The sequence below is a fragment of the Microchirus variegatus genome, assembly GCF_963457635.1.
Source record: "Microchirus variegatus genome assembly, chromosome: 5".
Taxonomy (NCBI): Eukaryota; Metazoa; Chordata; class Actinopteri; order Pleuronectiformes; family Soleidae; genus Microchirus; species Microchirus variegatus.
In genome coordinates this window covers 22,354,287-22,426,375 of record NC_139806.1, presented here as the reverse complement: position 1 = coordinate 22,426,375, position 72,089 = coordinate 22,354,287, and the positions used below count along the sequence as shown (strand labels likewise).

The following is a 72,089-nucleotide window of genomic DNA, read 5'->3' as shown; positions in this document are numbered from 1 at the left end:
TAAGTGGACTATAGTTAGGATATGGTTAAATAACAACAACCTATAACCTATATAATAATAAGGTTAGAAAAATAATACTCTATAAAGAAAGCTGAAAAAACCATCAGCTGATTATATCCAGCTGCCTGTATGTTTACCATAAAAAAGTGCTAAAAGTGTCCTAATGTATAAATGCTTAAGACCGCCTGTCTTAAAAATGAGAAACCAAATATATTTTTTAGAAATCTTTCAAAAAACTAATATTTAACTGAATTCACCTTTTTTAGATCTAAATTTGAGCCAGCTCACTGGGCTTCTCTAAGAAGTCAATAATTGTTCAAGCATAAAATTACGGAAGCGTATTGCATTCACTTGAAAAAAAAAAAAAACTCCCTGTTTTTCTCAGTAATACATTTTCGGTTTGATTTTTTTGAATCATTTTTTTTCTGTTTTTCTGACAATTTTTTTTTTTCAGTTTTTCAGAGTAATTTTTTTTTCAGTTTTTCGTGCAAATATTTTTTCCCCCTTTTTTTCTGAGTAATTTTTTTTTTCTGTTTTTCAGAGTAAATTTTTTTTTCTGTTTTTAGTGCAAATTTTTTCCCCCTGTTTTTCAAAGATCAAAGTAAAACTTGATTAAACTAAACAGGCTGTCCATGTTGTTATAAAAAAAAATGACTCTGAAAAAAAGGGGAAAAAAATGACTTCGAAAAACAGAAAAAAAATGACTTCGAAAAACAGAAAAAAAAATTACTCCGAAAAACAGGGGGAAAAAAAATTTGCACGAAAAACAGAAAAATAATTACTCTGAAAAACAGAAAAAAAATTATTTAGAAAAACGGAAAAAAAAAATTTGACAGAAAAACAGAAAAAAAATTATTCAAAAAATCAAACCGATAATTAATTACTGAGAAAAACGTTTTTGTTTTTTTTTTCAGGTGAATGCAATATGCTTCCGTATAAAATAATTGTATCTATTATTATAAACTTTATGGTTTGAGTTCTCGCCGCAGCCCAACTCTCGTCTCGCGCGAAGAGGCGGGACCAAGCAAATAGCAGCAGGCTTTCTTTGAATCAGAGCATGGAAGAAGAACCGGAAGTGACACACTCGCTGGTTGGCTATAAGTCAAGTGTGTGGAAAAGTTTCGGCTTTTATAAGCGTGGTGGTGAGCTGGATAAATCAAATGAGATATGTAACTACTCACCTGAAGTGGCGACATGACTTGAATGTTTCCCAGCTAGCCGTGGTGCTACTAATACACCAAGGGAGCAAAGTAGTAGGCCTATCCCACACTTTTACCACTCGCCACAGAGTTATTGTTATGTCCCTCCTTTTTATGTCAATATAAATAATAAATAAACACTATTTATTATTATTTTTAACACAATAAATAAACACTTTTACACTACACACAGAACTACGCAGACACGTTTTGGTTATTCACTCATTTCTTCAGTGCTTCTTTTATTGTAAACAAGAACCCAACAACTTATGTACTAGTTGCTTAGTGCCATCTACTGGTAACAAACGGTATAACATATTTAGACTCATACATAACGGTTATCTTTTCAGATTATTGTTAACGGTTGTACTTGTATCAATTCCAGAGATACCTGTGAACAATCCATTGTCTCAGCACAATCAAGCTCTCTCTGATCTCTGTTGTATTTCCTGTTTCAAAATAAAAGTCACAGCCAGCTTTAATGCTTTAAGTGCCATAACTTGAAAAATACTGTGTATTCCATAGTATAATTTTCTGCATCGCATCGCATCACACTGCATCGCATTGTGTTAAAATTAAATCATACTGTATTGCAGTAGGTGGGAGAATCATATCGTATCTTATTGCTGGTAATTTCATGAATCGTTAATGTATCGAATTGTTGGCAGTGTATCGAGATGCGTATCACTTCGATGATGAAGATTCCCATCCCTAGTTCCTTATTGTATAATATGTCTATATAGCTGACATTTGTTCTACAGTACAGCGTATTCTCCTAAGTGCCGCATTGTATCTTTGAAGACTAAAAGATTTTATTTATTTAATTTTTTTAAAGAGAGAGAGAAATAATAAGAAATTAGAGTTTGCAGCTCGGGATATTTTTCTGTTGGGGAGACCTCTGCTGGTCACTTTAAATAATTTGTATAATTAAAATGTACATTTTTTTAATGGGAAGTCTTACTGTACGCTCAATTGTGCTCATAAGTTTACAGACCCTGGCAGAATTTAGGATTTCTTGGCCATTTGTCAGATAATATGAATAAAAACACAACAACCTTTCTTTCACTCATGGTTAGCAGTTGGCTGAAGCCATTTATTGTCAAACAACTGTTTACTCTTTTTAAATCTTAATTACAGCACAAACTATCCAAATGACCCTGATCATACCCTGGTGATTTGGCCTGATAACATGCCCACAATTTGACATAAACGGGTTTGAATGGCTATTAGTAGTTATGGCTATTGCTATTATTAAATTAGTTGGTGTGTATAAAAGGTCAATGAGTTTCTGAACTCCTGACAGACCCTTGCATATTTTATTCAGAGCTGCTGACGTTTTTTGGATTCTAAGCCATGGGGAAAGCAAAAGAATTGTCAAAAGATCTGCAGGAAAAGGTAGTTTAACTCTCACACTTTTACACCTACGGTCAATTTAGACCAATTCACCTAATCTCCAAATCTGCATGTTTTTGGAGTGTTGGAGGAAGCCAGAGAACCCGGAGAAAACCCATGCACAAACGGCGGGAGAACATGCAAACTCCATGCAGAAAGGCCCTTGTTCCATCTGAGGCTTGAACCCAGGGAACCTGGGTCTTCTTGCTGCAAAGGCGAGAGTGCTAACCACTAATAGATGGCAAATTGATAAACAAAAATGATTTACATGAATCTAATGTTTGTTGTATGATGTAAAATAGCTAAACAGGACACAAGATGTGTCCAGCAACCACATAAAGACAGGGGCTGCATATTAAGTCAAGTATTTATTAACTGAACAAGGATCAAGAGCTTTCACAACCTTTACCAGATACATACAACACACATATGACCAATAGTGCAGTCAATTTATTCTAAAGGAAAGTGCATAATTTGATCTTTAGACGTCTTGCTAAATGCATCTTACAATACTTTCTTACACAAAACAGTCTGATTATCTGATGTGCATGAAGTTTAACCTGCAGTTAAACCCTGACTGAGCGATACAAACATCAACAAAGTTAGCAAACAAGCTAACGAACATCGCGTCAAACGACTGCTGTTCGCTGCTACGAGCCATAAACAGTACGTAGGAAAGTGTGAACTCCCTGTCACTGGTCAAACTGTGTACTTATCAGTTAGTGCTGGGACTGGTTAAACAAGCACAATCCTCCGTGTATTTTTAAAACAGTTTGCTTCGCTTAGAGCGCCGCGAGCAGAGAGGCGAACAAATTATCGGGAGACGTGAGGTGAAGATATCCCCTACTCTTTTTGCTCAGTTTACATATGACGCAAGCATGTTTAAGATCCCTATTGCAAATGCATTGGAGAGTATGTTTTCCAAACATTTTTTTTTAACATGAGCGTCAATGGGAGAAAGAAGCGGGACCATAAAACATGACTTGAATCTGACGATTCTGATTGGACAGTGACAGATAATATGTCAAGAACACTGATAATAACTACTTTCGCTGGCAGAGATGGCTGAAAGGAATATTAGTACTAAGGATCTTTGGAATTGGTTAGGAAAAAATATTATCTTTCTCCTCTTAGTTGGTAGGGCGTCGCCCAAATTGTCCCTATACACCATCCGCCCATGCTTGTAGCGCTTTGCCATGGTAACTTTATTATTATAAAGGCTACGAAAATTATTCATTAATTATTATACAGCGATTAAACGACACAGGTGGATAGTAAATTCAATTTTTTTTACAAAAAAGTCATACTATAGTATGTCGTCCAATATTTGAGAAAAAAGTCATAATATAGTATGTCGTTCAAAATGTGACTAAAAAAATCAAAGTATGTCTTCCAAAAATATACAAAAAAGTCATACTATAGTATATCGAATAAAATGTGACAAAAAGTCATACTTTCGTACGTTGGCCACATTGAGATGAAAATGACATACGTAAGTATGTCATCTAAACCAGTAAAAAAGCCCCAGTGGCCTAATGGATAAGGCACTGGCCTCCTAAGCCAGGGATTGTGGGTTCAAGTCCCATCTGGGGTGATATGTGTTGTAATGTTCTAAACTATCATACCTGACTATATCATTTAAAAAAAGTCCATAGTATGTTGTCCAAAATAAGACAAAAAAGTCATACTTCAGAATGTCGAAAAAAATTTGACAAAAAGTCATACTATAGTATGTAGTCATAAATGTCACTAAAAAAATCATAGTATAGCATGTCTTGCAAAAATATACAAAAAGTCATACTATAGTATGTCTTCCAAAATTATACAAAAATGTCATTCTATAGTATGTCAAATTTTTTTTTACAAAAAAGTCATCCTATAGTATGTCGTTCAAAATGTGACTAAACAAATCATAGCATAGTATGTCTTCCAAAATTTCACTAAAAAATTATAGCATAGTATGCCGTCCAAAATTATACAAAAAAGTCATACTATAGTATGTCTTCCAAAATTTTACAAAAAAATTATACTATAGTATATCGTCCAAAATGTGACTAAACAAAATAATAGTGTAGTATGTCTTCCAAAAATATACAAAAATGTCATACTATAGTATGTCGTCCAATATTTAAGAAAAAAGTCATAATATAGTATGTCGTTCAAAATGTGACTAAAAAAATCAAAGTATGTCTTCCAAAAATATACAAAAAAGTCATACTATAGTATGTCAAATTTTTTTTGACAAAATTCATAGTAAAGTATGTCGTCCAAAGTGTGACAAAAAATCATAGTATAGTATGTCTTCCAAAAATATACAAAAAAGTCATTCTATAGTATGTCGAATAAAATGTGACAAAAAGTCATACTTTCGTACGTTGGCCACATTGAGATGAAAATTACATACATAAGTATGTCATCTAAACAAGTAAAAAAGCCCCAGTGGCTTAATGGATAAGGCACTGGCCTCCTAAGCCAGGGATTGTGGGTTCAAGTCCCATCTGGGGTGATATGTGTTGTAATGTTCTAAACTATCATACCTGACTATATCATTTAAAAAAAGTCCATAGTATGTTGTCCAAAATAAGACAAAAAAGTCATACTTCAGAATGTCGAAAAAAATTTGACAAAAAGTCATACTATAGTATGTAGTCATAAATGTCACTAAAAAAATCATAGTATAGCATGTCTTGCAAAAATATACAAAAAGTCATACTATAGTATGTCTTCCAAAATTATACAAAAATGTCATTCTATAGTATGTCAAATTTTTTTTTACAAAAAAGTCATCCTATAGTATGTCGTTCAAAATGTGACTAAACAAATCATAGCATAGTACGTCTTCCAAAATTTCACTAAAAAATTATAGCATAGTATGCCGTCCAAAATTATACAAAAAAGTCATACTATAGTATGTCTTCCAAAATTTTACAAAAAAATTATACTATAGTATATCGTCCAAAATGTGACTAAACAAAATAATAGTGTAGTATGTCTTCCAAAAATATACAAAAATGTCATACTATAGTATGTCGTCCAATATTTAAGAAAAAAGTCATAATATAGTATGTCGTTCAAAATGTGACTAAAAAAATCAAAGTATGTCTTCCAAAAATATACAAAAAAGTCATACTATAGTATGTCAAATTTTTTTTGACAAAATTCATAGTATAGTATGTCGTCCAAAGTGTGACAAAAAATCATAGTATAGTATGTCTTCCAAAAATATACAAAAAAGTCATTCTATAGTATGTCGAATAAAATGTGACAAAAAGTCATACTTTCGTACGTTGGCCACATTGAGATGAAAATTACATACATAAGTATGTCATCTAAACAAGTAAAAAAGCCCCAGTGGCTTAATGGATAAGGCACTGGCCTCCTAAGCCAGGGATTGTGGGTTCAAGTCCCATCTGGGGTGATATGTGTTGTAATGTTCTAAACTATCATACCTGACTATATCATTTAAAAAAAGTCCATAGAATGTTGTCCAAGATAAGACAAAAAAGTCATACTTCAGAATGTCGAAAAAAATTAGACAAAAAGTCATACTATAGTATGTCGTCCAAAATGTCACTAAAAAATCTTAGTATAGAATGTCTTGCAAAAATATACAAAAAGTCATACTATAGTATGTCTTCCAAAATTATACAAAAACGTCATTCTATATTATGTCAATTTTTTTTTTACAAAAAAGTCATCCAATAGTATGTCGCTCAAAATGTGACTAAAAAATCATAGTATAGTATGTCTTCCAAAATTTCACTAAAAAATTATAGCATAGTATGCCGTCCAAAATTATACAAAAAAGTCATACTATAGTATGTCTTCCAAAATTTTACTGAAAAATTATACTATAGTATGTCGTCCAAAATGTGACTAAACAAAATAATAGTGTAGTATGTCTTCCAAAAATATACAAAAAAGTCATACTATAGTATGTCGAAATTTTTTTTGACAAAATTCATACTAAAGTATGTCGTCTAAAGGGTGACAAACAATCATAGTATGTTATGTCTTCCAAAAATATACAAAAAAGTAATTCTATAGTATGTCGAATAAAATGTGACAAAAAGTCATACTTTCGTACGTTGGCCACATTGAGATGAAAATTACATACATAAGTATGTCATCTAAACAAGTAAAAAATCCCCAGTGGCCTAATGGATAAGGCACTGGCCTCCTAAGCCAGGGATTGTGGGTTCAAGTCCCATCTGGGGTGATATGAGTTGTAATGTTCTAAACTATTATACCTGACTATATCATTTAAAAAAGTCCATAGTATGTTGTCCAAAATAAGACAAAAAAGTCATACTTCAGAATGTCGACAAAAAGTCATACTATAGTATATCGTCCAAAATGTCACTAAAAAAATCATAGTATAGCAAGTCTTGCAAAAATATACAAAAAGTCATACTATAGTATGTCGAAGAAAATTTGACATAAAGTCATAATATAGTATGTTGTTCAAAATTTGACAAAAAGTCATACTATAGTATGTTGTCCAAAATGTCACTAAAAAAATCATAGTATAGTATGTCTTCCAAAGTTTTACTAAAAAATTATACTATAGTATGTCGTCCAAAATGTGACTAGACAAAATCATAGTATAGCATGTCTTGCAAAAATATAAAAAAAAGTCATACTATAGTATGTCTTTCAAAATTATACAAAAACGTCATTCTATAGTATGTCAAATTTTTTTTTACAAAAAAGTCATACTATAGTATGTCGTTCAAAATGTGACAAAAAAAATCATAGTATAGTATGTCTTCCAAAATTTCACTAAAAAATTATAGCATAGTATGCCGTCCAAAATTATACAAAAAAGTCATACTATAGTATGTCTTCCAAAATTTTACAAAAAAATTATACTATAGTATATCGTCCAAAATGTAACTAAACAAAATAATAGTGTAGTATGTCTTCCAAAAATATACAAAAATGTCATACTATAGTATGTCGAAATTTTTTTGACAAAATTCATACTATAGTATGTCGTCCAAAGTGTGACAAAAAATCATAGTATAGTATGTTTTCCAAAAATATACAAAAAAGTCATTCTATAGTATGTCGAATAAAATGTGACAAAAAGTCATACTTTCGTACATTGGCCACATTGAGATGAAGATAGCATACGTTAGTATGTCATCTAAACCAGTAAAAAAGCCCCAGTGGCCTAATGGATAAGGCACTGGCCTCCTAAGCCAGGGATTGTGGGTTCAAGTCCCATCTGGGGTGGTATGCGTTGTAATGTTCTAAACTATCATACCTGACTATATGATTTAAAAAAAAGTCCATAGTATGTTGTCCAAAATAAGACAAAAAAGTCATACTTCAGAATGTCGAAAAAAATTTGACAAAAAGTCATATGTCTTCCAAAATTATACAAAAACGTCATTCTATATTATGTCAATTTTTTTTTTACAAAAAAGTCATCCTATAGTATGTCGTTCAAAATGTGACTAAAAAAATCATAGTATAGTATGTCTTCCAAAATTTCACTAAAAAATTATAGCATAGTATGCCTTCCAAAGTTATACAAAAAAGTCATACTATAGTATGTCTTCCAAAGTTTTACTAAAAAATTATACTATAGTATGTCGTCCAAAATGTGACTAAACAAAATAATAGTGTAGTATGTCTTCCAAAAATATACAAAAAAGTCATTCTATAGTATGTCGAATAAAATGTGACAAAAAGTCATACTTTCGTACGTTGGCCACATTGAGATGAAGATGACTTAGATTAGATTAGATTAAGAACCCTTTAAGTCCCGCAAGGGGAAATTCAATTCTACAGTGAGTTAGTGAACACACACAGCACACAGTGAGGTGTAGAACATGTAACCCAGTGAGCGGCGCTCGGGGAGCAGTGAGGGGGTTAGGTGCCTTGCTCAACAGCACTTCAGCTGCGGACTGGTCGGGGATTGAACCGGCTACCTTCCGGTCTCGAGCTCAAAGCCCTAACCACTACGCCACAGCTGCCCAATGTTTAGATGACATACGTAAGTCATCTAAACATCTAAACCAGTAAAAAGGCCCCAGTGGCCTAATGGATAAGGCACTGGCCTCCTAAGCCAGGGATTGTGGGTTCAAGTCCCATCTGGGGTGATATGCGTTGTAATGTTCTAGACCAGGGGTCACCAACGTGGTGCCCGCGGGCACCTGGTAGCCAATACGGTGCCCGCGGGCTCACTTCACTGCACCTCACTTGCATGTATCCGTATGATCTGTCAGTAAAATATCTTTGATATTGTTTATAAAAACTGGTAATCGTTAGGAGTAAGCACTGGAAGGAATGTGTATGCAGTTGAATGCATAATATTAATCATTTAAATGGTAAACAAACAAAAAAATATTATATGGTAGCCCTCCATATTATTTTTTACCCTTAAGGTAGCTCTCTGTCTCAAAAAGGTTGGTGACCCCTGTTCTAGACCATGGGTGTCAAAATCTGGCCCGCAGGCCAAATTTGGTTAAATTAAGTTATATAAGCGTTGCTTGTTCCATATTCAGTGTTAAAGCAAATCAGTGTAACAAACTGAGCAATAATTAACATTTTATTCATGCACTTTCTCTTGCTACTTCAAGGCTTGAATGTTTGATTCATTCATTATTGTTATTTTATTTTCAAATTTATTATTAGCCTGTGGAAAAAGTTTATTTCGATATTTACCTCAGAAGGTTGCAAATAGAAAAGAGGCATAACATTTTTATCCATCCATTATCTACCGCTTATCCTGTATTTAGGGTGCATTCAATTTTTATTTAAATTTTATTTGATATGCCATTGATATTTTTTAATTATTATTATTATTTGAAACTCGATTTTTGCATGTCACTATAAAGTTATATAAGCCTTGCTTGTTCAATATTCAATGCAAAACTTTTCTGGGTCCCTATTAAAAGGTTAATTTGTTCAACCTTGGCCCGCGGCTTTGTTCAGTTTTAAATTTTGGCCCACTCTGAATTTGAGTTTGACACCCCTGATCTAAACTATCATACCTGACTATATCATTTAAAAAAAGTCCATAGTATGTTGTCCAAAATAAGACAAAAAAGTCATACTTCAGAATGTTGAAAAAAATTTGACAAAAAGTCATACTATAGTATGTCGTCCAAAATGTCACTAAAAAATCATAGTATAGTATGTCTTGCAAAAATATACAAAAAGTCATACTATAGTATGTCTTTCAAAATGTGACTAAAAAAATCATAGTATAGTATGTCTTCCAAAATTTCACTAAAAAATTATAGCATAGTATGCCGTCCAAAATTATACAAAAAAGTCATACTATAGTATGTCTTCCAAAATTTTACTAAAAAATTATACTATAGTATGTCGTCCAAAATGTGACTAGACAAAATAATAGTGTAGTATGTCTTCCAAAAATATAATTTAACCCCAGAAATAATGCAAACTGGATCCTTTCAGAGACATGAAGGGGAACGTACTTCCAGCAGATGGCAGCATTTCACAAGGTAGTGGGATTTTAAATGACTACAATTTCAGGTGCCATTTTTTATTTGTTCAATTAGGACATGAACATTGATTCATTACAGGTGGAGCTGCTCCCACACATAGCTACATTGCTTCAATTTGTGTTTACCTGTTGGAGTTTCTTCCGACCTGAGTGATCCGATCACAGGTAAACACACGATCACCGACTCACCATGTAGGTATGTTGTCAACGCAACTGTCACAATTCACTGTTTTCAAAAACAGAATTAGTATCAAATATGTCTAGTATGATGACAAAAAATGTCTTCATATTGTCAAAAATGTCCTTGTATAGTGTGTCAACAAAAAACGTCCAAATATAAACTCAAAAATTGGGTAGTATAGTATAATATTCGTATAGTATAACATACTACCCGATCGTGCTCCCCAGAAGGTGTACATCTTTGAGGCTAAATTTCTCCCTAAACTAGTTTTTGTGGCATTCAAATGGCCACCTCTTCTTTTTCAGATTTCCACGCCTTAGTTACTTTTTCCATGGCTGGGCAAATATGTCATCAAAATATGTCAAAATATAAACTGTCAAAAAAATGTCCTAGTATAGTACGTCAACAAAAAATGACAAAATACAAAATTAAGAATCTAGTCTGGCCAGTCGGTGGCAGGTAAATTGAAAAAAATAATCTTCTTGTGAAACAGCAACTGTACAGGAGTGGTGGTTTAGTAGAATTTCAAAATAAAAGTTGATATGGAGCGATATATAGTTCACACAAAAAGGTTTTACGTATTTTGCTCATATTGCTCACATTTACCGCAACGACCATATTTTAATATTTTAACTATTAAATTAGGTTAAATTATACATTTGTTTAATCTATTTATAAAGTAGGAGGTCATACAACCTGTGCATTTCCTGGGAGTAGGAGTAGGAGCTAATGTTTTTTATTTATTTATTTTTAATTATATAAACAGTAATTTCCCTGTGCTGATGTGTCATTAATACCTCATACTATCACACTTAGAACTATCCATTTAAATGAGACTAGTCAAAGTGTGAAGAAAAAGATTCCTAACCCTTTACCACCTCTAGAGGGCCAGGGACTGCCACCTTGTGGATCTGAACCTGGAGAACTCTACGGTTGTAGGAACCGAACCTTGTGCAACCAAACATGCTGGACCAGCCGCTTCGGTTCCACAACAGTGGACATTTTTGCTTCATGACAACCTCATAGAAATTGCAAATTAAAAAAAATAACCTATTTGAAAATCTTTTATAGTCTTATTGTAAAGTTGTATTCAGAACTGCAAGTAACTACATTATGTATGTGTATTTTAACAGAAAAAGCGCAATATTTAGAAAGGTACAACCACTAAAACAACTTAGAAACCAGTGAAAGGCCTCAGATCTTCCTGCCTCTTATCACAGTAAGAAAACAGAAAACTGCCAGATTTGTTCAAAGTTTGCTGACCTACTTACTCAGACTTATTTGGGCTAAGAAATGCTTGGAGATGAGAAAGCAGCTTTATTTTCAGACTGTGAGTTTTTTATCCGCCTATACAGCACTCAAAATAGCCATGTGATGTTTCTAAGGCAACCACAAGGGTCTGCACTAAACCATTCTTGAAATACATTACCCACATTATAGGAATCAAGTTTTACATTTCAAAACTTAGCCTTTTTTATTTAACATTGGAGCTTATATTTATTTATTTTAAAGGTGACATAGAGTGGTCCTGTTGCACATAAATGTTAGTTATGGAGGTCTACTTACATATATTAACTTGTTTTTATGGTCAAAAACCTCCTAGTTGCTGTAAACAAGCCGATAGAAATCCTCTTTTCTGACACGACGCTGAAGTTAGCCTCCGATTCTGCACTTAAGGGGAAAGTTAAGGGGAAATAAACTTGATGCGCAGTGTGACTGTTTGCACACTGGTTGTCTGTTTTTTGTGACACTTGATGTGAAAACATTTTAGACATGTTAGGTAAGACATTAACTTTGCATGACATCCACTGTTGTATTTGTGAAGCTTTTATTTAATTTATGAAAATTCTAAAGGGGAGATTTCACCGTTTTTGTTTTATACTCAGACCTCATTAGAACAGGTCCTGATCCAAAACCACTGTACCTAGACTTCTCAAATCTGGACTAGATTAATCTACAGACCCTGAAGATTCATAAAAACACTCTCTGATTTGTGAAACCTTTATTCTATTTATGAAAATGCAATAAAGGCACATTTCAACATTTTTTCAGCATATAGACCACTTTGGACCAGGTCCAACTTTCACCCCCAGAAGACAGAGTCTTGTGATTGGCCAGTACTATCCAGCACATCCGTTCTCAGAAGCGCAGCGCCCCCCTCTGGAACGGTGGATGCACTGCTCCTCATTATCAAAACATTGTTTTAACAGTGTTTAAAAATAGCTTCGTCACGACTCCCCGCCGCAGTCCCTTTTATGACTTTAAACCAGAGTCAGACCCAGAGTCAGAAGACACTGTTGCTCGTGAAACACCTCCACAACGGACGTTATTCTTCTTCTGCGGTTCAATGTACGCAACCGGATGTGCCCGGACTACCGCCCGGAGCAGGACGATTGGTTGTTCAGGAGAACCGCTGCTTACGTAACTATTATAGGATTTTCAGTCTCGTTGAGCCCCGAGATTACAATAAAACACAACGTTCTCAGCAATGGCTGAACTGTTTGTTTTGAACCGTCAGGGCTTCATAAACAAGGTAATGACGCAGATACACACTAAAAAAACAGCGTTAATAGGAACTTCCAGTCTAGTTCCACTTTAAATATGTACTATAAACGTATAAATGTATTTAGGTCTACATTCTATTTGTATTTCAAAGTCAGAGGTCAGACACAAGAATAATGCAACAATAAATATATATAAAATTATTGTTATCAGATTGGGATAATTTAAATGTTGCTGCGACAATGGTAATGTAAAAAGGAATGCTTTATTTAATATCAAAGCAAAGCTGCTCCACTAATATAATACTGTGCTGCAGTTACATGTACACCACATTCATTTGGCATTGGAAATGTGGCTCTATTAATGGAGTATTTGTCTTAGCTGTTTATGTAAACAGAGTCATCAGACAGAGAGGAGGAGAGAGAGAGGCAGAGAAAGCTGCGTTCAGGGTGGGATGATGACAGCCCCTGGCTCTGCATTGCTGACGAAAGCTGCTTAACTCCTCAGTTGCTATGGCAACCATGGAGAGCAGCCAGACAAAAAACGAGGCAAAGGGGAGGGGCTTTCAAGGGAGAAATAGAGGAGAAAGGGCTGGATGAGAAAGAGAGAGAGAGAGCGAGGGATACAGACTCAATAAAGAAACACAAGGAGCAGCAGAGATAAAGCAGAGCTTAAGACGAGAGAAATAAATGCTCACCACACTCACTATTGGCTGGGGAATACAAACTGCAGTAAGAGACTGAAGGATACAGAGAACGGAGTACACAAAGAGAAGATGGATGTACAAACAGAAAACATGGACCCCCCACCCAGTGAATCCCAGCCCAGTGGAAAAATACGAAAAGGATTTAAGCTGTTTGGCAAACGCAAGCCAGGTAACATCTTTTCAATTCGGAGCAAAGGGGATGGAAACGGCAAATCACCTGTTTCCAGGAGCAACACCCTGGATGGATTATCAGAGAATGCTGCAATCGATTCGGAGCAGGATCCAGACAAGGGACAGGAGGTAAGTCACGGAGAGAGGGAGCAGGCCGACGAGGAGCCGCTAAGTGAAGATGATGGCGTTCTAGCTGCTGCCCCTCCTCGCACCTCCATTTCTTCAGCTTGCTCAGCCAAGTCCCTCAGCTTTCTGTCAATACTGAGGGGTGGCAGGAGAGGTGTAGGGGACCGGCAGGTCCACACTGTGTCCCAACCTGTGGGTCGGCAGCGTCGTGGGCTGAAAGGTCTCTTTGGCAGTGTAAAGTTACGCTCAAAAGACAAAGAGGACAAGGAGGACATTCCACCAAGCCCACTTCTCATGTCGTCCCGTGCCAACAGTGTGGAAATCATCAAAGAGGACCTTACCCTCACCCCCAAATCCCAGCCTCGATCTCTGGAAAGCCCTGAGACTGAGAGCAGTGAGCCCCTCAAGAGTTTAATAGCACCAGACAGGGACGCCACACCCCCACAAGAGAACATAACTCCCCAGGTAACAACAGGGAAAGTGAGCAGTACCGATGAACCTGCTTCTGAACCACCATTGGTACCTGGGGACACCAGCCTGAGCTCCTTGTTGGCAGACATCTCCTCTCTCTTGACCTTTGACTCAATCTCAGGGGGTAAGGACTTCATGGCTGATGTGGAGGCAGAGTGGGGAAAAGCCAGCAGTACCATAAGTGCTGTGGTGAGTGAAGTCCCGTCATCATCCACATCTCTATTCTCCAAACCTACCATGTCCTCTCCTCTGACTTCTACCTCGGTCAGTGCAGATGCTATGACAAAACCCTATTCTGTAGCTGCCTCCACAACAATCGCGAGCCAATCATTTTCTCCTCTGACAAAGTCAACTTTACCCTCTATACCCACTGCCACATCCTCCACTCTGACACCTAACTCACTCAACATTTGGTTGGGTTCTACTGCATCTTCTACTAACACTGAGAATACATCGAATACATTAACCACCACAACAAAAATATCACCCTTTGTCACATTAACAAGCCTTTCAGCTCCAAAAATGTCTTCCTCTTCGATCACAATTAAATCCACACAGAGCTCGACCTCTGCTACAACCACAGCTCCTCCAAATGCCCCAGCCACTATCAAAGCTTCCTTTACTACTCCACCTCTTACCTCAATGGCTGGCAAAGTGGCTTCAGATATTGCAGCATCACCAACAACAATTGATTCCGTAAGTAATCCTAACTTTGTAGCTACTCTGCCTCTTGCATCAGCTAAAGCATCAGTAACACATAGCCCACCTTCCCTTGTTACCACCACTAAACTGGATTTAGGTAACAGTTTGCAATCTTCCAGTGCAGGAGATTTTAAAGCTCCAGTGACAGTAACACCAACCAGTGCTGTCACAACCAAACCCTTCTATCCTCCACCAGTTATCACCTCAAAGGTGATAACATTTACCACATCAGCTGCAACCTCAAGCTCAGTATCAATGGTCAATTCAAAGCCGACTCTGCCCTTGAGCCCAGTGGACCAAAATAAGACCTCCCCCTTACTTGTCACTACTCTAGATATTTGTCCTCCCGCAACTAAAACTCAGTCCAGCCATGCATCTGTTTCAGCTCCTTCACCAACTTCTTCAGATATGGCTTCTGCCATCCAATCCAATCCTGCAGTGGTCTCTTTAGATAAGATACCCCCTGCTCCAACACTTACGGCAGCCCCTACTGCTGATGCTTTTGTTCCCACAGGCCCCCCAACACCTCCTGCTCTGAGTCATAGCCCTAAAGCTCCCACTGCTCAAGCTCAAATCCCAATCTCGGTATGCAAGGATACTCCTGCTACAACCCAGAACCCAATTTCTGTATCTAAAGATGGTCCTGCCCCTGCTCAGATTCCTGTTTATGTATCAAAAGACACTACTTTGTCTGCTAAAATTCCAGTTTTTCATTCGAAAGCCTCCCCTGTGCCTATGCTTGCCCCCGTCCCATGCCTGGAATCTTCTCCTCCTTCTCCCACTGTACCTTGGCCAAGTGAACCCGCAGTCTCTGCTCTGACAAGAGGAAGTGGGCAGGTGACAGTTGATGGCCAACTCATTGATCCAAGTAGCAAACCAGGAGGTATCACGGGTGCTAAAACAGAACTAAACAGTGAGATCCGAACAATCCACCAGTTTGCCTCCAAAGAAAGAAAGACACCACAGGTGAAGGCATCAGGTCTCAGCAAAATACCTGTAGTTGGAGGTGGCAGACCAGGCAAGCAATCTGTCCGTGAGAGCCAACATGTTGATAATGAATCAAGCAGAGACCCACCGACTCCTGTGTTTGAGGAGGAGAGGCATTTCAACTCGCATAATGCAGGGAGAAGCAAAGATAAAGTCAGTGATGTTGATACCAATGTATCCACCTTAATACACACTCAGGAGGAGGATCAGCAACCACCCCAGCCAAAAGTTCTCACCAGTTTACCACGTGACTCAAAGATCCCCGTGAAACACGGCACACAGTCTCACACTGCCTCCCAAACCCCTAAAGAACCCTCTCGCACCAAGATACCCGTGTCCAAGGTTCCTGTCCGCAGGGCAGGTCATAAACCTGCACTCACAGGAAGCAGCACCCAGATCAGAAAATAAAATGGACTGAATAAAACAAGGATAAAGATCACGACTATGACTCCAACTTTTCCTTCCCCTATTTAACTACATGATCACCTTTTAAAATGTATATTTCTATACAGTTTTTCTCTACTTGTCTCTGCCATCTCTTGGCTTCACTACACCATAAGCAACAGTGACGGAGTCATGAAGGTCGTCAGCACTCAAGCACAAATCGTCACCACTGGAAGCTGAAGCAACAAGCCTGGCTCTTTGGTGTTGAGCCAGGACATGTACTCAGGAAAGGTTCGGGTCACACCTGAACACACAGCAGCATCGGGAAATAAGGAAAAGCAAGTTAAAAGGTCATTTGGGAACAATCACACACAAGGCGAGTGCCTTTCTAAAGGTGCTTTTCCTACAGACTTTCAGAATTTATTCAGTCTTTTCTACAGTGGTTTTAACTTTTGTTACTCCCAGTTTTTGTAGGACCTGTCAAAATCATGTCATTTCTTTGCAGAAAATCTCTTTGATAACAAACGATACCCTTTACTTTTTATTTATGCCAGGAGAAGACGAATGGGCGCTCTATAAATAAATGCAACAACCAAATTTATATTCCGCATCTATCTCTGGATGTATGTAGCAGAATATGTGCCATTAAGTTTTTGCACAATATGTTGAACTGTACAGAGCCTGTGTGTCCCCCCCCCCCCCCCCCCCCACACTCATATGTAACTAGATCAGATCTCACAGTGGGACTATGGGACAGACTGTGGTTTGAGGGAGGAGAGAAGGAAGTAACTCCCTCCACTGAAATGGACAAGCGACAGCAGCCATTATGAATGGTGCTGCTCATGTCTGAGCAAGAGAGAGGATGTTGAGATGAGATCTCCAGCTTGTATACTGACACATCCATCCTAATCCCAGTAATATTATAAGATGAGAACAATATCTCAGTGTCTAGTCTCATCAGTGTTGTTCTGTTTCCTGTTTAATCAATAAAACAATGAGTACTTGCAATCTGAAATCTGTTCAAATTGTGACTTCTATCCTGTTTCATATACTGTGAATATTGGAATTTATAAAACGATTTACAGGGTCTGTAATAAGAAACATACACACATCAGCCTCAACATTAAAATTTAGACTGGCACAATTATAATTAATATTGTGGCACTTTTGTGAGGTCAACGTTTTGTTGTAGTTTCAGTAATTCTTCACCTCTTTGTGGTTTGACGCAACAGTAAAATCAGTTACCAGTTTTAATGGTGTGGCTGAGCAGTGCATCATCTCTATAGCTGATTTATGTGGAAATTACAGAAAATAATCCAGTGTCAATAAACTCAATATATTACCGCACCCTGGGATCAGAGTGCCATCACACAGTAGGAACATCATTCCAGCATCATCCCCACTCGTACAAGCTCACTGACCTGAATAGCGAGCACATGAATGTCAGCAGGGCCTGGCCAATCAGCTCCAAGGAAAAATGCTTAACACGCATAACTTACCATCAGAGAAAATGGTCAGGGAATGTGTGTCATTGCTATTCTTAGTGTGAAACGCACCAAATGGATCCCCTTGTACTGAGTGGATGATTTGATTTGGACGTTAAGCATCGGCTTCATGTCAGAGCAGAAAAGAACAATCTGCAGCATAGAGTTGTCCCGTCTACAGTGTTATACAAAGATAGGAAAAAAGGCATATTGAAAATTCTACTCGAGGTACATCTAACCTGAGGTTAAGGAAGGGAAGCTGCTCTGAGTCACGGGGTAATGTGAGTCTGATAAAGGACAAAAGGTAATTTTCTTTTTTGCTAAAAAGCATTACTGTGGTGACACACAAAGACCTCACTATAGTTTCAGAGGCCAGAGGCTTCAAGCTGAGAAAAGATGGCCATAATTTGCCCGAGAAAAACACAAGGATTTTACCACATCTGTTGACGATACAGACTGCACAGGGTGAAACCATCTCGCTCAGAAGGGAACAGTTTCCCCCTGAGGCTCCCACATAACACATGATTGCTTCACAGGCACACCTGTGATTTGGAGTTTGCAGTTCAATAGTTTGCATTAAGCATGCCTGTTTGTGCAAATATCAGGCTCCTTATGAGGCCTTACATTGTGTCATGAATGAGTGTGATGAATTACATTATGTTCTGATTACAAGAGACAATGTGTGTCAATGGTATCCTGTATTTTAAAAGTGAAAAATAAAACATTCACAGTCAGTGAATGCTGTCTTTTGTCCACCTCCATTCACATGATTTCCCAGCAATGTGGCTTTCATGCTTGTGAGTGATAGTAACAACAGCCTTGAGTAAAGTACAGCCAGGGAACAAGTTAGAATAATGTTGGAATCTCAGATTAACTCGGCAAAAGCTGTTGGCGTGTTTCCCTGCAAACACTGCCCGAAACATGTTACACATGATGGGTATTATAGCACTCATGATGCACTGAGGCCATCGTGTTTCTGTTTTTGCCTCCACGGAGAGACGATGTGCCTCTTTAGAACCCGTTTTAGCATGCTTCAGTCCGTGTTACTATGCCAACCCCACTAGGTCAACCAATACAAGGCTGTGAGTGGAGCCTGGAGGAAGAGTTTAGACAAACGAGTGCCTTAATGAGCACATGCATGGTTTTAATACTAATAAGACAACACCTCATTAGTTCATATGTAGTTTTAAATGGATTTACTGATGATGTTTTTTTGCTGTAATATGAGACTCATTTTGCACACTATTAATCTGTAATAGTAAACTAAAAACAACACTCAAGTACCAGGTATCTATACTTTCTTTTACTTCAGCTACCATCCCACTACATTTTAAAGGGGTATGTGGTTTAACTCAACGACATTTATCTAGATTAATCACAGAGTAGTTGAAGACACTTCTCTTGTTGCTGCCTTGCTGCAGTTTTCCGAGTGCACTTTTCTACAACTTTGTAATGTTATATTAGCATGGAATTTTTTCTACACTATAAAGTATTTTAATTCCTATAATCTGAATTTCAAAATAATTCAAATTGTAAATCAGACAAGAATATATCCACTCACTCATCTTTTTACACTTTATCCTCCGTACACCCTGTACTGGTCACCAGTCCATCACAGGGCCACATAGAGACAAACAACCATCCACACTCACCCTCAGACCTACGGTCAATTTAGAATTTTTGAATCTGCCTAATCCCCAAATCTGCAAGTTTTTGGACTGTGGGAGGAAACTGGAGAACCCATGCAAACTCCATGCAGAAAGGCCCTTGTTCCAACCTTATTGTGAACCCGGATAACAATATTGATCTAATTAGAAACAATGTGGCTGAAAGTAAATGCATTAATTGAAAATACTGTCCAAAATTCTAATCTGTGGAAAAGTGATTTGGAGATTCACATCTCTACAAAGTCAATAAAAAGATAGATTATGGATTATATTTTGAGAATTTAGTGCGATGATGAATTCGTAGAGTTGATCCAGTGTTGGTGGTATTAACCTGAAAAGTTAAATTTCTTAAGGAGGTTTGATGAAAATATCTAGTTACACTGCACAACAGAGTCATTGTGCAGTGTATTATAATAAGGCTTTATTCCCAAGGTGATATATTATAGCTGAGCAGAAATAATGCTATGGCACTCAATATCCATGGGAAAAGTTGCCACAGTGGGATTTTCAAAGCTCTCTTTGATGCATCAAGAAACTAGCTCACTTATCCCTTTATATTTTAATCAATCAGGTTTTTCCATCCCAGCAAAATATTAAATATCATATTCAACATACGAAACAAGAGATATGATTGGTAATCCAAATGATTTATTCATGACACATGTTGAGTATAAAAAAACCTGTAGCAAGTGTCAGTCAAAATCAGAATTGTTCATATACAAAATATAAAAATTAAATGTTCTCAAAATATATACTTAAATGTGGTAATTTGTATGGTTTTAAGGCTTGTGTTTCACACAGTGGGTGGCAGTTTTGGATGAGATTTTAACCTGATAGATACATGAGAACTGTATGAGTGAGTGTCGGCTCAGCAGCCTCATGTGCAGGACTGAGTGAACCAACACACTGAAAGAGCTGGTCACTCAGCATTGAATTGATTTTTCAATATCAAATAAAGTGAGACTGTTGAAAAAACTAAAACTAAAAATCAATTGATTCCAAACACATAAAAAAAATACATATAAAAATAATTTCATGGTGGAGATCCTACACACGATTTCTGTTTTGCTTTCAAAAAGCAAATGTTAAAATTGATTTAAAAGAGGTGCTTATAAAGGCATATGTTTGATATAAAAGCATTACAAATATGGACTACTGAGGCTCCTTTCTTTAAAGTGACCAATCAGTCACAGCATTGCATCATTGCATCATTGCAGTGCAATCTCTCTTCACTGAGGCCCTCTGCTGGTGAAAACAAATAATGCTGGAAAACAGTGACGCAGCATGCTATGCAGCATAACACAGTATGACCTTGTTTTGTCAGAGCTGCAGCCTCACTTAACTGTAGATAGAGGGCGCTAGTAGCACAGTTTTAAGAATGACTTGGAATACAATAGTAATATGGAACGTTTCTCTACTTCACTGAGTAGAACATTTGTCAGCATTTATTACAAATTAAACTAACTAAAACAAAATAAAAAGTGCCTATAATAATCTCTCTCTGTCGCAAACTGAGTTTACACATGTAAAGAAAAGCACAAATCAAGGCTCACTGGAGTCAGAATGGTGCAAAGAGAGAACTGAATACTATTAAATGACATTCAGCACTGCTTTTAATAAGCAGACAAGACCAGCTTATGCTTGTAGTCTGGCAGCAGCAATCAAAATCTTTGAGTTAAAATATGAAATCATGTAATACCCACATATTTACATTTGAATATTAATACAATGACGATATAGAAATAATCAATCCGGTTAACACAAAAATGTGCATCCTTGCAACCAAAACAATACTGAGTTTTGTTCTCATTGCTCTTAAAAGTTTAGCAGATGTTGAGTTTACAATTATTTTAAACTTTCTATGATTAAAGGTAGAGTGTGTAGAATTTAGAAACACCTGTTTGTGACGTTGCAGCTGAATTTGCCTCACATCGTATTTCACCTACTCATGTGTTGGAGAAAAGTCAAAACATGTTTAATTTGTCCATTGTGGGTTCCTGTAAAAACATGATGGTCCGCAAACGGCAGACTTCCCTAGCTCCTGAATGTATACAAGGGTCACATTGGGGTAATGAAAAACTATAGTTTATACAATCAACAATACAAAGGAGGAGGAGTAAAGGAAAGGGAAAGGTGGAACACAGAAAAATAACGATATAGCTTAATTACCAAACCTGTATATAAATATGTTTTAATTTGTTAAAAGTGATGAGATGTGCTTCTGGGCATAAGTTGCCCTTGGAGGCTATAAATACGACGAGTGTAAACAGTAAAGTTTTTGTTTTTTGTGTGGATTCTGATGTGTTGGGACTAGTTACACCATGAAATGCATGTGTCCTTCAGCACCTGTAACTATAACATCCATCCAGATTCGCATGGCTTCAGGGGACGGAGCCACCATGTAGTACACCCGATCGTGTGTCTTCACACTGAACGTCAGCGAGGGGTTGGGGCTCTTGGGTCGGATGTGAATATGAGATTGTGGAGAAAAAGGGGAAACAATGGAGCGTAAGAAGAGGGGTGAAGACACAGAAAAGCAGAAGACACAGAGATGTTAACAGCGTTCAGAGAAAATGGTATGGACCATGAAACAAGCTACAATTCACAGACACGTATACACACATCCACATGAAGTGACTTACTTTGTGTGCGCTCTTTAAATGGTCGTAGTACACCTCTTCTATGGCCTGGAAATAAATGACTCCCTTCATCTTGGTCTCATGTTTGTCTGCAGACGAGAATGTTTGGTGAGCTTCCCGTTTGGCTAAACTCTCAGCATCTATCTACCTGCCTGCTGTTGCCATTTCCTCTGCTGTGGTTGTAATAAATACTGTTACTGTCCTGTGGTGCATTTGGGTCCATAATGCACCCATTTCATAAAAAAGATCAGGGAAAAGCACTGTAATGAGGTATTAATTGCAGGAGGAAGCAATATGGATGCCAACTGCTGAAAAATCCTGAAGGAGAAACTAAAACCACTGATCAGAATATCACGACTCAGCATAAGCATGTCATGGTTGCAGTGCTTCTAACATTTAAAGCTGTTGAAATGAAAAGTGACTCACCTGCATAGTAGGTGAGTGTCCTGCGATTCTGGTCAAAGACAAACCAACGTTTCTTCCAGGTCTTTATTTTGCCGCCCATTTTAACCAGGAAACCTCGACAGGTTTTGTCGGTGATGGCGAGATGGAAGCAGGCGTCCGGGTTGTGTCCTGCTGCCTCAATGTGTCCATGAAGGTCAAAATCATCTTTCCTCACAGGGAGGTAACGCGTCAACAGCCGAGACTGGGAAAACAAGACAAGCTTTGTTCAAAAACTACATGGATGAAGACGATGATGAAATGGAAACAAATTTTGTTTAAATATGCTGAATACCTGTGATCTTTGTTTCTCCCTGAGCTTCACCTCTCTCTCTACAAGCTTCTGTCTCCTGCACGTCTCCTCCTGCAGGCGTTTCTCAAGTTCCTCCCTTCTTCTTCGTTCCTCCTCCAGAGCCTGTCTGCGCATATCCATCTCCCTCTCCTGCGCATGCCGTATACATTCAATTACAGCCATAATTAAAAACATGTGTCCTGTATAAAGTAGGTTTTAGTTGGTTTGACGTGTTACCCGATGCTCGAGGAGCCTCAGCTTGTCAGCCTGGGCCTCTCGGAGTAGACGCTCCATCTCCTCAATCTTGGCCATATTGTTGGTGCTCGCGCTGACAACAAATGAACAAACGCGTGTTAAACAAAATAATGTTCATTTAAATGAACAAAACAAAGCGGTAATGATCAGGACAAACAAATAAACAAAAACAAGCAAATAAAAGTATCTGTTATTCTCAAAGGGTGGACCATGCCCCCCCCCCCCCCCCCCCCCCCACAGGTGGGCAGTGAAAGGTCATTATATAAACAAATGTTTTAAATTTTCAGTTTTTTAAATTAAGTATATAAATGATATACAATAGATTTTAAGAAATAAAACAAAGCCATGACATTTAAATTGTTACAATCTGACCTACTATAGAAGGTAATGTGCTGTATATAGCAATGTGACATTTTACAGTATGTGTTAGTATCCAGTATCAGCCGGTCAGCATACAGGCCTAACAATTCAGTATTTGCAAGGTTCCTCTGAAAATATTTGCAAAGCAAAAGATCGATGAGGATGGTAGGCAGTTCTCATCCAAACATCAGCTCTGGGAGGCTATTCTTCCTGCATCCTACATCCTGCATTGAAATTCTAGAAAGTCTCCAAAAACTCACAAGTTCAATGGATACAAGAATTGTGAAGCTGCTATCAACTGAGGGCTCCTATGTTAAAATGTAACATGACCTGTTAAGATGTTTTTGATGTAAATAGCTGTTTGATTTCAGTAAATATGACCTCCTAATGCTAAGGGACCATTTTCAGTTCTTTACAACCTAGACAATGTTTTGAAACTCTGTTGTTTGTAATAATTTGGAACAGTGCATTTCAAGTTTTTAGTTCAAGTTATATTATTTATACTTCTAAATGATTTGGAGCACAGTGTAATTTGCGTGACAAATGGTGACTCCGTTATCATTAAAAATGTTACACATTATACCTTTAAACTTGACAAAGTGCCAACAGAGTTAAGGTGTCAAGGCTATTCTTATTATTGTTGTTTTCACCATTATTGTCCTGTATAAATGCATGATATCTGCTCCTGGTCCCTTTCTTTCTTTTCTGTCTCTACCTCATCTCCCTCTTGTCCTTTCTCTCCCCCTTTCTGTCCCTCACCTCTCGTCTGTCCCCCATTTTTCCTTTCACCACAACCGGCCGAGGCAGATGGCTGCACATCTTTGAGTCTGGTTCTGTCAGATATTTCTTCCTGTTAAAAGGGAGTATTTTCACTCCACTGACATTGGGGATAGGCAGGGTACACCCTGGACAGTTCGCCAGTCCATCACAGGGACACATATAGACATAAACAACCATTCACTCACACTCTCACACCTACGATCGATTTAGAGTGACCAATTCACCTAATCCGTCTGTGTAAAGTGCCTTGAGATAATGTATGATGATTTGACGCTGTACAAATAAAATCGCATGGAATTTGCATGTTTTGCATGTGTGCGGGTTCTCTGGCTTCCTCCCACAGTCCAAGAACATGCAATATGAGGATTAAGTAAACTGGACACTCTAAATTGACTGTATGTGTGAGAGTAAATGTTTGTTTGTCTCTATATGTGGTCCTGCTATGGACTAGCGAACTGTCCAGGGTGTGACCCCGCTTATCTGTCCTATGTCAGCTGAGATTGGCACAGCACCCCCGCGACCCTCCTGTGGAGGATAAAGCCGTGACGGATGGATGATTTTATTCTCTCACATTACAACCTGAACTGATTAAATATTTTTTTTATTTATATCTTTTGTTATTTTTTCAAATTGTAACAATTCAAATTTTTATTATAGTTTTGTCTCTAACCTGGAGATGTTGTCTGGGGAACAGGCAGAGAAGCTGGTCTCCAGACTGTCAGAACTGTCCACACTGACCGTATCTGAGGTCTGGCTGTTGTCTGGGTAAGAGAAGGTGTCCAGGAACACGCTGCCCTCAGCAACCATCCTGCTGCAAAAATCTGTTATTTTCTGTCTGTCCTCAGTCATGTGTGCATGGCTGTTACCTGTTGACAGAAGAAAAAAATATGCAAGCAGGATAAAAAAAAAAAATCATCCTCTGTTAACCATTTGCCGGGTGTTTTGATCATGCAAAACATAAAAGTGATGATTCCACCCCAAATTACTTTGCCACGGTCCCCAACAGAAGAATGCCAGAACTGGGCTTTTTGGGGTCAGTTGTTTTGGTTACCTCTCAACTTTTCACGATCCAAATGCAAATAATTGTGTAATGTAGATTTGTAGTTTTAAATATTTCTGGTTAAAAGTGAGTCAAATAACCTTAAACAATGTATTTTGTCATTGTTTGAAGTTACAGTAAATGTGGCGAAATGTTGCTGATGAGTTTAGAACATCATTACATACGAACAGTATAGCCTGAGGTTTAAAGTTAGTCATACAGATTTGTTGCTGGTACTTGACTCACTCTTGGGCAGGCGACGGGCATGCACGTCTCGGACAGAGAAGCTGAAGCCTTGTGGGATGACGCTGCCACAGCTTGAGCTTTGGGCCAGAGGCAGGTGAGCCTGAGGGGGAAAAGGGAAACATCAGCACACATGGTGGTCTGGACCAAGTCTTACAACTACTACTCATCCACAAAGTACTTAGGCTGGATGGGTGTTGCAGAAAACCTTTTGGTTTGGGTGGACCATCCTCTAAGGACACAAAGTTAAATGTCTCTGGAATGAAAATGATGACAACAATGAAATCCCCTTCTTCTGATTCTGAACTTCCTGGAGTGGTTTATTCAAACATTTGCTTTAAGTGAAAGCAATTCAAGATTCAGCTTTCAAAATATGGTTAGTTATTGCATCAGTTATTATCATCACAGTATTACAGTATGTTCAAATAAGAGAAATATGAATACATAGTTCTTTGAAGAGTCAAGAAACCATTTGAAACACAGCTACAAGACATTTTATCATATCCATTTAATTCCTACTTCAACATCCGTTCATATAAGTAAAAAAAAAAAACAACCTTGGGAGGAAGGGTGCGTCCGAGTGATCTGCCATAAGAGGTGGGGAGCTGCTGCTGGCTCCTCTTATAAGGTAGGCTGTCACTTGGGTGGGGAGGGGTTTCTTTGCTGCTTCTTCTCCTTTCCTTCAGAGAGTGTAAGTGCTGCATTGACGACAGAAGGACAAAAAAAGGATAAGAGGAGCACTCTGCTGGTGGATTTATGAGGTATTATTAACTGTAGCTGAGTCTTACTTCTTTGATGGCTATGGGTATGTGAGTGAAAGTCTGTCCCTCAGACAGCTCTGCATACTTTCCCTCCAACGACACCAGTTTGTCTCTCTCCTGCAGACATAAGTACAGGATAAATGAGATGTGTATAAGATAAGATTTTTATTTTTTATTTTTTAATTTCAGCATGCAAAAAATTCTCTCACCTTCTGTAGCATGACGAGCAAATTGTTTTTCTCTCTCTGGAAATTCTCTCTCTCTTGTTGAGTCTGTAAGGTGATCTGGGAGGACTGTTTCCTCAGTGTCATGAGCCTTTCCTATAAGAAAACAAAACAATGTGTCTGTAAAGTATTTAGCCACTTTCTCAAATGAGTGATCAAAGATAACTTTTATCCTCTCATTTTTGTTTTGCTACAATTACATCTTCTTTGTGCTGTAAAACTATTCAAATATTTAATTGCGATTAATCTCATTAATGTCATGGTTAACTTGCGATTAATTGCAATTAATCACACATTTTTATCTATTCTAAATATCACTTGGTTTCTTTTCGGCCCATTCTTTTTTTAATTTTAATGCTCTTGCTTTAATCCTCTCGCCGATCTCCCCAGCTACGGACTCCATAAATGGGTTCGCATTAACTCCGTTAATAACGTGTTACGCTGACAGCACTAATATAAATATACAGGTGCATCGCAATAAAATAAAATGTCTTGGTGACTTTGGTTTTCAAAATACACAGTGGACCAACACCAGCAGATGACATTGCATCCCAAACCATCACAGACTGTGGAAACTTAACACTGGACTTCAAGCAACTTGGGTTATGAACTTCTCCACCCTTCCTCCAGACTCTAGGACCTCTCATCTGAAAAGAGGACTTTGGACCACTGAGCAATAGTCCAGGTCTTCTTCTCCTTAGTCCAGGTAAGACGCCTCTGACGTTGTCTGTGGTTCCATTCCTTGTGAAGTTCACCCAAATTCTTTACTTGATTCTTCTTGACAAGCCTCTCAAGGCTGCGGTTCTCTCGGTTGGTTGTGCATCTTTTTCTTCCACACTTTTTCCTTCCACTCAACGTTCTGTTAACATGCTTGGATACAGCACTCTGTGAATAGCCAGCTTATTGATGATTCATTTTTGAAGCTTATCCTCATTGTCAATGATTGTCTTCTGGACAACTGTCAGATCAGCAGTCTCCCCCATGATTGTGTAGCCTTGTGAATCAAACTGAGAGACCATTTTGAAGGCTCAGGAAACCTTTGCATGTCTTTTGAGTTGATGAGCTGATTGGCATGTGACACCATAAAGTTATAATAAATTAACTTTTTCACCATATTCAAATTTTTTGAGACACTGAAATTTGGGTTCTTGCTCAATAAAGTTTGTTACCAACGATACCTGCCTGTCTTTGTGCTGCTATTGGGTCCAAACCACACCTGTTACAGCTGCTTGTTTGTCTCAAAATGTAAAAAATAAATTTTGATCACATATTCTGGGGGTGTAGGTTATGGCCAAATCAATATTTCCATTTTGCTGGTGATCATTTTTTTTAGATATTGACATTGCGCATTCAGCCTCGCTCGATTATACCTTGCGCGTGACTGTAAGACGCTGATACTCGACGATCTCCCGCAGTAGTTCTTGCCGCTGCGTCTCTTTTTCCTCATCTTGTTTAATTTCTCTCTCCAGCTTCTGAAATTCCAGATCCTCTAAGCTTTTTGTCTGCTCCTTAGCCTCCTGTGAAACACAACACATACACAAAAACATGTTTTTATATCTTGATGAGGACACGTCATTAACAAAATGCATTCCCTAACTTAACCATCACAACTAAGCACCTAACCCTGGGTCGCCCACAGCCAGCATTGCTGCCAATCCACCATCAACTCTGCAGACTTTTATTATATCATTACTCCACTTGCTCTCAACCCACATCACTTACCCTCCCACTCCAGATCTATTGGGTTTATTAATTTAAACCGTACACAACCTCAGTTAAAGCTGTATTTAGAATCTAAAACACTTTATCTCATTTGTTAAAATTGTCTTCATATCCTGATAGATAGGAAAAGTCCCACTTCAATTCCTAACGAAGGACTAACTCGTAACTAAGGTGTTGAATGTTGACTTTGTCTGTATAAAACCTGTCTTGATGTTTCAAAACTACCAAAGGCATGGGATTTTCGACAATTTTCCAAATCTTTACCTGCGACTTCTCAGCGTGGCTCGTCTTCTCAATACTGTGAATCTTTTCCTTCAGTTGGTCCAGAAGCTCCTTTTCCCTCTGAAGCTGGCTTACCTCAGACTCCTGTTCCCCTTCCAGCAGAGCACACTCCACCTCCATCTGCAGGAACCGGTGACATGAAATACAAAATACAAATACAAAAAATTATAATTTACTGCTTCACTGATATCTGCCTTGACCAGCAACTCCACAGTGAATAAAGGCACTTCTTAACTTTTCACTGTGATGATAAACTACAGCACAAAGTTGTCAAGATATCATCAGTTTGTGTGTCAGTTGTGTTTCTCTTCCTTACCTCTCGCACAGACTCCTCCATTTGGTTGTCCAGGTCTTTGATCTTCTGCTCCAGCTCTTCTATGTTGTTCACAACTTGGATCCTCTCTTCCTCTATATGTGTTACCTCCTGTTTCAGCTGGATGCTCTCCAACACCTGTAGCAGCACCAAGAATGTAAGAATGTAAATACAAATTCTGCAGTGATTTTGTTTTTATTACATGAAAATGCATGTCTTTACTCATTCCCAGAGACTAGCTTTTACTTAAAGGGGAAATAAGTAGTTTATAGTGCCATCTAGAGGAGAGGCTGAAATTTACAACAAAGACCTGCTGCTGTGCTCACCCCCTCCCTTCCCTGAGCGCTACAGTATCCGCAGCTGGTCAAATGTCGTCCTCGTCGTCCTTCTCCGTGTCAGCAGATGAGGTTCGTGAGGTGAGGGAGAGGGCGAGCTACCGCGGCCGTAGCAGACGAAGCGGAGAGAGAGGAGGCGGGACTTCCGCTACAAGTAAAGAGACGCTTGTTTTGTTCTCTCGCGTTTGTCCTTACAGGCTCCGGTAGAAACATGGCGTCTCGCTGCTAACAGTGGCTATGCAACCGCGGTCCGTGGTCATGTTATTTTACATTACTTTTTGAAACACTACGAAAATGAAACAAAAACTATTATACAGCGACTAGACAATGCAGGAGCACATAATATGTATAAAAAAGTGGATTTTGGGTTATATAAACCCATAAATACTACATATTGTACCTTTAACATAGAATAAAAAACACATGCATAAAGACATATGTCTTGGAAAATAAAATAATACACAACGCTACAGAAATGGCAGTAAAAAGTTAGAAATTAGATGTTATATGATGCACAAATTCGCTCTTGTCAAGAGAGTTATGATAAGGAACATTTGGAAACTGTTTCATTGACAGCAACGACAGCAGCTGCCGCTCTAGCTCATCCAAAAGCTGGATCACCGACAATAAGAATATTTTCTACTTGGCGTAATGGAAATCTCCATCACTACACTCCAGTCACTGCCAGTCATGCCAAAGCACTCCCACATTTTGCACCATTCACCATATTCCTATTTTCATTCACACTCATATGTGCGTCACGTATTATCAGTTATACTCCCTTTTAAAAAGCCAAGAAGATTTTTTTCAGAGGCTCATGTGGCCAACAGGTCTAGGATTTATAGTTTCCCAGGCACTGAAACCTTCTTTCTTCCTGAACTGCTTGAGGAATGTAAGAGATGGAGTGCATTCGGAGCCTGTCACAACTGCCACACTGCAAGAATAATAATCAACACAATCTCATTTCTATACTCCAAGGAAACCTGCATGAGTGTTTCAACTCCATTTTTCCTTCTTTTTTTTTCATCAGTGAAAGGTTTAAAACATCTGGAAAAACCACTGTCGTTGCCATGCATTTACACACTCGCACAGATGTGCGCACACCCACACACACACACAGGCACACAAATTTCTCTTGGGGATAAAGTCATTTCCTGCCCCCCCCCCCCTTCAAGTGTTTCAATGGTGGCTGAGTGCTGAAACAAAACGAGGACTTCTTCATTAAAACCAGACACACCATTAGATTGTTGCTGCTCAAGAGAAAGAAAAGACAGTAACTCAGCAGACAGGACATGAGAGTGTGGCCTTACCCAGAGCTAGAAGCACAATATCTTCTAAAATATATGTCATACTTATATTTGTAAATGAAACATTGTTCATCCATTCCTATGTGTGTGGAACACATTCAAAACATCAGTTGAAGAAAATCTGAAGTTAATCATAGTAACATCAAAGCATGTGACGAGCTCTTGTGGAACTGATTTCCCAGTTTTGTTTGTCTCAGCAAACCACATCAACAGGAAATGTACAAATTCACAGCACACACAAAGCCACACTTCAAAAGCATGGATGAGTTTTAGTAATCGAGCTTGATCAAGTGCAAGCATTCTATGACTGAAAACTACAAAGGAGCTTCATGTTACATGTGTCTCCACTTTCCATGTGTAAACAAATCCATTTTGAACCAAAAGTCACAAGGAATGCCTGCTAGAATATCTCTAATCTATCCCTATATCTCTATTTCCTCCACATTTTACATTATCACTTGAATGTGACATTTCCTTACAATGTAAGTTTTATAGAAATGTGGAAAGGAAAATGCAAATTAACTTGGAATTTATCCTGGTAAATAAATAAACAATCAGGGATAAACAAGCAATCAGCAGGCTGATAAACTGCATTCCGAGGCAGGGTGGAATTGTATTTAGTTGCTCCAGTTGAGTCCTGGTGTCTCACTGTGAGTCTTACACTCAACACATTTCTCTCGTTTGCTCCCACTACAGAAACATGTAGAGAGCAGAGTTATTTTGTTTCCCTGCTGTAAACCAATCTGGATTTTTTTTTTTTTTTAACTTCAAGTGTAATATAATATTATACAGTAATTAAACATTCTGGTTAGTCTGGGACTGATTTATTTATATTTTCTCATTATTGTTAATGAGCATCTTTCGATGAGTGTGATAAAACTTACTTTGACTCTATGGTGGGTGGAGGGTGACGGGGCACTGCTGTTCAGGCTGACAGCTGGTGAATGGAACCTTGCATCTCTGTAGCTGTTCTGCTGATGCTGGCTAACCTGCTGCTCATCAGACACATGAAAATCTCTGGTTTTGGCTCCAAAGCAGCTCTCCTGAGCCGTGCTGCTGGGAGAGTCTGAAAACACAGAGTCCTCGTCTGACACCTGCAGCTTCTCCAGCTCCTTATTGATCTTCTGCAGGTCAGAAACGGCTGAAACCGCTGGCTCTTCCTCCACGTGACCCATCTCAGTGCACAGGTTCAAAATGGTCTCAAGACGCTGACTTTCCTGTAAAACAGAGATTCATCGTTGTTCACTTTGATTTATACTGCTGTTAAGGTGATAAAACTTACATTTCAACAAATCATTGTCAAATGAGTTCAGAAAGTTCTGATTAAGCTTATCGCTTCTTTACCACTCTCTGTGTTGCTCAGTATAGTAGTGTTGTGATTTTGTGTGTGCACTGAACATGGGAGATTTTTTTTGTTTTATATCAGGACAGATGGAGGTAAATTCAAAATTGGGACTTAAAACACAGAGCAGGGGAATTCTCCAGCTGAAAAAACCTAATTGTTCCGCAATAGCATTTTGATAGGATATATGTGACTTGCCCTTACTCTACGCTCAGTGGTAGAGCAAGTTGTCTTGCAAGGTTGCAAGGTTGTGGTTTTCGATTCCCAGCTCCACTAGTCTACATATTGATGTGTCCATTGATCCTGACAGGTGTGCTAGCAGTGTGTGAATGGGTATAATGGGTATATAAGACGTGTGATAGAAAATGTGTTGCACATAGATGTGCTGTATGAATGGCTGTGAATAGCAAACCTCCAGTATAAAGCAGCTTTGAGTGGTTCATGAAAACCAAACAGATGCACATTAAAAAAATAAATCACCAAAACTTAGTTACTGCAGCTTTAACCATAAAACACTATTGCCGGATGGTTTTCACCCGAGCAAATAAATGTATGTGATTTTCATGAAAACCAAGTTTTCATCTTCATTATTTTTTTTTTTGAAATGTTTTGTTCCAAAATTCCTAATTTTCCAGTACTTTTGGAGCATTTATATATGCTCCCCTCATGATGCTTTCCTTTCATTTGTTAGACATGACAGTTTAAAATAAAAGAACCCTACTCAAATCTGTCACGTATTGTCATGTTTTGATATATTTTGATGACAAGTACTTTTTATTGGGTGTATTTATTATCTCGGGTAACAAAATCACCCAGAGTTTTTAATTTGAGCGATAGTGTTCTAGGGTTAATAAGCTTAGTGTACAAACCAGGGCCAAAAAGAAACCCACCAATCTCTGCACTTTCTGCTCCCTGAGTCGCTCATCTCTCTGGTGCTGGTGATAGTCTCTCAGCTCTTCTTTGCCATTCAAAGAACTTATGCTGCTCACTCTCTGACCTGGACTCAACCCGCCTTTCCCAAAGGACAACCTCCTCTCTCCGAAGCCCAGATCTAAGCCTGTCCCATCAATATCTACACCCAGAGAGCTTAGAGAGGCCAGACTGGCCCTCCTGGGAGTGCTGGGCATGCTGGCTGGGACAGTCACATCTGGTGGCTGCTCCAGGGAGGAGAGACTGCGCCGTGCCACTGCTGAACCCACTCCTCTGTGTGACCCCACTGAGTGACGCAATGGAAGCGACAGAGCAGGTGGGTCTGCTGCATTGTGAAGACGTGGCAGGGAACGACTATGCAAGCCCAGGCTGTTGAGGGAGCCAGTGGAGTACTTTCTCTGCCGGGAATCTCCTGCGGCTCTGCCCTGGGAGTAGGGCCTGCGGCCCATGCGAGGGCTGGATGGCACACTGGCTGCTCCACCTTTCACCTTGGGAGAACGAGGTAGAGCATCCCCATAAGAGGAGAGAAGAGAGTTGCCATCTTCTGGATTAGGATGGAGCAGACTGTCTTGTGACTGGTGGCGAGAGTGCGAATGGCGGGCCAAGCCGCTGGGGCTCAGCTGGCGGTCGCTCTGACGAGGTGATGGAGGCACACTGCTGCTGGTCATGTAAGAGAAGTTTCTAGTGGCAGACGGAGGGCGGTCATTAGTGCTGATGACGGACAGTGTCCTGGTGGACTGGGGTCCAACAGGTGATGGTACACTGAGGTACTTGCGGCTGCACTCAGCTGCCCTCAGACTGGCCTCCAGGGCGCTCTTCCTGCGCTGCAATGTCTCCATCAGTTCCTGTAGCTCTGCTTTGGAACGTGAGCTTCTCAGCAACGTCCCACCCACTGAACCACTACTGCTGTGCTCAATCTTCACACAGTCTGTAAAAATGAGAAAGTTGACCCAGAATGACATTCAGTATATTTTGGGGTATATAGCACATTCAGGTTTAATCTTTAATAAGCACCAGTTTAGCACTTTTAACACATTTGTGCTGTGACTAAGTGGGGGAAACCAGTAAAGAATGTAAGCTCATACAGTTCAGAGCCCAGTACAAAGACTGGCTCAATCAAGTGGTTAAGCTTCTTCTAAAAATGGTAGAATGAACATCGACCAAGACACAAAAGAATGTATCATAGTCTTGAGTTTAAAAGAAAACCACATTTCTTGACAATCAGTATGAGTGTGAGTCCTCGGTGGCTGGAGGCTGAACAAATGTATAGTTTCATAAGCCAGGTGATATTACAGAACGCTCACCTCCTCTGTCATGGAACATCCAAGTGACAAAGTAATAATAAAACTCTGATTCTTACCTTTAAGGTCCAGGGTGTAAGAATATGTGACATCTATGTGACAACACTTAGGAAACTATTGTGGCCTTTGTAAAGCAGGAAGTATGTTGTTGTTCTTCTACTTCTACACAACAAGTTTGAACAATTATATTACAAACATGCCTTTAAGCAGTATATTCATTTTCTGCTAATAAACCGTCCTAAATGTCACTTTAAGATCTAGTCTGTCACTTAAAATAGTGACAGTGAGAGAATAAAGCAGTCGTCTTTCCCTGTCTCAGTACCAGTGTATTTAACATGTTAACATGCACTTTACAGTAACTCTACCCCTTTTACTACTTTAATGTCTTTAAAAAGACTGCTGAGGAAAGAGCTGCTCTGGATTTCAGACTGACGAAGGTTACTTTAATGAAGAATTTAACTAATCCAGACTCACATGACATTTGCCAGCTAAAATGATTGTCATTAGGCTGAGGCAGTGCATACAAGAACAATGTAAACACAAATGTGTTGATTATTGTAAGATTTGCAGCTGATGAGTAATGATTGTATGTTTACCTGAGCCATAGCTCAGTGTGGAGACCGCACTCCTCTGAGGCAGCATGCTGTTCATCACTCTGACTTTCTCTCACACAGTCTGTAGATGTAAGATTCAGCTGGATGAGCAGTTTCCTGCAGAGATAACAGGGCAGAGAATGAATGAAAATACCAACATGAGATACCATCAAAACCATCAAAAATATAAGCTACCAATGCAAGGATAAGAACTTATGGATTGTTTCGAAAATGTATATGCTGCATTTTTCAAATTTGGCCTAGAAAGAACAATCTAAAACAGAAGTATTGCAGCCTTTATAATTTATTTATTAATTGCATCATTTTATTTTGAAAAATGATTAATTTAAAATCATAAAATAAAAGTTCTTTCCTACACCAATATTCTTGTAAACAGTCCTACATTTACATCTTCCAGTGAAGAGTAGCAAACACTATAGAGGCAAAACAGGAAGTTGAATCCATGCCTTGTGGTCCCTTGACTTATCCTGAAAAGCTCCACACAACAATGCCTCAATTCAAGTGGATATTTCAGATGTGCATATTTAAGTAGAATGGAAAAAAAACTGAGTAGGAAAACAGATCTGGGGGAACAATTTTAATGTCTGGCTCAGTATTACCAATAAAATCTCATGGCTGCAAAGCAGCAATGATACTTTTCGCCCCCAAAATCATGACGAGCCATCGAAAGTATTCCTCAGTTTGAGGCTAAACCTGAACTGGGACACTGGCATATACTAGTGGAAAAAAGATGAATCATGATAATTATCAAAATGATTTTAAATTGCTTACTCTATGGGGCAAAGTTAAAGAGTACATTTAAGAGAATAAAAGAATTTCACTGATACAAGAGATTTCAAAAGTAAAGATGTTACACTGTTGAATCCACAGAGATCACACAGACACGCACACACACAGACGCGCACACTCTGAGAAGAGAAAGCCAGATCCCAGATTTACTGGTCTTGCTGTCTGGACAGAGGGCCGACAGGAAGTAGGGTATCCTTTTACATAGTCACACAATCAATCAGCATGAGTTCATTCTCCAGACCTCCTGAAAAAAGAGAAGGGGGGGGGGGGGGGCAATGGACCCAAGCTGATGTCAGGGGGAAGAGTTTTTTTTCTTCTCCTTTTTTTTTGTTACTGCATCACTCAGACTACAGGCCAGCTGGGCAATGTAGGCCCTACTCACAGATAGATGTAAACACTTTGAGCAATGGACGCCGATCATTTTGCTTTCATCTAACATGTGGTAACGCTGTGAGATAAATATTTGTCACATTGCATCTGAGCCAAACTGTTTCCAATGTCTTACACCATTGCAGTGTTTTCTTCTGATTCCTTTTTTTTTTTTAAATGAATCTTTTGCTCTATAAAATGTTTTTATACATAAAGATCTGTCCAAATTAAAGAGGCCATGATAAGGTTGTCAGTCTACACAACCAAGAAACACAGATGTGTTAATATTTTCATTTATTTAGCTGCTTAATATTCCTATCCAACACCAGAGCAGACACACCAACATGCACATGAGGTTGTTATCCACAGAGACAATTCTTGAGACTGGATTCCAGAAATGTTAAATCAGAGGAGATAAACACTGCGTGTCTCCACCATTTATTCTCCCGACAAAAACCACGATGACGGCAAAAATTCCATTCATGCGCTTCACGTCTTAGACGTTTCTTGTGCAACATCTGCCAAGCATTTATGAAAAGCAGTTACAGTCAGTCAATTCATTTCAGTGACTTTACGACCAACAATCTAATTTAACTCGCACAAACTTCGCTGCTGCACAAAAAGCAGTTTGCAGCTGAAGCATCAAACTGTCTGTATCAAACAGGATGACTGACAGAAAGAGACAGAGTAGTAAAAAAAACAACAACTGACCTTTGATCTCTGACCCAGTCTCATAGTTGTGAGGTATTTGTTTTTTACATCTGTTTGTTGTTGCTATGGTGGAAGTCGGCTCCTTTTCTATGAAATGGCAGTGAGGTCTTCCCATGACAAACTCTCCTCTCTTCTCCTCTCCTCTCCCTCTACACCTCCCTGCCCAGACTGTCCTCCTCCTCTCCAGGAGAGAGAGAGTCAGGAGAGTCTGGTCCCCCTCCTCTGGTGAGCTCAAGAAATGCTGTTATGCAATGAAGCAAAAAAAGGGGCATAAAATGCAAGATTGAAGAGATGTAATATCATTCTGTCAGCTTTTAACATCTAAAATATGTGTGTGTTTAATTACCCCTAAAGGTTTGTTTTCCATCCTTTCCTGACTTGCAAAGATCAATAAACTACAGTATCAAGTCCTTATGATATCATATACCATCAGCAGGCGGGAGGGACTTACGGTGAATGTAGACATGTTACACCAGGATCTATATGTTGTCTATGAATCAATGATTGACTTTTCAGAAAATCCAAATCTGGACCCGTGTTCACACAGAGGGATCTTCCCACAGAGTGTTTCCACAAGAAAAGGCTGGAGTAGACACAAAAAAATGTTGAGTCTCAGATTGTTGTTTTAGCAGTATGTGGAGGCGGGAGAAGCCCCCTCCATCCGCGTGTGTGTTCTTGGATTTGTTACCTCTTTAGGACCCTTTTTTTTCTGGCATAAACACTGACCTTGTCGGGAACAGTTGTCCTAAAAACCTGGTCCTAATAAGGCAGAAACTTATTTCTGAGGAACTAGGTTAAGGTTTGGGTTAGGCATTAACTGGTTATGGTTGGGGGTTAATGCATTGTTTAGGCTGTGCAAATGAATGGAAGTCAATGCAGTGTCCTTAAAAGGATAGTTACGTGAACGTGTGTGTGTGTGGGGGGGGGGGGGGGTGCGTGTGTGAACCAGAGCCAACCTCACTCCCCCTCTTAAGGCAAGGAGTAAAAAAAAAAAACTAACATTGTACATTCAGGGACATCACTCACCGTGCAGGATGGACTGTATCTATAGATCTGATCCTTGTTTGCGGTAAAACCGACTGTACCATGTCATGAATAAATAAATAGTAAAAGCCGAAGTATAAGTTGTTGGAGAGGAAAAGTTATTTTGGAAAAATCCCCCCATTTTCCCAGTGACAAAAAAAAAGAGTGCTGTTACGTCATAGGGAGGGGGCTGTGGATCACAGCCTGGGCAAGATGATTACTTCCAGACATAGAGCTGGGGTCTTTATCGTAAACACACACACACACAGAGACACAGACACACAACCACACACACACATCTCTTTCATTCTTTACATTTTCAGGAAAAATAAAAAAATAAAATACTACATATACAAATGGGTATACTTTAAATGTATTGCTAACACAAACGTGTAATTAATATAGTGTGCTGGAATGTTTCTCCACTTCCTGTGCAAAGAAAAAAAAGCTACCACCACACCAACATTCACATCAAACTGTGTGCATGTGCATGCATTTTTTTTTTTTAAAGTATAGACTGCGACCATGTGGAGAGTGATTCTAAGCAGAAACTGTGGAAAAAGTAGAGAGGGGAGACGGACCGAGGGAAACATTGGTGTCAGGTTGTGGGAGAGGGTAAATGATCAGCTCTGGTAATCATCGGGAGCTCTGAGTCACAGCATGAAAACTCTGAAGTGTCTCCCTCAATCAAAAGCGGGAGAAGAAAAGAGACACATTTTGAAGGTAAATGTAGGTTTATTTTGCAACCTTTTTCACCTAATCTAGTCTGATCCAAAGTCACTCTAATCACCATACTGGAAAAAGTTCATGAGCAGAATGTTGGGCTTAATAAGAACACGACAGTGCATAGTTTATCTTTAGTTTAATCTGAAAATTGACTAGTTCACTTAAGACAGCAGAACAAGAAGCTTGATCTTTGTTACATTGTGTTACTGAGCCTGTGATTATTCTGCTGTGGTGTAATGTCCACGGTTGTCTGGGTGTGTTAAGGCAGAGTCAGATTTGTAATCTGAATCCAATTTCAACATGGATTCCACTTTGTGGTTTTCTTGTTATTGAAGCCAATGAATTAAACAAGCAATAAGAAATGGTGCCTCTGTTGCATGATGCGTCTTTATTTCTACCTTTCCACGTAGAACCCGAGGTTCCTGTTCTGTTGCACTGCATTGCTTAATTACAAAACAGAACAAACAGCTATCAAATATACAATATATATATAGCTCACAATCATTTTTATTTTATTCGACCCTTTAAGGTAAGCACCAAGAAAAAAGCAAAGGTAAAATGATTTCTTTGCATTTTTTATTTACTTATGATAACAATAACGACAATCAATATATATACATATATATATATATATATATATATATATATATATACATATATATATATGTATATATATATATTTGACCCTAAACCTGGTTTGCATAATACATAAAGTACAACCTTCAATGAGATATAGTGACTTAAAGTGTGGTCGACCAAATGGTTGAGTAGTACCTTAAAGGGTTAATATTCATTTTACCAGGACCAGGATTGAGATTGCAAATCTAATTTCTAAGGGCATCCCAGTAAACATATTTATGATGCAAAATGAATATAGTGATAATAATAAAAATACTAATAATAATAAACCACAAATAACTAATTATAACTTGATATGAGTGAGTTTGAGACCTCTGTTGTCCATTATTTGTTGCTAGCTAAAGCATTTTTGTAGGACCAAGATCTCATTTAGCTACAGACACCTGTATATAAATCTGCATATATATGTATATATATTGTATACATATGTCCATTATATATATCTCGGGGGAATTTAAGAAGGCCCGGTTATATCAAGGGCCTTTCTGCAAGGAGTTTGCATGTTCTCCCCGTGTGTGCGTGGGTTTTCTCCGGGTTCTCCAGCTTCCTCCCACAGTTCAAGAACATGCGATATGGGGATTAGGTAAATTGGTCTCTCTAAATTGACGGTAGGTGTGAGAGTGTGAGTGAATGTTTGTCTCTATATGTGGCCCTGCGATGGACTGGCAAACTGTCCAGGGTGTACCCCGCCTATCGCCCAATGTCAGCTGAGATTGGCACAGCACCCCCACCGGCGATCCTTGTGTGGAGGATAAAGTGGTAGAAAATGGATGGATGGATGATTTAATTTCCATTGGACTCAGTATCTGTTGTAATTCATACACAATTAAAATAAAGTACTTGTACTGTATACTGTTATTATTATTAACACGCCTTTGACCAAACAGGAAGTCGGCTATTTTAAACAGGAAGTGCCCTCTATCTTTGCTGTACATTGACCGATCTGCACGAAATTTGATAGGTGAGACCAGAAAAACCTTCCTGAACATGTCTGCAAAAGACGACCTCCGTACAGGAAGTGGAACACCCAAAACAGGAAGTAAAGTCTGAAATTGTCCGATCTGCATGAAATTGATATGTGAGACAAGGGAACTTCCCTCAACACGTTTACAGACTCAATAGGAACTCGGCTATTTTAAACAGGAAGTGACCTCTAATTTTGCTGTACATTGACCGTTCTGCACGAAACATGATATGTGAGACCAGGGTCCGGTCCTAAACATGTCTGCAAAAGATGACCTCCCAACAGGAAGTGGAACACATGGAACAGGAAGTAAGTGGAAGTCGGCCATTTTAAACAGGAAGTGTCCTCTAACTTTGCCTTACGTCGCACAATCCCCTCGAAACTTTGAATGGGAGACCGGATGTGTTCGTTGCGCTCGTCGCGATGGCTACATGCGCAGGGGAACGGCCATGAAAATAATAATAAATCATTAATAATCCATGGTCTTTTTGCAGCACAAATGAGGTTAATTGTCCATTTTTGAAGAGAGTAAACTGCAGAGAGCAATTCCCTGCTATGGCTCATCTGCTAGTCAGTCACTTTGTTCATGCAGCATCAGTGTCTTCACGTTTCTCCACACATCAGGTCCATTTCTGTGCGTGCTCATATCTCTTGAGTATCTCATCCCTCGTTTGAGCCTGTAATTTGAACGTTTGTGACATGGAAAATGATTTACACTGCTGCCCCCTGGTGGACAATCACAGTGAAACCCAGCAAGGTCATGGGACTTGTCAACAGTGAAGTCTGAAGTGGCAGTTTTACAGTTGTGTTCAAAATAATAGCAAACATGAAAAGCACAAAATCCTGATAATAATTTTTTCTATTTTTTTTATAATCATTTCCATGCATTGAGAACACTACACGTTATATTCTAAACCATAACATGAAGAAAAATGTATATATGTTTTAACTACTTTACAGAAAATTAAGAAAAAATAATATTGGGCTGTTCAAAAAATAGTAGTGTCTGAATTACAAACTCAAATATTTACTGTATAAATTTAAAAACATGTAGGATTTAGCATCCCTGTGAATCACTAAACTAAAATGTGGTTGTATAACCACTGTTTCTGAGAACTGCTTCACATCTGTGGTGCATGGAGTCAACCAACTTCTTGCACCTTTGAACAGGTATTCCATCCAAAATGATTTTGACAACATTACACAATCATCTGCATTTCTTGGTTTTGCCTCAGAATCAGCATTTTTGAAGTTTTCCATCAGATTCAGGTCCAGGGATTGGGCTGGCCACTCCATAACTTTAATTTTGTTGATCAGGAAACCAAGATGCTGCTTGCTTACAGGTGTTTTTGTGGTCGTTGTCTTGTTGAAACACCCATTTCAATGGAATTACCCATTTCAATGGAATTACCACTTCAGCATAAGGCAACGTGACCTCTTCAAGTATATTGATATGTGCAAACTGATCCATGATCCCTGGTATGTGATAAATAGGCCTGACACCATAGTAAGAGAAGCATCCCCACATCATGATGCTTGTTGCAACATGCTTCACTGTCAATTCAGAGTGAACTGTGGCTTGAATTCAGTGTTTGGGGGTCATCTGCCAGTTGATGTGTACTTTGGCAAATTGTAACCTCGAATATTTTTTTTATTTTTTGTATTTATTCTTCGTGGGGGCTTCTTGCTGATATATTAGCTTCACACAGGCATCTTATTATTGTCACAGTACTCACGGGTAACTTCAGACCGTCTTTGATGACCCTGGAGCTGATCATTGGCTGCGTCTTTGCCATTCTGGCTATTCTTAGATCCATTCCAATGGTAGTCTTCTGTTTCCTTCCATGTCTCTGATTTTGTGTTCCATTTTAAAGCATTGGAGACCATTTTAGCCAAGCAGCCTATAATATTCTCCACTTTTTTATATTCGTTATTCCCTCTCCAATGAAAGTTTTAGTGAAATAACACTGTTCTTCTGAGCAATCTCTGGAACGACCCATTTTGTCAGTTTTTCAGAGAGAAATGCATGTACAACGTGTGCTGGCTTCATCCTTAAATAGGGGGCATGTGATTGACACTTGTTTTTTTCACAGAATGAATTTCCTCACTAATTACTGAACTACAGACTCAGGAGCATGCATACCTTGAAGGTTGGGTTTCTGGATTTTCTATGACTCTACCTACTGGTAAATTATTTGCCATGTAGCGATATAATTTCTACCAAAAACAGCGATTGACCAGGTTAGACATGTTGGACTGATATTACATACAAAACTGTAACTTGAATGGTGCCCTGGGTTAAAACAAAAGCTTTTTTTGTCTTTTTCCTTGATGCTTTTCACAGACTGAACAGAGCAATGACAAACGTCTGATATAGCAACTTTTTACAATCACACACTAAATTGTTTTTTTTGTTTACAGTGTTTCAATATGCTGGTCATGTCCAATGTTCAAATCTCACTCAACCGTTGTCATTTGAGAATATGCTAAATTATTAGCTTAAATGGATAAATTCACAAACATAAAAAAATGTTTAAGGTCTTTTCCTGCTGCGATTGTTCACAATTAATTCACAATTTACATAGAGTAAACAATATTACTCAGACACACTACGTACATTGCACTTTGATGTCTCATTGTGCAGCTTACAGATGATTGACAGGAGCTGAACATTCATCTGATTAAACAAAGAAAATAAACCCACTAACTATTTTAATAGACAGGGAAATTAGAAGCGGAGTTACTGTTGTATTCGATATATTGCACATATGAAATGATCACATCTCAAAAACTATATTACAACTGTAGGGTCAGGATTTTTTTTAATGGCAAACAATGTTCTACTTAAATATTTGTACATAAAATAAATGAACTGCAACTCTTATTTGTCTCTGTCCCTCTTATGAAAATGCAGGCGCTCAAGAGAATCATGATTAACAGAAAATGAGATGAAAGGGTGAATGCAATCTTGAAATTTGCCACAAATGAAATTTGATTCCTTGTACATTTATTTACACACTCACAGTATGAATCACAATGAGTCAGTGATATAAATATAGACTGTTCATCAGTGGGTATTGTTTTGTTTTCAATGCTATTCAAACCTTTTTGACCATGAGGCATTTGTGAAAGGTTTTAAAAGTACATTTTAAAAATAAAATCAATGTAGAAAGTGATGACTGGGTCAGGTTGTTAAATAACTTTTTTTTCTGGATGAAGTTCAAGGAATTCTGTTGGATGTTTACACACATCCAGAAAATCATTTGTTTTGTGGTGTCAAAAGCAGGTCCATGTCTATGTGGTCTGTAACTACACAGACACGTCATCAAATGTTTTACTGTTTCACTGTCGTGTTGAATCTTTCACACAGTAGGTACATTAGGGCTGCAACTAATTATTATTTTCATAATCGATTCGACCGTTGATTATTTTGTCGATTAAACTTTTGGTCCACAAAATGTCAAAGTTGGCGATCAGCATTTCCCAAACCTACAAATTATGACGTTCTCATAAGTCGTTTGTCTACAAACCACTATATATATATATATATAGTTTCAATGATTTATTTGTCGTATTGAGCAAAGAAACCAGAAAATATTCACATTAAGAAAGTGAAAAATTGTTTTTGTTTTAATGACTAAAAAAACCCATCAAAACCGATAAATTGATCATCAAAACAGTTGACAATACATTTTGTAATCATTTGATTAGCGCTTAAGCATTGCAGCCCTAAGGTACAGTATGTCAATTCTGCAAGTGTCACCATCTTTCTTTTGTCCACAAGTATGACTGTATTTTAATGTTCACAATGAAAGATTCTGCACCAAGACAGAGTTTCTGTTCACTGCTTAGTGTCTGATTGAGGATCTTGATGAAACTGCTTCATGAAAACATTTATCTGATCCAACACTTCAACTAAAATCTGCAGTCAGACAGTTGGGTGGGGGGTATGGTCCTGTGAGTGGGGACTCTACCACTTGCCCCTCTTGCTCCAGTCTTTAGGTGTGAAGTGAAGACATTTAGGATCAATGCGCAAATGTCTCTTCTGCATCGCTCTTTCATGTCCATCCACGATGTCCTCTGAAAGAGTCAGGATGTACTGACCCTGCATTCAAGACACAAACAGAGTCACACTCTCATTTGTGAAAAAATTAAACCAAAAATGTAAATAATTAAAAAAAATAATTAAAAACAATGCTTCACTATGCAGACTGTAAAAATTAGAGTATTTGTTGGAGTACCGTTGGAGAATTTAGTATTTTAAATAGCTTGAAATGGATGGCACTAATGTGTTGTTAACAGCGTCATATTTGTCTTCATACGTCTAAAATTACTGTATCAGACTGATACCAGTATGGGCAGTCCATACCAGTCCAGTTTGTCATATAGGTATCATGCCATCCCTAATTGTTTATTTTTTTCTTACGAATAACAACTCGAAACATTGTCGATGGTTCAGGCTTAGTCCAAATTTTCTTGAGGATTTTTTGGGGGATTTTTGGCATGAGATAAAGTGGTCAAATTTGCATAAAATGCTACATTTTAGATTTTTTCTTTTGCGTCTACGTCACACATAGTTGTTACAATTTGAACAGAACTTGGTACAGTTGTTGCTCTCATGATTTCGAACAAATTTCGAATGTAGTTCCATTAGCCCCGCCCGCCCAGAAGTCAGACAATTTGGGAAAAAAATGGCTAGTCTTTTTGAAGGAACTCATCCTAGCACGTCTGAGCTAGCCCCACCAAACTCGGTACATATGTTCTAGACAAGTTAATGAATAGAAGCCGTCAAATAATTTTGTTGCATTCTGACCTGTGTTGGTGGTCAGGATGCAACAAATGCTGGTGACCCTCTATAGTGGAAATGAATGTCAGCGCTGTTTCAAAGGACTTGGAACAACACTACTTGTGGTTGTTTTTTAATAAATAATGTAAGCAACCTTAAGTGTCAGAGCTCATCAACTACAAATTATATTGTACATATAACTACTATGTTGGCTTGCATGATCACACTAATACTGCATCTGCATTTTTCAATTCCTAGTGTGTTTTGTCTGATATGATAATAAATATATAATGCATTGCGATTTATGATCACTTATAATCCAATAAAAGGAACACTTTGGTGTTGGGGATTAACAATTGCTACTTGGTAATCAGTTACAAAAGTAAAAGATATTATAAAACAAAAACTTTTTGAATAACTACTTTGCCATTTGTCTTTTTGATGTTTGTTTGTTTTTAGGGGAAGACATTGACTAAAATCAGTGATTTTATTTTTAAGCCACATCACCCAGCCCTACCTATGAGCATGATGTAAATGGATTGCGAGAGAATGACACACTGGGCTCTGTTTACAGCCTCATCCAAATTTGTGCTATCCCAGCAGACTTTGACCAATCACAGGGCAGTTACGAGAGCGCAAGAGCTCCTTTGGGCTGTCCTACATCTACTCTGTATTCAGGTCACTTCTGTAGAATGATAGGTACTTGAAGCAATAGTAACAACTTTCTACACTACAAATAAACCTATAAATATGGAAGATGAGTTTCAGAGATGGAGAGATTGCCTCAGCTCATTTGTCTTGTATTAAAACATGTCTGCATGTACTCATCTGATGAGAGGAACAGCTGTCACATAGCTGTGATTTGAAGAGTATTTTTAAATGTATTGTTTAACAAACCAAGACAATTTTACCATTTTCCCAGTGATTCTTCCTGCTACAGCTTTAAATAAATGCAAGCCTAGTAAATTATGAATGGATTGAATTGATTCAAAATTAGGATTAAACTATTAGAAAGCTTGAGGTTCCGAGTTTGATCCGATTTTCTGTAACATGCCCCCCTTACAAAATTCAGCTGTTCATACATTATGTACTCAGTCACTTCCCACATAACACTGAACTCACCTTGTAGTAGTTGATAAGGTTGAGGTATTGAAGTGTTGAAATGACATCTTCTTTCTTAACACTGGTGATCTCACTGATTTCACTGAACAAACAAAGGAGGATCAAATTGTTTAGTATTGTAATTTCTACAAATAAATCATATACAAAAAGAAAATGTTTTCTGGTTTGGCAATAATAATTGGAGGGAAAGAACTGTTGTTGTTGAGATAAAATACTAACAGTTACATACTTGATGGTGATCTGTGGCCTTTCTCCATTGTCAGGTTTGAGGTCCATGAGAATTTCCAAAATGGTTTGGGACCAGTATGAGCGATAGGACAAAAGACCCAGGTCAGAAAGTGGCTTCTCAGGAGTGCCCGTCTTCCCTTCCACCTTTGAAAGCTCGTAACCTTACAAACAGCGAGGAGATGACTGTCAGAAATATCCAAACAATTCAAACATACAAATATGAATTAAATGTGCCACTACACTTACTGAACTCAATGAGCAGTTTGCCATAGCCTCTCCTCTGATAGGGAGGTAAAGTCAGGATGCAGGCAACATTATAATCTTCAGTGGACTCTTTTTCCTGCATACAGAAAAAAAAAACAACTACATGAGGGAAACTCTGTTTGGATAGATATCAGTTACTTATCATTAGGTCTGGGTGATATGGGATACAAATCTGATCATCATTTGATTTTGATATATATCATACTATAATTTTAAATTTCTGTAAAGCTGGGTGATATAGCTCATATCTTGATATTTTAAGCGGTATCCCTAAACCTATAAAATTACACACAGGTGATTGCTGCGGGCTCATGAAAGGTTTTCTTTTGAGATGTTTGTGCTTCTCAAAGGAGAGTGACAAAACTTCATTACATTGTTATTACCTTACATTTCATCTTATACTTTGTTTACTTCTTTGTCTTTTTGATGTTAAATAAATGCTATTTATGCGTGTTAGAAACAATGAAATTGCCTATAAATATGGTAAAATTAAAATCTAATTTTGTCATGTTTTTCATGTATTTTTAAATAAATATATATTCAGTGTATTTCAACAATTTATTCAATATAATAAATGTAATGATTATCAATGCAACAGCCTTTAAAACCAGGAAATGTACCTTAGAAAAGTAGCCCACTATGTGGAATCCTTTAGAGTCGTACTCCGTCATTACATAGAAGAGGAAAGGGTCCGTGTCATAATACAAGGTTTTGTGGTCCAGAAAACACTTGGCAAGTAAACACAGGTTCTGGGAATAATTCTGGAAAGATATGATTGGCATATATCAATTAAAAAAACAAAGTAACAACACATTTAAGAGCAGGTAAAATATTTCATATTTGTGAAATATTACTTTGTTTTTCCGGCCATCAATTTCAAAGAAAGAAATGGTGCCTTTGCGGTAGATCTCGTTGCCTGGAGGATGTCTCAGATTACATTTTGTCTGTTGGAGATGACAGAGGATGAGAACTGTGTCCTATGAGCTATGCTGCCACAGATAAACTACACAGTGATGATTCTTACCAAATGTCTTTGGAGACATTTGAGGCTTTTAAGATACTTGAGGCAGAATTCACAGAGATAAAGGATGGGCAGTGTGGTGAGTTCCTGTGGGTACGGAGAGAAGTACCAGGGCTTCAGTCTGTGACGTCCGAGCTCTATACACTCTATGTTTTTCATTCGGGTGACAATGTCATCGTGGCTGCGGTCAGACACCAAACTTCCCGTCATGCGGGGGGCTGTTGGGATACCATCTGAACTATCCTGGGAATCCTGATAAAAAAACAGGAGATTACAACCATTAGACACTCCGGCTGTAGGTTTTTTTTTTTTTTTTTTAAATCACATTGAAACAAAAGCTGCTTGATCATTGGAAAGATAGAACTTAAGTTAGCAACATGTGTAATCACAGTTGAGGCACAGCCAAATGTGGACAGCAACGTACAATCAATGGGCAATAAAAGGAATTAAAACAGACCTCCGGTGGTGGTAGAAAGACACTGCCACTTTGAGGGATGTTATACTGCAAAACCTTTATCATCTAGCAGAAAAAGACAAAAAGCACAGGCTTTTGAAAACTCAAGAGGGGAATAAAACAATTCTCATTTTCACTTGAACAAGTGTAACATTTAGTTGTGTTAGTACATTTCCAGTTTGGGTTAAATGGCAGCCAAAAGAAATACTGCCCACAACAGTACTGTGATAACAGACATGATGCCAAATAGTGAATGAAGAGTAAAGAAATTACAGTTATTTCAAGTGGATTTGGCAGACTGTTTTGTTAACCTTCATGACGATTCCTCTGGCCACTATGTTTGGGAGCATTGGAAGTGCAGCTGCAGCAGTTTCCTCCCTTAAAATAACAGCTGAGCAACTCATGTGGAAAAAGCTTTATGCAGTAAATAGAAGCTCTGACCCATTTGGATACCTTTAGTAAAATTAATGAACTGCCTAGACGTGTGTAAAAATGGGCAAATTACAATCGGCTCTCAAAAAATAATGAAAATAAATTAAAATATATTTAGATAACATTATTCTATATGTAACAATTTTAGGAACTTCATATAATGACATAGCCTTGGAGGAGTGGATTTTTTAAACAGTATTCATGAAACTTGCTTAATTTAACAACACAATTGGTTCCAATACTGTTTTGAGTAATCATGATAAACTGATAAAAGTTGTTTGTGATTGAATAATCAAACATTAAAACTATATCAAAGTGGTAGTTGAAGATTTTTAGAAAACAGGATGGTGTGGTGTGTCGTGTTCTAGATTCCAAAGTTTTAATATACACTACCCTATACTACTATTTGAAGAAGATATGGCCATTTGAATTTAGGCACTCCTCAAACTGCTTTAGGTAGAATTTTAGCCTCAGATTTACACCTTGTGTGAGCGAAGAGACTGTATCGTCATATATACATAGTCCAATAGTCTGGTCTAGCTGTCAGTGACATCTTATATACGTTATCCCACAAGACAGAAAATCAGGGGCGGCCGGTGTATAGGGACGATTTGGGCGACGCTCTCCCAACTAGGAGGAGAAAGAGAATTTTTTTCCTCAGCAATTCCAAAGATCTTTAGTACTAATATTCCTTTCAGCCGTCTCTGCCAGCAAATGTAGTTATATCAGTGTTCCAGACATATTGTCTGTCATTGTCCAAACAGAATCGTCAGATTCAAGTCACGTTTTATGGTTCCGCCTCTTCTGGGGCGATTTGACTGACGTGAAGAATCGCCCAAAAATTCTCCGATTGACTCTAATGTTAAAACATTTTTTCGAAAAACATACCCTCCAATGCATTTTTAATGAGGATTTATGTGCATGCACTAACGTGCTTACGTCATATGTAAATTGAGCAAAGAGAGGAGGGGATAACTTCTCTTCACTTCACGTCTCTCGATAAGTTGTTCATCTCTGCTCGCAGCGCTCTCAGCGAAGCGAAGCTCACCGTTTTAAAAATACACAGAGGATTGTGCTCGTTTAATCTGTCCCAGCCTGAACGGATAAGTACACGTAGTTTGACCAGTGCCACGGAGTTCACGCTTTCATACGTGTTAGCTGTTTATGGCTCGTAGCAGCGGACAGCAGTCATTTGAAGCTACGTTCGTTAGCTTGTTTGCTAACATTGTTGATGTTTGTATCGCTCTGCTCAGGGTTTAACTGCAGGTTAAACTTCACGCAAATCAGACAATCGGACTGTTTTGTGTAAGAGAGTATTGTAAGATGCATTTATCAAAACATCTAAAGATCAAATTCTGCACTTTCCTTTACACTTGATGAATAATTTGACTGCACTATCTTGTCATGTATGTGTGTTGTATGTATCTGGTAAAAGTTGTGAAAGCTCTTGATTCTTGGTCAGTTAATAAATACTTGACTTAATATGCTGCCCCTGTCTTTATGTGGTTGCTGGACACATCTTGTGTCCTGTTTAGCTATTTTACATCATACATTAGATTCATGTAAATAATATTTGTCTATCAAGTTGCCAGCTAGTGGACACAAGGAGGACTGTTAATCACCTAACAAATTGATACTGTCTTGCTTTATGCACCTATTGAATGGGTCACCTTAATCATTATCAGAAAAAATTGCCCCCCCCTGAAATTTTCTTCAGGAGCCGCCACTGCAGAAAATATTGTAGTAGTTTAAACAATGGTTATCAATAGCTGGTCTAGCGACCCCAAGGGTTCTATTAAGAGGTCCCATGGGGTTCCCAGAGAGAAATAAAATGAAATCTTAATATAAAAATGAAAACATTTAAGAGTTAGTAGGATCACATATACATATTTCTAATATGAAATAAAATAAAATACATTTAAGAGGCTCTGTGTTGTAGTGTGGATGGATCAGTCTGCTGTTGAATGAGCTCCTGGCTGATGTGCTAACTCTCACGATAGTTCCTAAATCATTAGCATCAAAGTAAATATGTGTTGCTAAGCTGTGTCATTCACACATTATTCAAGCACATCAGGTTAATCCTTGTATGTGATTTCAAACGAACACGAATTTGCCGTAGATTAACGACGTTAATGAAAACTCACCCCATAACAAGATAGGAGGTTAATAAGAGGCTCGGGCTGCTTTCTTTTCATGGCGGACTTCAAGTCATCATCTCAGAAGTAACTGCTATGTCTGTTCACCTCAATGTGTCTAATTATTCTCATGTCCTGCTATTATCTTTCGAACGCTAAATAATCCTTCTGTTTGATGTGTACAAGATCTGGAGAAAGATTGCAGCTACACGTTGTTTTTAAACTTCCGATACTGTGATTTGAAAAATTGAGTGGCTTCTTTGAAATTTCAACTTGCATAATTTGTAAAAAAAAAAAAAAAATCTCTGATATTTTTGAAAAAATTGGTTGTGGCTGGTCACATATTGTGCTACAAAACTTGTGCTTTCTCATGGTTAACATAGAAAGGAGAACGTGTGTGTGAAAAAGTGAAAACTAAAGGATGACATTTCGTCTGACTTGAGGTGGACTTGTGGTATTGAATACAAAACTCAACATGAATGAATAAAATTATACATCTTTAAAAACAAAAGAGATGGAGACTGACAACTGACAGGAAGTACATGCGATTCTAAATTGGTTACCTCATCAGTTCCCCCACAGTTAGCTTTCCTTTTCCTCCCAGGCTGAGGAGGAGGAATGAGAGGTCTTCGGGCAGTGCCGTTCTATTGTTGTGTACAAAAGAGAAATGACATATTAGGTTGTGAAAAGATTTCTGTTCAAATGCTAAAGAATCCATGAGGATGTTATGTACCGTTGTGAGTGAGGAGAGTTGTTCATGGTCTTCACGGGACTTGAAAGTGTTGGTTTCCCTCACAGCAGGGAAAACGGATGCCTGAGAGGCTTCAGCTGAGGGTGGCAGAGAGGGTGGGGGCGGCGTGACTGGGGATACCTGAGTCACCAAGGCGACAGGCTCTACTTTTCTTTTCTGCAGGGGATAAACTTTGTTAAGAGACTCTGTGAAACTCAGACAGACAATTCAATTCAATTCAGACAATTAACAAGAACTTTAATTTTTATTTCTAAATATTGTTGATTTTAGTCAGACTTGTAGTAGAATTTCAAACTATAACAATGTAATAATTATAAATTAGTTTACTAATTCATAGAGGGTGCCATCTTAATATTACCTGTAATTTGTTCATTGATAGAGCCAGATATAACTAGTTTGATGTTAAGTACACTCTATTTAAACCTGGTATTAAAATACAACAAATCAGTGAACTGCACTGGGTTGCATTGTAACAAAAAAAAAAATTTTTTGTTATTTACCAGTTTTCTTTACCACTGTTAAAATAACAACCACATCAACTTCTTTGTTGTGCCATTTCAATATTGATAATATAATGTATGTAGACAAAGCCAAATCAATATTCAACATTGAATATATATATATAATATAATTGAACATAACATACAACATTGAAAAACAAAAAGACATTCCAGCTACCTTGAAAGATCTGCAGCCAAAATTTGGCTTGTTCACAATTCCAGTGCGTACACCGGACAGACATTTGGATAAATGTTTTAAATCACTTCCAGATTTGTTCTGCACAACAGGATCATCCTCTTCCTTTACTGTGTCATGGTTGTTTATATCTGGATTTCCATGCAGTTCAGTATGACCTGACAGCTGTGTGATCATACGAGATGCATGTTAACACCAGGTTCAAACAAGGTCTCAGTCATTCTGGAATGGGTAAATTCAAGCTGTACCGGAGTGGGGAGGGTTTTGCCTCTGGAGGGAGCTGTGGAAGATTGAAGGTTGGCATCTAGACTCTTCCTCTGAATTGAACACAAAGGAAGAGAAGGGGGTTAACTCAGTTAGACTCGGGGTATAATATTATAAAACCAATTAGTGTTCACTGTACACACTTCTAACTGGTGCTTGGAATGATAAACACACCATTAAATAGTACACCTCCTTTCCTGCAACCCTTTTGTCCTCACAGTAAAAATCCTGAAAAATATCTTCGTCCACAATTATACCAACAATTTCATCATATTTGACAATTATCAGAACAAAGAGACAGTCAAAGAAATACAGACACAAAGAAACCTGACAGGATATATTAATCAGCTAATGATTATTTACATATTGATTAATCTGTTGATTATTTTATTTGATTAGTTACATTTCTCTACAACGTATTCTTGTTTAAAAATCATTCACATTATATGAAACTTATGGAGAGAGATAAAAAGGTGACCTTACGGCCTAAAAGGCGAAGAAATGAAACATTTGGGTGCACCTAAATGTTTTAAAGTTTGGCACACCAGTGCAACCAATGCAAAAAGTTAGTTAGTATCTGCGCTGTAACGGCCTGTTTGAGGATTTCCAGTAAGGATTTTGATTAGGGCTGCAACAATTACTCGAGTGATTTGAGTATCTCCATTACAAAAAAATCCTTGAGGCAAAAACTCCTCCCGCCTCGAGTATTCGTTTAATTCCTATCTCGCGCAGCCTGGTCAGACTCACACTCCTCCAAGCCAGGGTTTTACGGTAGCCAAAATATGCCTGTTTTAGCCGTTGTGAATTTGGTGGAAAGAACGTCAAATAATTAAATCAATGATTAAGGGGCGTGAGCAAACCATGATTGCAACCATGATATAAACCAGTACTCTTTATTGACTGCACTGCTGTTATGTTTGAGGGTATGAGATAATGGTTTACTGGTGTAGTGTAGCAGTACTTACCACTTCTCTTTCTGGGGAACTGGGACGGGAGCCTGGTAGACCATTCTTGGTTGGAGTTTTAGCTTCTTTCTTAGGGAACTGAAGCTTCTTCAAGTCCAACCTGTCTGCTGTGACCCACTCATCCAGACGCTTGTTGACTTTAAGTAATTTTACACAAACAAGAAAAGATTTGCTATAATGTTCCTGTGTCATTTAATTCAGTATATATATCATGTGAATAAAATACGATGGGACAAAAATTATACTCACAGTCAATGTAGTGAACGTAGTAGAGCTTTCTTGCTGTGACTTCCTTTACACTGAGGATTTCTGCAAGTGCTGTAAAAACAGAGACAATTTATGTAGCTTTCAACAAACTAGGGCTACAAAGGTCACATTGTTCACGATAACACCAGTATAAATCAATAAATTAATGCAACTTAAAAAAAAAGCAGTATCACATTATAAATAGCATAGCTGCATGTTGTAGGGCTGGGCGATATGGACCAAAACTCATATCTCGATATTTTTTGCTTGAATGGTGATATGCAGTGGTATGCAGGTACACATTGCAGTGAGCTCATGATTTATCAATGTTGGGATTACAAAGGGATCTTGAGATTTGTTTTTCTTCTAAGCCACAAATCTATTTGAGAACTGTAAAATGAGCGGACTGATACACACACTTTTACTTTTACTACCAACAACAAAACACTGGCTACAGATTTTAAGATGAAACAAATTATTGTATCACTTGGATTGCAATGTTGGACTTTAATTTCTTGGTGCATATTCCAAAAAAAGATGTTAGATTACAGAGGTCATATGTAAATAATATGTTGAGATGTTTAAACCCCGCTTTGTGTCATTGAGATGTCAACTGTCTTTATTGTGATTTACTTTCTTAATCTCGCCAAAATGAATTGATCAACAACAATAAGGTTTAGCACAAATCTGGCATTATCAGTGAGTTAGCTTTTGATTCCTGCAGTTAAATATAATTATATTCCTGGCCCTCGGCAGGTCATTACTTGTTAGATGTAACAGCGGATCATGAGGATTTGAAATTGACACCAGACACCCTGGGTCCATGGGTCTGCTGATGTATGCTCTCGCCAGTGGCCGGGGATCTCGCTAACAACAGCTAAGGTTCGCCACTTAGCATTAGCTTAGCACTAGAAAAACAAATACTTACGCCATTCGTCCTCGTGCTCTTGATTTTTACGAAGAACGGGCAGCCTACAGCCCTCGACAACCTCGACCTGTAAAAAATAATATGGTGTTACCCCATAGGAGAACCACTGACTGCAAAATAAAATAGTATCTTTCAGTAACCTACCGACGATGAGCAGTCCGCCATTTTCGTCATCAGTATGAGCAAGATAGCAGCAGCAGGGTGTTGTGGGAAAATGCCGGTCCATGCCAAAGAGAAACCAAAAAGCAAGATGGTTGCGTGAGGGATGAGCGGAAGTGGGGAAATCAAACCGGAACGCCGAAAAGCAGCAACACTTTACATTAAAGCGTTACGTTTATTTTCAGTTTGGCCCATCAGTAGCCGGGGCGCTTGCATCTGAATAATTTATTGTATCTTTTACATACATATGGTACGCTAGTTAGGTTTTAGTTTAGTTTTCAGTTTATCTATCAGTTATTCGACCGTTGCCGATTTTTTATAAATCTCCCTTCTGGTGGGCTTACTACGTTGAAGTAATACACCGTAGTAAGAAATCACGTAGAAAACATGTATTTATGCAAAATGGATGGTGCGAGTCTTGGTGTGTTTTTCTTACTGACCAAAAATGGGAATTGTTGTCTTTATTCATGTTGTGCACGGACGTCTTTGAGTGACGGACCGGAAGTGAAAATCCAAGAGTCAGACCTCTCTTTTTCTTCCTTTTTTAAAAATACAAAAGTAAATACATGCAAAACAAACACATGCATTAGTGAACACATACAATATAAATAGAGGAAATATTACTTAGCCAGGGTTAGCTCATATGTTATTAAAAAGAAAAGGAGGACCACACGTCTACAGTCGTAATTGCCTTTTTGTTGTTAAAGCCAGAGAAAGTAATATAGTGCACAACTTCATGGATAAAAAGGACAAAGTGAGTTTTTTTTTTTACCATTGAATATACATTGCCAACAGGATTGATTAATACATGTATAATGAAATACACATTCTCTTTACTTTGAGTTTTATAAAAACAAACAAAAAAACGCATTCTCCCATAATAGAACTAAGTCTTTATAAATGTGATCAATGATAAATTTAAGTTACGCCAAAATGATCTGGTGTGTGAGCAACACCAAAAGAGGTGCAAAACAGTTTCTGGATGGTCTTCACAAAATGAACAGTTTGTATTTATGTCCCTTTTAAATTTCGTCATATAATGATTAGCAGGGTAATATCTGTGAATTATTTTAAATGACACTCCTTTCACCTTGTTTGCAATCAGGTATCTGTTAGGAATCAACCAAACTCTTTTCCAGTCATATTGTGTATAAATCTATTCCAATAAAAGATGACATTAGAAATAGACACAATTTCTTTCTGAAACAAGGCACGATTGTTCTTATTATTTCGAGGAAGATAAGAAAAACAGATTTGACCAACAGGTGATTCAGCCACAGCGGGGAGGGAGGCAGGAGTTGGTGGAGTTCTGCCAGAGCATTATTGTGACTGATGGAATGGCGTCAAATATGATTGCAAATTCTCAAGACGTAACTGGAATATTATGTGTCAAGAGAATCTCTCTTTAAGAAAAAAGTCGCCCCTTTCCGTTAAATAGCTGGCCCACCAGCAGAATTTGATTCTGTACCCAGACTTGTTTTTATATAAAATATCTCTGTTATTCCAAATCAGATATGTGTGAGGTGAGAGACCAAGCTAAAAGAACCTGCTTATGAAAATTGGATAGTTTAACAGGGAGTTTGTCCACTTTGTAATTGCAGTTCAAGCTAAAGTTCAGACTGTTCTGAGTTGTGACACAGACCACCAAAGCGAGAGAATATTGGAATAAAATTCCACATTGAGATTGAGAGGTGTTTTAGGAAATGTTTGGCCCAATTTATCTTAAAAGTATTGTTTAGTGTATTAAAGTCCGAAACGTTGAGATTTAATTGTTTTGCAGAAAAGAAATCTCCGAACCCACATTTTTGTAAAGAGAGGAAAATAAATTGGTGTTTTATAGTGTCAAAAGCCTTATAAGAAAAGGATACAGCCATCTTCAGAGTAGTCAATAACATCTAACACTAATCTAATATATTTGTTGTATTATTGTTGTTGGTCAGGACTGGCAGAAGCATTCTGGATGAGCTGCAGCTGCTTGATTGATTTTTACTGAGACCTGTAAATACACCATTACAATAATCTCACCCACTACAAGTAAATGCATGAAGTTTTCCCATGTCTTGTTGAGACAGAAATCCTTTGATCTGTGGAATGTTTTTGAGATGATAATAGCGTGATATAGTGATGGTCTTTATGTGGCTGTAAAAAAATCAGGTCTGAGTCCATAACTACACCAAGATTTCTGGCTTGGTCTGTGGTCTTTAGTGTCATTGAGTCAAGTTGGTCACTGAACTCAAGCCTCACGTTTTTGGGGCCAAAAACAATGACTTCTGTCTTTTCTGCATTGAGCTGGAGGAAATTCTGGCCCATCCACTGATTGACTTGTTGGATTCACTCTCTCAGCAACTGTAATGGATCATAATCATGTGGTGACACTGTAATATAGAGTTGTGTGTCATCAGCATATGAATGGTAGGAGATGTTATGATACTCCATGATCTGGGCCAGTGGGAAAATATCTCTCATGTGTCTTAAATTAAAATAAGGCATTAGTTACACCACATGGGTTGTGAATCTGGATAAGAGCCATTCTAGAATAATGTTGGTGGAGTAGTGTGAATTAAACAATAAATCCAGATCTTTTTTGTCCATTTCCTTTTTGACTTATCTCTAGAAGCAGTTAAATCACTGAGATTCTACTGCACTCTGTTTACCTGCAACTGCTCCTGTCATCAAGTATGGAAGAAATGTTGATATTGTCTTTTTCTTTGTACACGTATTTACCTTCTGCCACCCAGAATAATATAGCCAAAAATATAGCTGTTCAAAGTTTGCCATATTTGCTTCTAAATATATAACATACAACAATAGCCAATTTGTTGTTGGGTATTTCAGAAATCAAGTAACTCCATTCACACAAAGAGTGAACAGAAAGTGATTTTGTTGCATATAGTTCAATAATCAATCATTGAAACCCCTGTGTCCTGGAAAGAATGGAGAAACTCTTATAAAGTTATTGTGTTGCTTTATTACAGAGAAAGAATAGAGCCACATGTGAAAATGTTTGAACAGAAGACAGAATGCTGAGATTAAAGTCAAAATGTATCAGAATTATGAACAAAAATCACATGTAGCCCAAATACACACAACGCAGATTATGTGAATAATGTAAAATAAAGAGTAAGTACCAGTCACCTCTGAGCCAGGGCAAAGGTTATAAATATTCTTTATTATAATCCTTAGAACACCGTTCAGTATACAGAACTTAAATTTTTTTTTAGCAGAGAAACCTTACATTTAATTGTAATGAAAAATAAATACACAAAATACATTTGAAGAGCAATCTGCGTTTAACATCCTTGCATTACCAAAAACTTATCTATCAGACGAGTAGCTTTCTCTTACTTAATGATCATTCATTTATTGTCTACTGTTTGATCCTCCACATGAGGGGAGCTGGAGCCAATTCCAGCTGAATTGACCCTGGGCAGGCAAACAGAGACAAACAACCATTCACTGTCACACTCATACCCACAGTCAATGTAGAGTGTCCAACTAACCTCTGCATGTTTTTGGACTGTGAGAGGAAACTGGAGAACCCAGAGAAAACCCATGCATACATGGGCAGAACTCCACTAGAAAGGCCATCGGCTGAACTGGGATTCTAACTGGTAACCTTCTCGCTATGAGGCAGCAGTGCTAACCCCTACTCCATCACGTGGGCCTACTATGTTTAATTCAATTGAAATAATTTAGTAAACTGGAGCTGAACCATATCTGTCAGAAATTACATTTCTGCAGGGGACACTGGAAAACGTAGCTCAAGAAAATAAACAAATCAAGAGGATTGAAAATCCAAACACCAGGGGCCCGTTGCACAAAGGTAGGGTCGGGTCAACAAATCCAAAACAGGGGTGTCCAGGCTCAATTGGTTGCACAAAGACCAAGCCAGGATGAGCAGACACAGATTCATTAAACCAGGTGAAACCAATCCTGGATCAGTGCACACACACGACTTCCTCAAATAGACCTCGCTTCGCAAATTCTCAGATTGACAACAAAATGACAACTAGAGCGACGTTCTTTTCCTCCTCAGAGGCTGAAATCCTCATGAAGGCCTATGAGGAGGTGAAAGACCAAATAAAAAAAGGAAACAAGGCCACGATAATAAACTAATGACAACAAGCCGGGCACAACGTAGTTGTACTCTGATAATGAATGAGTTGATATTGTGAGTGAAAATGTGTAAATGTCACTTGATCAGATTGTAAAATACACTTATTGTGTGTGTGCGTGTGTGTGTATATTAAACATGACTGGGCCAAAGCAGACATGGCAGTACGTCAAAATTAAATGCAAGAACATCCTGCTGAATGGTGATTTTTTTTCTCTCTTTTTTTATTGTACTTGATGTGGACAACCACACATGTCACCTACATTGGACAAAGCAGATGCATCATTTGCGTGTTGGAGCACATGCGCTAATTCGCAAGTGCCCTGACTAATACTTAACAATGCACAAGCATACATTTGACCTACAGGATGCCTAAGAACACATTATCTGTGCTGTCCTTCACAATGTGGTCCGGCTTGAGGAAGGACAGGGCTCCCACAGTGCCATCACACATGGACTGGGACAATCCTGCCATCTTCCCTGATGACCGCAGTGGTTGGCTGGTCAGGGACCAATATGTGTTTAATTATTTCAGTTAATATGAAATATGCATTAATATTTGGCCTCTTATGATGTTTGTGTTGTAAGCTGTATGCATAGAAGCTTGATGGGAGGCTACTGCATCCATTTATTTGTCTTTTCATTTGTGTATGGATTTGTCCTGCATTCATTTCAATGTGCAGACATGTGGGATGTATTATATACAGACCTTTGAATGTGTATTTATTCTTATGTTCCATAATGTGCTTTCTGTCTTGTAGAGACAGACTTCTGTTTTGAAAGGAGCTGATTTACTTTGGTTTATCCTTGCGACATCATGTTACCCTTCCATGTGTTTTTATATTTATATGGTATAAATAACATTTCTGTGAAATTATTGTAATCAATGATCAGAAATGTTTAGATAATGACAGTGGGTATTGATGAATGTGAAAACATTATGTACTGGGCAGTGGAATAACTATTGGTTTCCATTTGTGGTGACTGCTGGCTGAGATGAGGGATGAGATTAAATAAATCCTGGAATTTAGCCTGGTCTGGAGCAGGCTTACTCCACAGGATAAATCTCCATGGTTATATCATAACATATCCTGCTTTCCACTATCCTGCTTTAGTAGAACCGGCTCTCGGATAAATTAAGCCAGGATAACCAAGATATCCTGGCTTAATCCTTTATCCTAGTTTTGTGCAACGGGCCTCAGGTATTTGGAAACATTGTGGTTGTATTTTCGGAGCTGTTTCTTTGGTTAGATAATGAATGAGAACACTGTATGACATCATCTCACAGAAGTGAGCCCATTCCTTCAAATCTCGCAGCACAGAAAGGATGATTTGTTTTCTTTGGTACCACAGGTCTTTCGACCAAAGGCAGACTCTTTTCTAGACAAGCTTATGAATCCAACACTAATCATCCTTGCTATGTTACTGATGCATTTCTGTAGTTGTATGTCTTTTCTTTTCTTTTTATCAATTTCCCCTCCATTTTTTTTTTACAAAATCATTCGTGCAGGTCTGCTACAAGTTCATGGCTTCTGATTTAATCTGAGGATAAAAAAAATATTTGTGTGGGCAGTTGTAATTGACTGTATGCATTTTGCCCATGCATCAACAGCAAGAACCATTTGCCTTTATGGGTTCCAAAAATAAATGTGTGGCTTTAAATCACCCTTCATCCAGTATACTATTAAACTGCTTTCAACCCTCTAGTATTAGCTTGTTAAAACAGCCACCAAATGTTGTCTCTTGCTGAACATAAGTGACAAAGACAGACCTGAAGTTAAAAGATAAAAAAAAAAAAAAAAAAAAAGTCAGATTGCACATCACATTTTCATTCATAAAGTAGTCACAATACATTTAGATGGTTATTGTACATGATAGAACAGATACAAACAAAACAAAAAAACCTCTCTTTTCCTCTGGAACACATAATGCCACAGTAGCTGGAGGTGTACAGGTAACACATAAATATTACAATGTTGACTATTGCTAATAATGGTAGAATCCAAACCTGCAACAGCGTGGTCAGGGATTATTGATCTGCTTTCAGACCCAGAGATCACCAATCTCGTTCAGCTACATAATAATACATTTGGTTGACTATTCTTTATTCATGCCACCTTCCATCTGGCATAACACCAACTTCTTTCTTTCTTTTCAAACATGGTAGGATACATCCTCTTGGATGAGGTAAATAATCATTATTCTGTAAATGTTAATCCTAAAGTGAACATGCAACATTCAGTTGCAGTTTTCCTGTTATACTTTCAAGCAGCACTCATCACATACATGTAATAAAAGAAAAAGAAAGAAAAAAAATCAAAATTAAATACCAGTAAATTACAAATTGAATACATTGAAAAGTGCAAATGTAAATTTGTTTACAGCATAACATATTCACTGTACAATCATTGATTATATTATCACATTATTATATGCATTATAATAAGGATTACTAAGTAGCATAGTTTGAGTAAGAAATATTTCATAGCAAGTCTATTGGAAAATCTTGCATTGCCCTGTTACAAATAAAGGCTCTTCTTTAGAGAGAGGGAGAGAGAGAGTCAGCATGTACATGCTGACATAAGGTGTATGTGCAACAATGAAGCAGAGGAAACTCAAATTATTCTAGTTCAGAGGCACAAAATCTGCCCAGCCTGCATTTCAAGTATCTAGCATTGTTTTTGGACAACAAACATCTGTCAGACATCAGCAAAGCAGAGAGAAAGAGAAGCAGAGGAAGAGCGATATTTCCATTCATAATTCAGGGATGAGGCAGCTGAAGAGTGAGAGGAGGGGAAACAAGCAGTCCAAAGAATTGTGTCAAAAGAGAATACCTTTTTTTTTTTTTTTAACAATAGAACAGGTTAATTTGTTTCGCAATTCTCTCTCACTAAGCTGTATGATGTAGAAAGACTGCAGCAGTCATGCTCGTTTCACATTTTGCCTTCATTTAAGTAGTTTCCACAGTAATCGGAGAAACCCATGTGTTATAATACATACAGAGCAAGTAAGGAATCCGAGGCCTGGTTTCAAGGTGTATCCGGATCATTTACACTGTTAGATGTATTTCCAAATAGGTCTCCCATGTCTACATGACCACTCTCAATAGTGGGGCAGGAGGTTTGTGAAAATGACCACACTTGAGGAAGACAGAGATGAAAGTATTTCACTGGCAGTCTGTTGTAAGTTTGTTTTCCATAAAGAAAAGCCACCATGTTTAGTGTCTTGAAAAGATGCCTGATAAGATGATCCTTAGATGAGACGGAACGAACACAAAACAACTGGTATTGAAAGTTGCCTGTTTTCCTGATGATCCCTTCCTTTATTCATTCAGTCTTGTTCCATGAGTGTCTTGATGGGCACTATCCAATAAAGTATCAGAAGCTACATATAACTGAACACTTCAGCTGATTATTCACATGGCACATTCCTGGTTCTACCAAATAAATAGGAATCCAAATTTCTCAGTTAAATGAAACATGCTTTCTGATACTTTGCTGAGCATTCTTGTGTACGTTGGAGATAAACATACTATTATGGGAGGGGATATCATGGTAATCTGAGAATAACTATCACCTGATGGACATCTCATAATATGCAACGGGTAGAACGGCAAGTGTCACTGTCTTTATTTTCATTTTTGTTGAATAGTAAACCTAAAATAAAGATAATAATCTGTACAGCTAATGCGACACAGCTTCTGGATGACTGCATGTGCTGGATTTCTGTACACGTTTGTACATGAATGTTACATAGACACAGATAAATAGAGACTACCTGTTTTCTTACTATCTCACACTGCCAGGATATGTATGAGTGTCTGAATCTGTCAGTTTTCTCTGGATGTTAACGCTCTGATTTAACTTTGTAGCGCAGCACCAGGTAAGTAGCCAGTCTGAGGACCAGGAAGAAAACTCCCAACACCATGAAATCCACATAGAGCTTAGCATCCTCCACATCCAACAGCTGTAGAACCTCTTCAGGCTTTTGGAACTTACACACCAAGCCTGGACACTCCAGCTCTGAACGGTTCATCCCATAGATTGACAGTATCACCCCTTCAAAGCCATACCTGGGAGTGGACACAGAAGAGAAGACCTCATGGATTAAACGAGCATAAACATAGAGACCTGTAGAATTTGTAGTGTTTACATTCTTACAAATATGACAATTGACAATACCTGACATATGACACATAAGAGCTCCACTGTAGGTATTTGGGAATGGTGTCAAAGTTGACAAAGAAACCAGAGAAGAGGAGCACTGGTATAGCTGTGACTGGACCCACAAATGTTGCCACCTGTGGCACAAATAAATACAATTGATTAAAAGGTCTGGCTCAGTGTAAAACATTCAGATGCACAGTTTGTGAACAGGCAAGACAGGCAACTGCTTGATTTTTTGGGGCCGATCTAAGCTCTATTTTGAATAGCATAAGATTATGGTGCGAATATCATCCATCCTCTGAAAGGTTTGATTATACATTTATAATGTGAGTTATTTACAGTGTAATGTATATATATTTTTTACTGATGTTATTTACACTATTTTATTGTTCTTTACATTTATATTTTCACGTTATTTACTTTCAAAATGACATGGTTTTTCCATGTTATTCCATTCATTTAGAATTTTAAAAAAAACTTTTGAATTCATACATTTTTCGTTGGTGTCACATTATTTATAATGGTGATGAACACTGGTCAGAAGGGCTCCCTAGGAATTTTTGCTTAGGGCCCCAACAGAATCGCCTCTGAGTTACTATATACAGATAGCCTGGCTAATGCCAGACATCATTTCAATCGTATTTGACATTGAGGAAAAGGTGTATTCAACCCCAGATACAAGCGAACCCAGAGAAAACACATATGGGGATAACATGCAAACTTCAAACAAAAAGTACCAAACGTACCATAAAAAGAACCAACCAAATATGGCATGTGAACCGGCACTCTTCTTGCTGTGAGGCAAAATAGCTTGCCAAATGCGCCCTCTGAGGAGCAAGTTGCTTAAAATGGACAGCCTAATCGAACAACAGCTTTGGTGGATTCCATGTTGGATGTATAAAAAAGCTGTTAGACATCGCTTCTCTGTTGTTATCGCATTAAGCTCGCCTCTAGTGCGCCATGGTTTTGTGATTGGTTGCTTTTTAGGAGATTCTGATGTTGGCCAAAACAGCATCCTTGCAAGATCTAAATGTAATTCAATTCAATTCAATTCAATTCAATTTGTATAGCGCCAAATCCTAACATACATTATCTCAAGACACTGTACATAGACAACATGCAGAGAAAACCAACAAATCACACAATGAGCAAGCACTAGGCATCAGTGGAGAGAAAAAAAACTCCCTTTTAACAGAGAGGAAATCTCTGACAGAACCAGACTCAAAGATATGCAGCCATCTGCTTTGAACCGTTGGAATGAAAGGAAAAATGGGGAACAGAGGAGAAGTGGCTGGAAGACTTGGCTAGGCTCACCCAGGCTAGTATACAGATGCACCAACCTGCAGAGATGTTGATGCTGCCCCAATAAGGAGACCCAGGGACTGGGCTACCAAGGCTGTGGACGTGCACAAGGCCATGAAGAGCATGTAGCGACCCGCCTCTGGTGGCTGTTCAGTCATCCAGTACACTATACTACAGTACATGATTGGACAAATCACCTGTGAAGGAGATAGTCATTAATCTATCGTGTCATGTCCAGACCAGTGAGCATTAAATCACTAAAGTGTTACCTGGAACGGTATGTCAGCCATGGTTTTGGCCAGGTAATAGGCCTTCAAGCTGTACCAGTAGTTGAGATGCTCCCTTAAAAACACAGACATCTCCAGAGGAACTGTGGCACAGCAACATTAACTTATTATCATATCACTGCAACCACAAAATCATCAACATCAATGGCAAAGACTTACAGGTTAGGACAGTGGGCATCAGGGCAGCAAACATTAGGAAGAGCATGGAGAAAAAGAGGAAACCAGTGTTGTTGAAGACCTTGCTGGCATCATTTCCAATTTTGAGATAAAGCAAGCCAATGAGCACACCAATGGACAGATGGGACATGACCCGGAGGTGGGTCAAAACCTAAAAAAAACCCACACAAAATGTACTCACAAAAACAACAAGAGTTTTATCTAATTTCTGAGTTCATAAAATGTGATCATTAATCATATGAATGAATGGTTACCATATCCCTGCATATTGTAATGAAGGTTCTTTTAAAGAGGATGCAGAACTGTGTGAATGTACTGGTTGCAAAACTATGTTTCTCCAGGGTTCCTGTGTCCTGTAGGGAAAAAAAAGGCAATTTATGAACTGATATGCAAACACAGAGTACATACAGCACCATTCTCTTGTCATTTGTGTGATACGCTGAGCACACAAACTAGTGATGTGCGGATCAATACTGAAATATTGATACCTACGATACCAGATCTTTGGTAATGTATATCACAAACAGGAACGCCGTGGAAAGTTACTAAACTATGGAGATCTTGTCTATGCATGGTTGGTGGGAACTACTTTTCCTTTCGCCTGGGTAAGTGCGTAATGTGACAGACAGACAAAGTCACTTTGTACAATGGCAGAGCAGAAACGGAGTCATGTGACAAGACGCTGTTTGTGATGTTATTCACAACATCTATTTATTTACATATTTCGTCTATTTTAAATAACTAAAAACTGAATTTATATTCACATTTTGCCAGCTTAGATATTAGATTGACATTTCTAATGATGATTTAAACTTCAAGCACACAGTCAAGTTTATCTGGTGTCCTCTTTTTACGTTGTCCTCCTCCCTGACAGATATTGCTCTTGTTTAACAATAATATTTAACAACAAGAGGGGAACATCATATAGTGCAACCTGAGAAATTATTATTCTGGGCCATAATGGCTATAATGAAGTTGCTACTCCACCCCCCCTCTACTCCCATGTGCAGGAGACATCATGGTCACAAGTTCAACTCCACCCCTGGCTGGTTGCACTCAATTGTAAGTCGCTTTGGATAAAAGTGTCTGCTAAATGACATGTAATGTAATGTAATGAATTGGACAGATAACCTAAACAGAGTACCGCCAGTACACAAAATGGTCAAATGAAGACGTACTTCCCACTTCAAGCACTGATTGTGACACATCTACTTATCTCACTTGAAGATACATAAAATGGTATCGGGTGCTGCAGTGTCGGAGTCACTATATAAATATGAGTAATTCAGGGCTGCATCAGACCCGATACCCAATACTAATCCTAATTTCAGTGTATATTTCTGCTTGGACCTCAGTATGTAGTGCAAGCTGAGGGGGGCAATGTGACTTACACTGTGACACTGGGAAGGACAGGAAGAATCACTTTTTGAGTTCTTCTTTCCCTCTTCAGAGCACAGCCCACCCTGGACAGCCTCAAACAGCACTGGATTCAGGTCTCCATACTCCCCTGACGCCACTTCAATGACTGAGAACAAAGAAGACACGCTAGCCAGAACAACAAACACACTGAAAAACAGACACACATACACACGTAACATGTCTGACTTACTGAAATCAGCCGGGTTATGATACGTCGGGCAGTGGAGGCTCAGGTTCTTCAGATAAGGGATGAGGTAAGGGACTGTGCCCTTGTATATGCACTGACCCTGACTGAGGATGTACAGCTGGTGGATCAGGAACACAGTTACAGGGAAATCAACATCCAACACACTGACCTGAATAATATATGAAGAGAGAAAACAACAGACTTGGATATTCACTACTGAACTGCTTGTGAGCTAGGTAAAAATAACCATTGTCATGTAGAGGTGTTGGTTTTATTGACCTGCAGTTACGACGCCAGGATGCTAGTGGGAGCTTATGCTGCTGAGTTTTCCTCGAAGAAAGAGAGGAAGAAGAGAGAAGCTCCTGTCAATCACGTCCTGCAGTCGGACAAAATGCTCTGACTGAGCACTGAAAAGGAACTTCCTGCATGTTCGCACAACAATCCTCAAAGTTTGAGGATTTGATGCTCAAACACTCTCCACTTACAGTCATAGAGAGACCTAGTGGACGATGCCCTAGCATTTTGAATGGTTTCAATGACCCCTTGCGGTAAACCCGTGTGACTCAGATTAAACCACTCTCAGGCCAGGCCCATAGGGTGAGCTTCTCCAGATGAGGGCGAAATATCAGTCTGCACGTCTGGGAGAGGAGGACCCTGTGCAGTAGTAGAAGCCACAGCTGTCCACAGAGGAGCTGATTCACGTCTGCCTGCCAGTGCATGGCCAGTGAGGCGCAATCAAAATCGTTGACAGATGATTTTCCTCCTACCCTGAACAAAGCAGGCAAAATCAGAGCCAGGGCAGGAAATGCAAAAACAAGACCGCCCAGCCACAGGGGGGCACTCTCATCGTGCAGGGAGAAGTACAGCGTGCAGTGCGAGTTCTACCATGACGCAAACAGGTCCACTGTTGTGTTTCCGAACCACATATCCAAATCTGATCCACTACAGTCGGGTGAAGTGTCCACTCCACCTCTGGACAGTAGGTTCACATTCTGAAGCCTGGGGACATGGGTGGCCCTCACAGAGTGGAGATGTGCATCATTCCACAAAATCAGTCCTTGTGCAACCAACATGATGGTTTATGTGCACGCCACTGTGGTTGTGTTGTCTGTTCTCATGAGCATGCACACGGTGACCCCGGAGAAATGACAGAAAGTGTCAAAAATGTGAAGACCACAGGCACAGTTCTAGTTAAAGCCCAAAGTGGCAGACCAAGAAAAATCTCAGATACAGTGAGTAGAGGCGAAGGATGGTAGAGAACAGTCACAGTCAACCCACAGACCAGCTCCAAAGACCTACAACATCATCTTGCTGCAGATGGTGTCACTGTGCATCGTTCAACTATTCAGTGCACTACACAAGAAGATGCTGTATGGAAGAGCCACAAACAGTGTCCCTTGAGGTATGCTAAAGCACATTTGGACAAGCCAGCTTCATTTTGGAATAAGGTGCTGTGGACTGATGGAACTAAAATAGAGTTATTTGGGCAAAACAAGGGGAGTTATGCACGGTGGAAAAAGATCACAGCATTCCAAGAAAAACACTTGGGGATTTGATACCTACAGTAAAATTTGGTGGTTCCATCATGCTGTGGGGCTGTGTGGCCAGTGCAGGGACTGGGAATCTTGTTAAAATTGGGGTCGCATATGTCCAGGAATCAGTGACAAATTTGAAGTTGTGCCAGGACTGGATCTTTCAACAAGAAAATGACCCTAAACACTGCTTAAACATGCTGCTTTTACATGTGCCAAAATTGTTTAAAGGATACTTAAGTCAGTTCTCAGAGAGCAACATGACAACTGTTGAAATAAATAATTTCCTTTTCCCTATGAGAGAGCAATTTTTATTTTTATATGTGTTAAAACTGATCTGAGGTCTTGTTTTAAATTGATTATACTGAAAGTAAACCGTTTCCCTTATTAGCCAGCATATAAAACTTCGAGTTAGAGTATTTTCATTAAATTTACAATTTACTGTACCACTGAAATATAGTATGATTTTGTGTTTATGCTGGGTCTGAGCTCAGGGGTAGGGGTGTCTAAAGTGTATAAAGTGGATAGGTACTACATAATTCAAGGCTTAGAATTTAACACACCAAACCCCAGGTTTTCCCTGTGGTTGATTTAAGTTCCTGGGGCCCATTTTGTGCCGTTCAATCTGTAAACACTGGTAAGTTCACAGGCAAATTGAGTCGGGTGCAGGGGCTAAGACCGTTTTGTAACCTCATCTGTTCAGAGCAGACAAGGTCAAGGTTCCCTTATTACGTGGGTGCAAATACTCCCGCTACACTAACTTGTCATATCCTGGTCTGAGCAACAACTAATGGTAGTCTAGATGTTTCCAGCAATAAGCGTACTCAAGTTACCTTATCAAACATCTCAAAGAGCTTGGCACTGGGCTGATGAATGGTGCAGATGATTGTCCGTCCGCCCTGAGCCAGAGACTTCATGAGAGAAACCACCTGAAAGCAGGATGCGCTGTCCAGACCACTGAGACGGGAAGCAATGTTAGTCTGAGATCACTGTGTGCTGATGACACAGATCATATCAGAAATGAATGACATCCTACCTGGTGGGCTCATCAAAGAACATGACAGGAGGATTGTTGACCAGCTCCTGGGCAATGGCGAGTCTTTTACGCTGGCCCCCAGAAAGAGAGTTGGTGCGGGTCTGAGCACACTCCTGAAGACCCAGTGCAGTCAGGATCTCATCCACCTAAAACACACATACATGAATGTTGGTATATGATTATGCACATTTATGACAACAGGAGTGGGTACTATATGCATATATGACCAGCAGCCCATGACCTAGGGCTATTCATCTTCAGAAGTGAGTGGGACAAAAAGGAAAATAGCTGGTGTATTGAAAAAACAAAAGAGCTATGATTTAACTTGTAGTCCCTCTGTAAGTTAATGTGCTCTTTTACCACATAAATGCATGAATACACAATAAACACACTGGTCTGGTGCCTGTGCTAATGTCAGTTCACTTTCAGTTAGGTGACCATCCTTGACCTGTCCCGCCCAGTGTTGCCAATTCCTCAGTAAGGAAAGTACCTATTTGCATAATTGGTCATTTGCCTGATATAACCACAGATATCAGTACAGACACATATCAGACATAACATATAGAGTGTATGGGGTCCACACTCTGCATGGACCCCATACCAAAATATCTCAGTGAGGGTGCTTTCACACCTACAGCATGCTGTGGTTTGGTTTGTTTGCGTAGGTGTGAATGTAATTTCGGTTCTTTGGTGCACACCAAATCAACCGGTCCGGGGTGTAAAAGTCATGTAAAATGTGGGCACAATTTAGACAAAAATTCAAACTGAATGATTTTCTATTCTCAGCCCTTTATGCAAGCAGCCAAACTGGATCATATTTTTACACAGTGGCAAAGAATAGGTCTTGCCAGTTGTAATGACTTTTACATAAACAGGGTTTTTAGCAGCTTTAATGATCTTTCTTTAATGATCTTTTCAGACTTATTTAGATACTTCCGGGTCCATCACTTTATTCAAAATTTGAGCCCAACTTTTCCGGCTTTGCCAACACATTCAGTGGTGGATGAGATTTGAATTATGCCTGTAAAGTATAAAGGTCAGACCTCAAATATATTAAATACAAGAATTCTCTTTGGTAACATTCACTCTCAACTCTTCAAGCGGTGTCATTGGACAGAGTAGAGTGGGGTTAGGAACTTGGGACTGAAATTTCTGATGCAGCCTGGGATTGTGCTCAGAGTAGAGTCAACAATACATCCTCATGTGCTCGCTTCGGCCTGAAACAATTTAAAATATTTAATCGGACTTGCCACACTAAATCGAAGTAATCTAAGACATATCCAGACATAGGTGTAATTGCTGTAATTCTACCCGAGTGGATATGGCTCATATGTTTTTTGACTTGTCCCAGGGTAAGAGTCTTTTGGTTATCAATCTGCACCCAACCCACAGAAATTGCCATTGTTGGTGTTTTTTGTGTATGACCTCCAAATGCCCATTAATAAGGAAAATATTTGCTTTTGCTTGTCTTTCAGCGCGGAGAGGAATAGTGTTGCAGTGGAAATCTGAACCACTAAAAGTATCTCTGGCTTAGCCATTTGATGTTATTTCTGAAATTGAAAAAAAAAAAAAAGTATTTTTCCAGAGGATCACTGAAAACTTTTCATAAAAGATGGAATCCAATGATGTTGTATTTTGAAAGACATAACAGTCTGCCCTATGACTATGGATAGTACAGGGCTCGATGGCTCCAGTTTGTACAATTATACAATTTGTGCATTAAGCATTCCCCCAGTGTTTTGTTTTGTTTTAATTAAATTAATTTAAAAAAAATTTTTTTTGTCATTTCATTTATTTGTATTTATACAACTGTCCAGGGTGTATCCCGCCAATCGCCCACTGTCTGCTGAGATAGGCACAGCACCCCCGCGACCATCCGGTGGAGGATAAAGTGGTAGATAATGGATGGATGGATGGATGGATGGATGTATTTATACAAATACAATATTCGTATGTAAACTTGTTCATCAAAAGGCCAAAATTCCAAGAGAAAGAGAAGTACGATGTGGCTTATGCTGTGCAGTGTAATGAGGATTGTCCTGACCTCTACATTGGGGAAACTTAACAACCACTGCCTACACAAGGCATGGTACAGAGGAGCTTATCTGGGCAGAACACAGCCGTCTACTTAAATCTGAAAGAAAAGGGACACTCTTTGCATTCAAGAGGATGAGTGAAAAAAAAATCTAAAAACTGGTGAAAACATCACTCAATGGAGGAGGTGGCTTATGATTCCAGCTGTCAGTCTCCTTGAGCACTCCAAAAAAAAGAACAACACAGCTGAATTCCAACAATCACACAATAGCAAATTGTTTCTCTCAGGAGACCTGAAAACAACCCTCATTCACACCTTGACTGTGGTGAAACTTATAAACCAAAACTGGATCAAGGGGATGAATGTCCTTGATTTAACTCTCAGAAGCGAAGTGTAAGACACTTCAAAATAAAGGTAGCGTGCCAACTTCATGTAGTACATTTATTTTTGTGAAACTATAACAGCTGGTTGTTTGGTAGAAGGACATGTAGGATATAATTTTAGCTGAGTGTGTGAATGCATATTGTAAAAAACTTTTACCCTGCCTAAATAAAGAGCATCTAATATCACCAGCAGAGGTCGCCATCACCCACAGTCAAGACTGACACAGCTTCAAATTCCAATATAATAGTATTAATAATCATTTGAAAATTAAAACTTGTGATTGAGTTATGATGACTTCAGTGTTGCGCCCACATCCACCCAGGGATTTATTATGTTTTGTCTATGTAGTTTAAAATAGTTTTTGATCCAGTGAATTTAATGCTTGAACATCTTATTCAAAACAATACAGAGAAGTACAATTGTGAATCAACATCAGAAGAGGGGTCCTGCTCATTTATTTGTAATATTATATATAATATGGTCTAAATATTCATACTTACAAGTTCTTTTTTGACCTGCATGCTCTCATTCAGTTTCAGATTTGCAGAAACCTGAAAGACAGACAGACGTCAGTATATTATTACTTAATAGTTGGTTTAAATCAGGTTGCTGGGAGTGATGACTTCACCGTCATGGCCTCCCTTGTTGTGAGATGTGGAAGCAGCATGTCATCCTGCATGATGTAGCAGGACATCTTCCTGAAGGTTCGCAGATCCCTTGGTCTTCCATTTACTAGGATCTGACCCTTCATGCCAGTCTCCCTGTTTCCAAACACAAAACAAAATATTACTCCCATTTTCATCTTGTATTATCTACGGTAGCTGACAGGGGCAAATGCACTGCAACGACCCAAAACGCATGCACAAGGAGAAATGAGCTGCATATTCACAAATGCCGTAGATTCCAAAAAATGAAAACAAATGCAACGTGAGAAACGTGATGCAAAAGAAAAATGATCTGCAGAAAGACAAAACACATGCATCAACAGAAACACGCTGCAAAAACAAAAACGATGCAAAACCAAAAACACAAGCAGGAGCGAAAACACACACAAATCCCAAAAAACAAGCAGGAGTGAAAACACACACAAATCCCAAAACACAATCTGGAGCGAAAACACAAGCATATTAAATAAGGGAAGTG

At 38.6% G+C, this 72,089-nt stretch overlaps 3 protein-coding genes across 4 annotated transcripts in view; all 3 read right to left on the bottom strand.

The window, feature by feature from the left end:
- Positions 1–21,523: 21,523 nt before the first annotated feature.
- Positions 21,524–36,631, bottom strand: phldb2a (pleckstrin homology-like domain, family B, member 2a). The gene is made up of 17 exons (XM_083889065.1): positions 36,505–36,631; positions 34,618–34,731; positions 32,681–33,648; positions 31,333–31,665; positions 28,810–28,944; positions 28,476–28,613; positions 27,860–28,006; positions 26,475–26,585; positions 26,293–26,382; positions 26,062–26,202; positions 25,508–25,607; positions 24,893–25,088; positions 23,065–23,155; positions 22,831–22,977; positions 22,521–22,740; positions 22,098–22,183; positions 21,524–21,910 (listed from the first exon to the last, which is right to left on the bottom strand). The coding sequence occupies exons 2-17, from the start codon at positions 34,670–34,672 to the stop codon at positions 21,770–21,772; spliced, it is 3,099 nt and encodes a 1,032-aa protein (XP_083745191.1). The 5' UTR covers positions 34,673–34,731; positions 36,505–36,631; the 3' UTR covers positions 21,524–21,769.
- Positions 36,632–42,724: 6,093 nt separating this feature from the next.
- Positions 42,725–54,322, bottom strand: LOC310926994 (histone acetyltransferase KAT5-like; the record flags this gene model as incomplete). The annotated part of the gene is made up of 16 exons (XM_083889227.1): positions 42,725–43,961; positions 45,765–45,846; positions 45,994–46,153; positions 46,239–46,332; positions 46,877–47,017; positions 47,111–47,200; positions 47,281–47,529; positions 47,735–47,797; positions 50,862–50,942; positions 51,032–51,205; positions 51,728–51,910; positions 51,994–52,062; positions 52,975–53,111; positions 53,224–53,292; positions 54,149–54,215; positions 54,293–54,322. The coding sequence occupies 16 exons, from the start codon at positions 54,320–54,322 to the stop codon at positions 43,827–43,829; spliced, it is 1,824 nt and encodes a 607-aa protein (XP_083745353.1). The 3' UTR covers positions 42,725–43,826.
- Positions 54,323–62,267: 7,945 nt separating this feature from the next.
- Positions 62,268–72,089, bottom strand: part of LOC310926618 (ATP-binding cassette sub-family G member 4-like) — a gene marked incomplete at both ends in the record, with an annotated part of 18,744 nt that continues 8,922 nt past the window's right edge. For both annotated transcript variants that reach the window (XM_083888789.1, XM_083888790.1), the window contains 12 exons: positions 62,268–62,493; positions 62,603–62,721; positions 63,928–64,086; positions 64,159–64,259; positions 64,336–64,504; positions 64,608–64,706; positions 65,745–65,878; positions 65,963–66,077; positions 68,325–68,448; positions 68,528–68,673; positions 71,447–71,497; positions 71,575–71,707. In XM_083888789.1, coding sequence (XP_083744915.1) covers positions 62,268–62,493; positions 62,603–62,721; positions 63,928–64,086; positions 64,159–64,259; positions 64,336–64,504; positions 64,608–64,706; positions 65,745–65,878; positions 65,963–66,077; positions 68,325–68,448; positions 68,528–68,673; positions 71,447–71,497; positions 71,575–71,707 — 1,576 coding nt within the window. The remainder of the gene's footprint in view (positions 62,494–62,602; positions 62,722–63,927; positions 64,087–64,158; positions 64,260–64,335; positions 64,505–64,607; positions 64,707–65,744; positions 65,879–65,962; positions 66,078–68,324; positions 68,449–68,527; positions 68,674–71,446; positions 71,498–71,574; positions 71,708–72,089) is intronic.

What these genes read in the sequence shown, in the direction of transcription:
- phldb2a (XM_083889065.1), bottom strand. Translation starts at nt 34,672, where the DNA reads ATGAACAGCATGCTGCCTCAGAGGAGTGCGGTCTCCACACTGAGCTAT. An exon ending in CCACCCACCATAGAGTCAAA is followed by an intron (nt 28,945 to 31,332) that starts GTAAGTTTTATC and finishes GTGCTGCTACAG; the next exon opens with GTGTTGGAGAGCATCCAGCT. An exon ending in GGGAGAAACAAAGATCACAG is followed by an intron (nt 22,741 to 22,830) that starts GTATTCAGCATA and finishes TTGTTTTCCCAG; the next exon opens with TCTCGGCTGTTGACGCGTTA.